General features: G+C 44.9%; 4 protein-coding genes across 4 annotated transcripts; 3 read left to right on the top strand and 1 right to left on the bottom strand.

Moving 5' to 3' along the window:
• Positions 1–5985: 5985 nt before the first annotated feature.
• LOC127349245 (uncharacterized) lies at positions 5986–8688 on the top strand. Its single transcript, XM_051375005.2, has 3 exons — positions 5986–7558; positions 7643–7761; positions 8110–8688. Exons 1-3 carry the CDS (start codon positions 6178–6180, stop codon positions 8515–8517), a joined length of 1908 nt encoding a protein of 635 aa, XP_051230965.2. The 5' UTR covers positions 5986–6177; the 3' UTR covers positions 8518–8688.
• Positions 8689–18149: 9461 nt separating this feature from the next.
• Positions 18150–20467, top strand: LOC127297186 (L-type lectin-domain containing receptor kinase IX.1). The gene is made up of 2 exons (XM_051327479.2): positions 18150–18560; positions 18698–20467. Exons 1-2 carry the CDS (start codon positions 18211–18213, stop codon positions 20361–20363), a joined length of 2016 nt encoding a protein of 671 aa, XP_051183439.1. The 5' UTR covers positions 18150–18210; the 3' UTR covers positions 20364–20467.
• Positions 20468–24865: 4398 nt separating this feature from the next.
• LOC127297187 (serine/threonine-protein kinase BSK1-2) lies at positions 24866–29584 on the bottom strand. Its single transcript, XM_051327480.2, has 9 exons — positions 29061–29584; positions 28820–28955; positions 28050–28183; positions 27402–27507; positions 26780–26865; positions 26107–26295; positions 25745–25933; positions 25542–25655; positions 24866–25446 (listed from the first exon to the last, which is right to left on the bottom strand). The coding sequence occupies exons 1-9, from the start codon at positions 29433–29435 to the stop codon at positions 25198–25200; spliced, it is 1578 nt and encodes a 525-aa protein (XP_051183440.1). The 5' UTR covers positions 29436–29584; the 3' UTR covers positions 24866–25197.
• A 30978-nt stretch (positions 29585–60562) lies between these two features.
• LOC127349246 (alpha-amylase/trypsin inhibitor CMa-like) lies at positions 60563–61165 on the top strand. Its single transcript, XM_051375006.1, has one exon. The coding sequence runs from the start codon at positions 60586–60588 to the stop codon at positions 61030–61032; it is 447 nt and encodes a 148-aa protein (XP_051230966.1). The 5' UTR covers positions 60563–60585; the 3' UTR covers positions 61033–61165.
• The last annotated feature ends 10924 nt before the right edge of the window (positions 61166–72089 follow it).

Here is a 72089-nt window from a genome sequence, read left to right on the forward strand (position 1 = left end):
AATAAATTATATTTTTTTATAGGGAAGTTCGCTCTTTAGACGTCGCCAGTTCACTGTAAAATAATTACAACCTCCAAAATAGTAAAGGAAAACAAAACAACCAAAAACTCCGTAGAATGAACTTTTCATCAAAGTATAGTGAACTACATGCAGTTTCTAGTTTATTGTTCCAGCTTGCAACAGTTAACTAGTTCAACATTGGGAAACAAGCTAGCAATTTATATTTTATTAATATTAACTTTGAACATTGGGGAAGTTCACTATGAACATACCGGAAATTTGCTTTTCTCAAACTTCACTTTGTACCTGCGCGAAGGTTCACTTTGAACATGTAGGAAGTACATTTTGAGCATGTCTAAAGCTTTTATACCGCGACCGGAAGTTCACTAAGACGTATCGAGAAGTTCACTTCTATATTAGAGCAGCTCATGTACTCTATTTTGCTGGGCGGAAATCATATGCGTAGAAGTCATTCGTACAACCTCTTATTGCGCAAATCGATCCGCCCCACGTACAATTAGGACTCATATAACTCTATTAATACTCCAAAACACCGCAATGCCACACCTAATCAATTTGGATGAGCCAATTTTAAAAGTTCTCATGTCAGCGTTATCTCCGCTTTTGTGTATATCTGAAATTAAACTTAAACCATTTGAAATTTGGACAAAAGTTTAACATGAAAAAGTTGCGCCTAATCGATATCTTTTCAACAAACTTTTATTTGAAACATTCTGACAAGTGGTTCGGAAATAAATCCCAAAAAACAATACGAAAAAACGAGAAATTCGGAAACCAGAATCATGTATTTTCAAATCTGCTCTTAAATTGTAAAGAATTTGGAGAAATTTTCTACATGAAACATGTGCGCCTAGTCAACAGCTTTCCAACGGTATATCATACGCGGCAATCGGATAAGCCGATTGAAAATTAAACCCCCAAAACTGCAAGAAAACAAAGAAATCCGCGAAAACGTTGTTTTGTATATTTAAAATTAGTTTTTATAACTACAGAATCTGGGAAAACAATGAGAACGAAAAAGTTGCGAAATTTACATACGAATCCAACGGTATATTATACGCATCATTTCAATAAACGGTTTGAAAATCAACATGAAAATACTGTCAACACAAACATGCAAATTCGGTATTCCATCGAGAAGTTCACTAGGAAAACACCAAGAAGTTCACAAGTGGTTCGAGAATAGCTATTCTCGAACCGGTTCGAGAATAGCATATTTTGATATAAAATGGTATAGATAAAAAATAGTACGTCCTTTTATGGAACATGCTTTGTTGCCTTTTTATTTTCTAAATCTCAAAGTGAATATCATTGCATATGTTTCCTTTTTATGTTTTAAATCTCAAAAGTCACAAGTATGTGTATGTGTGTTGAACATATGTTGCAACACACGAACATTTACAAAATAATATGCTTAAACAATTTTATATATTCTTCAAATTAAGAATATATTTTAATCTGGAGTAACTTTCCGTTAGTTTGTTGAGCATTTTATTTAACATTCGCGAATATTATGCAGGTGCGGCAGAAAAATTCTTACGAATGTGAGATACACCCTAGAAATAGGTGGAACATCTCTCTTGTTCTATGAGATGTTAGGAGAACACAATTATAATACTCCCTTCTATCCAAATTATTTATCACGGACCTACACATGTTTTAGGCAATATTTTTCCTAAATCGGAGACACGTAATTTGCATTGGAGGAAGTACATCAAACATGTTTTTAACTTCTAAAGTAAAATAAAATTGAAATGCAGAAGTACATGAGAATCATCTAACATTAAAGCTTATTATGAAAAAAAAATCTTGATAATTAGATATGGGAAATAGTAAAGTATGGTTTTAGGGTCTAGAATTTTATTTTTCAGGGCATGGAAATTTATCCTAAATACTAGTAAAAGATAGTCGTGCACGCGTGTCCACTCGCTCTGGATCACCTTCCATGTAAACTAAAATTGTTGGCAACCAAATACGTGTTGTTTGTTCAAGTTGATCCACGCAGGTAAATTTATGTATCGGATGTTCTAAAATTGTTTTCCTTTTCTATTTAGCTAGCTATGGCCAACATTGTTACTCAGATCCATGAAAATTATCCCTTTCTTCTAAGCACGGCATAAATTTCCGTTGATGTGGACAAACAGTCGAGCCATATGTTTCGAGATGCTGAACAATATGGAATCACCTGACTAAACCAAATAATTGTCGTAATTACAGAGGTAATCTACAAAGTAGAACCAGAGCTACATGACAGCTGTGGTTAAAGTTAAATAGTCCACACCTCATAAATTCAGCGTAACAATTATATTATCACGCTGAAGTTAAAAGGAGCTTCCATGTCGTTCTTCGGGGCACTAGAAAATTTTATATTAGTTGGGGAGAAAAAGGAAGGTCAAACACCACTTATATGTTGGATCAAACTATTAGTAATAAGTAGATTCTAAAATTTAAACTATATGCTGGTTGTCCGATTTGAGCCATGAACTATGTGTTGGCAACCAACTTTAGCTCATAAATCCCTCCATAAAGGACTTCAGCTCATAATGTTAGCACGTGTGAACCGCTTATTTCAGTTTGCATCTAATTAACGACTGAGTTAGAGGATATTAGAAGAAAATCGAAGCCACCACTCTTGGTAGATGCGATAAAGAGCAGGTGAGAGGCCAACACATGGCTGTCACTGTGACAGGTGAGATAACACAACCTACTAAACACAAAGAAAGAAGAGATGATTTCTGGCCATTTCTTCAAGATGATGATAGCAGGCTGAGCGTGATTTGATTAGCTCCAACTTGGCAAACATATTTCTTACTTTGAGCACTTTGATCTGGTTTTGAGTATTGGGTCAATAAAACGGTGAGATTTGAGAGTGATTTTGTGAGCTCAGACTGCTGCAACACATAGCAATTTTGGTCCGCAAACAATTTGAGCAGGAAAACCATGTCCTATTGAGCTCTTTTTTGATGATCATGTTGGTAACACCTAACACCTATTTGTGTTTGTCTACCAAGTTTGGTGGTGTTTGTATGATTGTATCCATGGTTTGAAAACGTCAACCTAATCTCTGAAGGTAACAAAAAACTACAATATACATGATTTGTTCTTATCTTGCCTCTTATTTGTTCTTATTATTGTTGGGGTCAATTGTCTTAACGCTCTAGACCCAGGTTGCCAAGGAGGCGGGCGTTGCCACTATCACCATCTCCATCACATGCCGTGAACCCTCCCTACACCTTCATGCTCCTGGCGGCGAATCCGCCATGCACCTTCTAACTACCGGTGGCGAACGTTCCATGGAGTCTCCAGCTACCGGTGAGCAATGGGGTGTTTAACCTGCCGCGTCCGGCAGCGAGCCATAGAGTGTTCGACTCGCTGCAGGACCCCTTCCTGACGCAGCCGTGAAGCCTGTGGAAGGGCAACATTGCATGTCCCCTTACATCCGTGTGATCTTTTTTCGATGAAGACACTTTATTACTTAAAAAGGTTTAAGTATTACACCCGGTCTCTGCACAAATGAGATGCGCACATCCGCATAAACATCCAATGACAACGTCATCTAAGTTGGGAAAAAATATCTCTTGTAGTGTCCTCCAATCGTGTAGACACCTCCATAACTAGGTCTAGATTCTCCACGTGCTGAAGAGACGGTCATAAATGGAGCAAAGCAACACACATATAACATTCAAGAGAGAATAATTTTTATCATTAAAAATCTTATCATTTCTACGAGCCACACTGAACAAATAATATCAATCACTCACATCCTAATAACCTATGATACACACTATTTAGCCTCTTATCGATTATATTAGAAACACTAGGTGAAGGGCATAAGGTAGAACCTATGGATGATTAACTATATAGATGTAGCAAATTTGCACAGGACGAATACGAGTTTAATATTCTTGTCACGATGACATAATATACACTCTGTACTTTCATGCAAATTACGTTTGAAAAAGTGGTTTTTGGTGAGTATTACTCCCCTACGAAACCTTAGCCTTTAGCGAATTCTTCCTTTTCCGTTTGTTATTATGGCCGTATTAAGGCTCTATACTTGGAGTCCAGCGCTCTCATGTAAATTCCAACGGAATTTGCCAGCCTCTTACGTCAACTCTACTAAAGCCAAACATTGCAACAAAGCATTCCATGATACAAGCCGATGAAGAATTAGATCCCTTTTCAACGTCACATTTGGTGGAGAGAACTTCAACACTTTAGCGATTGTATCTCTTTTGTGACGAACAATGTTGTACAGAACTCTCGGAGAGTGGCATTTCCAGCCATTTATCTTCCCGAAACCTATTTCCGAGGCATTGTTATTTATAAATAAATCATATAGGAAGAAGTATTTCTTTGTCACCATTGGGCCGACTCAGAAATGTGAGTCCCTAGGTTTCCAATAATCTTGGGATAAAGCATGGAGACTACGTATTTTCTTTTTAGAATCGTTTTCCACGCCTTCGGCAAGAAGTTTAAAAATCCATTTACCTAGAAGAGCTATATTCTTGACCTCAAAATCATGAATACCAAGTCCTCATTGATCTTTAGAGCGACGGACTACATTGTATTTAGCAAGTCGATATTTATTTTTCTCACTGTTGCCTTGCCAAAAGAATCTTGATCGGAAATCATCCGGTCGCTGCAGAAGTCCTTTAGGTACAATACCATATTACTTGATACCGTATTGTTGAGAACTAATCTTTCATCAAGAGATAGTATTATTTTCTCTCCAATTAATTTATATTTTTTAAACCTCTCCTCAACCTGTTTCCATCAACGAAAAAAAATAGCGCGCTATTTGCCGCTATTAGCGCCGCTATAGCGTTTTCTGAAGCTGGACGCTATGCATTCCAGAGGCGCTACGGCGCTATTCGCGCTATTTACGGCGCTATGCACGCAATTTAGGTTTACGTCATAGCGGCGCTATTTTCCCCGTAGATTTTCAGGAGAACTTTTCTCATTGTGGCCCAGTTTGGCCCAAACCTACCCAACTCTAACCGCATCACTCACCCCACTTCTCCTCTTCTCCACCCATCGCTCTGAAATCCTGGTGACGGCGCGACGGCGATGGTGGCTGCGCGACGGTGACTGCGGCGGCTCCGCCTGGAATCGCCTCCGCCGTCGAGTCCGGCTCTCCGCAGTCCGCACCCGTGCGTCGTTCTCCCCTTCTTCTCCTCCAGGCCTCACTGCCTCACTCCTCCGGTCCTCCCTCCATCGATCGGGGCGGTGACCGCCTCCCTGCCTCCTTCAAGCCGTCGCCGACTCAGCCTCAAGGTGATCCCCTCCCAGCACGGCAGCACCTGATGTCAACCCGGACGCCTGCAACTCAGCCTCAAGGTAAGAGCTTCAACTCCTCCTACTAAATTCCTGAATCCTGATTTGTAATTTTGTCCAACCACTATGAGCTACTATGTAAATCATTGCTAGTACAACACATGGCATTGGTGAAATCGGAACATCCTGTAAGGAATACTAAGATGGCTTGATTGAGGATTTTAGATGGATTTTAAAAGTACTGTACTGTACCGTATGTAGAAGCTAATGTAAGTATGTAACTAGCTTAGATGGATTTGATGAGCATGATTAGGTCCACTGATTTGAGCTATGTTGTTTACAAATTTACTTGCCATTTACAAATTATGCTTTGCATAAACAATATGTCATTTACAAATTACAGAACTTTCTTTCTATGATTGTCTGAATGTAGGTGCTGGCGCATCAAGCACAGCATCGACAGCAGCACATCAGCCATCAGAGGTTGTTGCCAGATCAAAAGATCCAGCATGGAAGTATTGCAAGCCTGCGGACAGTAACAAGAAGAATGTTCTTGCTTGCATTTTCTGCGGTCATGTGTCCACCAATGGCACTACTCGAATCAAGGCTCATCTTGCTTGCGTTCCAAATTCTAGTGTTAGTACAAGCGAGAAAGTGCCAGAAGATGTGAAAGAGGAAATACTTCAGTATTTGACTCAGAAGGGTGATAAAAGGGCAGCCATTGTTGTGGAGCAGAAGAGGCGGAGATGTTTGGTGGACTTGAGCCACTCAGAGGGGGAAGAACAAGGTTCAAGTGATGAAGAGGGGTTAAAAAATACTCCGGTGGTGCTTAAGCCATCAAGAGCAGCAAGACAAAAATCAAAAACCTCAAGTGGTCCTATGGACAAGTTCTGTGAAGTAACACCCGAAGATGTTGTAGCCGCAAGGAAGAGGAAACAAGCTGAGGATGTCCAGTCAAAGCTCACAACTGAGAGTAGAGAGAAGAAAAGGGCTCGTGCTTGCGAGTACATAAGCCAGTGGTTCTATGAAGCTTGCATTCCTTTCAATGCAGTGACTCTTCCAAGCTTTGACCTCATGCTGCAATCCATTGGACAATATGGCGAGGATCTGGACGGTCCTACTCCTTATGAAATGGGTGGGCCAATCTTGAAGAAGAGGAAGAGAAGAGTAGAGGAATCTTTCAAGGCGCATAGGCAGTGTTGGGAGCTTACTGGATGTACAATAATGACTGACGCATGGACTGACATAAGAGGAAGAGGAGTCACGAATCTTGTAGTTCACAGTGCATATGGTGTGGTCTTCCTTGATTCTGTCGACTGTTCAGCTGTGAAGAAAGATGGAAAATATATATTTGAACTTGTTGATAGTTGCATAGAGGAGATTGGTGAGAAGCATGTAGTTCAAGTGGTGACTGACAATGCAAGTGTGAATCAAGCAGCATCAACATTGCTGAAAGCAAAACGCCCAAATATATTTTGGAATGGTTGTGCTGCCCACTCTATTGATTTGACGTTAGAGGATATTGGCAAGCTTCCAGCAGTTGAGGCAATAATTACACAAGCAAGACCTGTCACAGTATTCCTTTATGCACACACTAGAGTTTTGTCCCTAATGAGGGAATTCCTTGGCAGAGATCTGGTGAGGACGGGCATTACAAGGTTTGCAACAGCATACCTGAACTTGAAGAGCTTGCTGGACAACAAAAAGGATTTGCAGAAGTTATTTAGATCAGATAAGATGGAAGAAATGGGGTACTGCAAAAAGGTGAAAGGCCGAGATGCAAAACGAAGTATTCGCTCCGATAGTTTTTGGGTAGGAGTCGATATTGCCGTCAAGTTCTTTGAGCCTTTGGCTAATTTACTCCGGAGAATGGACAGTGACATACCAGCTATGGGATTCATATATGGATCCTTTTTGGATGCAAAGAAAGAGATTGCTGCCCGGTTTGAAAATGATGAGCATGAGACTAACTTTCAGGAAGTGCTGGATATTGTGGATAAAAGATGGGACAGGAAACTAAAGGGGCCACTACATAGAGCTGGATATTTCTTAAATCCATACTACTACTATGAAAACAAGCTGGACATTGAGTTAGATGGAACATTTAAGGATGGGCGTGTTGCTTGCTTGGAGAAAAAGGTTTCAGATGGTAAGAAAATTGACACAATTACGGAGGAGATTCAGGCATATCAAGATGAAGAAGGTTCATTCGGAAGAGTCAGTGCTAAAAGGCAGCGGAGAAACAAAAGCTTCGACCCAGGTGCTTATTTACATGCTGTCACTTTGTTTATACTTATGTAGCTTTATTCTGGTTACTTACTTTACTTGTTAATGTATAATGTAGCTAAATGGTGGTCCAACCATGGGTCAAGCGCACCAAATCTCAGGATATTGGCGATGCGGATTTTTAGTTTGACATGCAGCTCCTCTGCTTGTGAGAGAAACTTTAGTGTCTTTCAGCAGGTTAGCAAAATTTCTGTTTCTCACTTGTTTTGTTACCTGGTACGTTTAGAGAAGACTACTGCATATCCTTTTATAGCACCAGCTAGCTACTGCATACATGGTGTGACCAATTGACTAAAAATCTAGCTGTCTTTGTAATCTGTTCTGGTCTTTCGGACAATGTATTTGTTGCAAGATCATGTCGATTTTGCTCAAACTGTAGCTAGAACATTTGCTTGCTTCTCTGCTTGATCATACCAGATCATACTAGTAGAATTAGTAGAAAATTAGCTTGTTCTTATTTACATGTGTTGCTGAAAACCAACATAGCAATAGAAGTGGTTATTTACATGTGTTACTTGCTACCAGGTTCACACTAAGAGACGCAATAGGCTGCTTCATGACAAGATGAGAGATCTTGTCTTTATCAAAGCTAACTCCCAACTAGACCAAAGGAGAATGATGAAACAAGACAGGGATCCTATTGAGGACACAACTTATGCAGATGCTGTAGAAAATGAGCATAATGAGTGGATCACAGGCATTGTGCCTGAAGTTGTGCAAAATGCAGATGAACCTGAAGATGAACATGTTGAAGTTCAACAAGAAGAACCAACATCAGTGCAAACAAGAGCTCGCGGTGCTGCATTAAAAAGAAAAAAAGTTCAGCGGCCTAGGAAGAAGAAATTACTCCCAGTATTCCATGATGATGACCTCCAATCTGCAACTTCTACAGATTCGGATGATGATGTCAATTCATCTTCTTCATCTGATTAAGTCACTGTATGCGGCCATGTTGTCTATTTCGTATTTTTTAAATTGTTGTTTGTGTTCTGGACTTGTGGACTATGTTACTTTATGCTTCCATGTTGAACTTCAACTTCGACTATGTAACTAATAATGCACTTATGGACTATGTTACTTGATGTTTGGCTGCAGAATTCTATATCTGGGCTTTGTTAGCTGTTATATCTATGATTATAACCTTATATAGCTGCTGAAAACAATGATTTTTCATTCTTTTTTGCTAAACGCTATTTTGAAAAATAGCGCGCTATTAGCACGCTATAGCGGCTATAGCGTTTTTTCCAAGCCCACGCTATTTTAAATAGCGCGCTATTTTTTCCGTTGGTTTCCATGCAACATTTATGAGTTTGTGATAATGTATCATATCCCTAAATATCTGATAGGAAAGTGGCCTTACCCACACCCAGAAAGTTCAGCATAAAGGGTAACCTCGTCTTCAGCCCCAGTGAAACAAAACAAATCACCTTTTTGAAATTTAATTTAAGTCCTAAAAGTTGCTCGAAATTCAATAATATTAATTTCGTATTTCTCGGTTTTTCGAAATATATCGTCAGCGTATTCAAGGATAGACAATTTCACTATGTGTGGAACTACCTTTTCAATTCGGCAATCAATTTTTGCGTGCTCTATTATTATCACTAGCATATCAACCACTATACTATTAAATAACATGGGTGCTCAAAGATCGTCTTTTCTTAATTCTCTTTTCGTTTGAAATTATATGTCAACATAATTATTGACTTTGATAGATACACTTCCTTTGAGGAAAAAATAGAACGTGCCACTCCTCAAAAGAACACACCATTCTAAAAGTCTCTAGGGGGAAGGATCTTAGCATATGCTTTTTCAAAGTCAATCTTTAATATTAACCCCGTTCAAACTTTTTCCAATGTAGTTTGTGCACTATTTCAGGCAAATCTACTACCCTATCTAAGATATTTGTTTCTTGCATAAAAGCAATATGAGTCGTATGAATAACATGGTCAACCATCGAATTAACCGCAATAATTACAGTTTTCGTGAATATATCTTGAACCTAACGATTAAGAACATAGACATGCCTATATTATTGGATTATTTCTGCTTCATTAATCTTAGGAAACACAATTATCTCATCGAAATTCAGGCGAAATAAGTTTAGCTATCTATCATGAATCGGGCCTTCCGGAAGTTTTGATAAAACGGAGCTGGAAAACCATGTGCTAATGGAGCTTTGTTGTGCTTCATTTGAAAAACCGCTTATTTTGCTTGTTTTACAGTATATGGTGATGTAAGATGGACGTTTTCCCGTTAGAAACTTGGGAAACATCATCTGTTACACGACGCGGTACAGCATCCGCCCGTCCGTCCAATCACGCCCCACAGGAGAATGAGCATAGCCGGCTACCCTAGTGGAGATTGCCCAGTGGCGACTGGCGAAATGCCGATTTCCTCTTCCTGATGCTTTCCTTCTGATTCCTCCCTACTATGATCACTTTCCTTTTTTCTATTGCATAATCCATACTCATCGGTGTGCTCCTCCGATCTATTTCCCCCTTGCTGTTTCCTCCCCCAAAGCCTTATCTTATGATACTTGAAGAAGCAAATAGGGTGTTGTGCTATGAAATCTTGCTGGTGCGCCACCCCTTTTCCTCGTCGCCGGTAACCTCTCCCTGCCGTTCCTGAATGTCTGATCCCCACTCCTACACCCTGGCCCGCTGCCCCTGCTCCTTATGGCATCAACCGACGACCAGATCCCGACCTTGTCAACACCAGTCCCCAATCAATTTATATCTGCAATTTCTGAGCCTACTCCCTCCTCCTATGCCCCAACCATTGCCCCTGCTCTTTTCTTGAGATCAATCGAATACCGGCTCCTGACGGGAAGAAATAGAGTTCCTGCTGCAGTAGACACCACATACTCCATGAAGGCACTGGGATACAATTGTCAAGGTATGGGCAAGAATCTCCTAAGTCCAAAAATGTGTTACCTTGCCAAGATGATTAGCTCCACAAAACCCCAAGTAACCTTTGTTTCTGAGATTAAATCTGCTAAGGTTAAATCATCTGATCTGGTGACAAGATTTAGCATGAATGATAGTATTATAGTTCCCTCTCGACGATGCTCAGGTGGGTTTTGGCTTATGTGGACTGATGAGATTAATGTTTCTATTCATAGTATTGATTTCCATGTGATCTTAGCTACTTTTGTAAATAATACTAATACTATGAAGTTTGGGCTTATTTGTATCTATGGAGATCCCTACCATCAACAGACTAGTCAAATCTGGGAACAAGTAGCTTCGTTTGCGCATGATAATTATAGTTTGCCTATGCTTTGTATTGGGGATATGAATGAATTTTTGTATCACATGGACAAGTATTACTCTAATGTGAATCGATCTCGAATGAATGCTTTTTGGTCTTTAGTTAAACATTGTGGGTTCTTTGATCTTGGATTTAGTGGACCGGCTTACACTTGGACTAACAAACGATTCTCTTCAAAACCCACATTCGAAAGGTTAGACAGATGATTGGTTAACGCTGAATGGTGCACAGTTTATCCGGTTTCTAATGTGTATAACATGCCTATCATTCATACTCTTAGTGATCATGCTGCTATTCTTCTCTCCACGGATGGACCTATTCGTAGAATCAAATGTTCTTTTAATTTTGAAAATTGGTGGATAAAAGAAGAAGATTTCCAAGATAGTGCTAAATTTGCCTGGCTCTCTACCTTGAACAAACCTTTTTCGTCCAGGACTAACCATCTTGCAGGAACTCTCAAAATTTGGTGCAAAAATAAAACGCCATTGCAACATGAACTTAATAATTTGGAAGACCAGATCAAACAAATTCAAATGTAGCCACTGGACAACCAAGATCAAACCTTGGAGGCATCTCTAGTCACGAGGTATGAACAAACAATGACAAAACTGACTAATTCTTACCAGCAGAGAGCCAGGAAACAGTGGATCAAGGATGGTGGACGAAATACCTCCTTCTTCCATCATGTCAAAAGAAAAACAAGAAACGCCATTGTCTCTGTTCAAGATGAAAATAATGTGATGCAATTCATGCCGGACAGAATTAGCATTACTTTTGTCAACTACTTTAGATCTATCTTTGCTTTTACAAATGCTAATAATGGCAGGCCTTTTCTTGGAGCACAACTTCCCTAAGATAATCACGACTATACATACACCATTTCAGACAGTAAGGAATTTTTTGACACGATCAAAGAAATGAAAAGAAACGCTTCACCGGGACCAGATGGCTTTAATGTAGAATTCTACTTGGCTTCGAATTGAATTGGATAGGATGTGGTGCCGCTTGTAAGGACTTCTTCTAAACATGTATTATGCCAGCCCATATCAACGATACTCATATTCCTCTAATACCTAAAAAAAACTTGTTCCTTTAGTTCCAGCTGATTATAGGCCTATTAATCTTTGCAATGTCGTCTACAAAATTATTGCAAAATGCTTAGCAAATAGGCATAAACCCCACTTGCTAGATTATGTTCATCAATCTCTACAAGCTTTCATCAAGAGTAGTCGCATAAGTAATAATATAATTATTGCTCAAGAAATTAATCATTATTTCGCTCTTAGCTCCGGGAAAAGTCAAGCTTTCATGCTTAAAATAGATCTTGCAAAAGACTTTGATAGAGTGGAGTGGAATTTCATTGATGCTGCCCTTACTCGTAAAGGGTTGCATGAGTATGTTATAAATTTAATCCATTCTTGTGTTTCCTCACCAACTTTTTCAGTGGTTATTAATGGTCAACCGTTTGCGAAATTCCGTGGTGACAGGGGGTGTCCCTTATCCCCTTATCTATTTATCCTTGCAATAAATGAATTATCCATTGCGCTTCGAGAAGCTATGTCTACTAACTCTTTTACATGCATAACCCTAGGACCAACTTGTCCCTCTATCCATTCTCTTTTATTCGCAGATGGTCTACTTGTTTGTGGACAAGCTACAATCGAGGAAGTAACTCGCATGAAGGACATTTTGCAGAACTTCTTTATGCATTCAGGTCAAACCCCAAACTGGAATAAATCTGGAATTATCTTTAGCAAAAATGTCTCATTTTCAACCATCCATGCAATCAAGCAGGTATTTCAGGTGCCAAATATTAACAATAACTTTATCCATCTTGACCACTCTCTTATTATTCCAGGAAAGAATAGAACCGCGGCATATAATTTCGTGCTTGACAAATTCAAATCCAAACTCAGTACATACAAAGCAGATAAGCTCTTCCATGCTGCAAGATTAGAACTCATCAAATCTGTGTTCTCGTCTATCCCAGTCTACTATATGTCAAACATCCTTTTTTCAAAAAATTACTGCTAAGATCAGTGCTATCATTCAGATATTTTGGTGAACTGTTTAAGAGCTTGGAATGACATTTGTGAACCCAAGAATGAAGGAGGACTAGGCATTCGAAATCTTCAAGCCATGAACCAAGGTTTGATTCTTATGGCAGCATGGTGGATCGCTGATTAACCAAATGATTTTCTCCATGCTGTTCTGAAATCCAAATATTTTCCATACTCATCCGTTTGGCGCCCAAAACCAAATGTTCCAAAATCTGCCTTTTGGCCTTCCATCATTAAGATACTAGCCATTCTTAAATCTCATTCCTTTTATCAAATCACTCAAGGCCAAATGTGGATTTGGAGTAGTCCATGGTGCGAAGGCCGGGTTCACATATATGATGCTCCCATTATCCAACAAGCAAACTTTGTCTACCCAGCCCATGTGAGAGACCTCTAGCTTCCCAATCAACAGGTTTGGAACCATGAACTTATTGACATGTTCTTCGAGCAACTGTTGGCGAATACAATCAAGCAAACTCAAATCATACACTCACAGAGCGACGACATTTTGTGCTGGAAATTAACTCCATCAGGTAAATTAACACTAAAAGTGCATATCATGCTTGTCTTCAAAGACTGCAAGAGCTTGGAGAACCAATGCCAAGACAAGTCCAGATTTGGAAGAACATGCAAATAATACCAAGAGTTCAAACTTTTGGGCGGAGATTTTTGAGAAGAGCTATACCAACAGGAGCTCGAGCAGGTAACTACTCTAATCACATTAGCAAGCTTTGTGCTAGATGTGGGGTAGAAGAAAATGATACACATTTATTCTTTACCTGCCCTTTCTCTAGAGCAGCTTGGTTCAATGCACCTTAGTTTATTCGCTTAGAAAATCTTGTTGATAATAATAGTTCACTCACACAAACCATTATGAATTTTTAAAGTATGAACCATCCCCACGGTTCCCTGCCAAATATACTGACCTTTATGTGGTGCATTTGGAAATCTAGGAACGATCATCTTTTTGGCGGGAAACAAGGGGCACCTTATCAAATTCACCAGATGGCTCATGCGATCACACAAAATCTAGAGTTGGTCGATGCAATTGATTTTGTTTGTCTACAGGTCCAGCCTACTCTCTCTTCTTTACAGGGCAAACAACACCCGTCGCTGCCCAAAGCCGGTCTGCCTCAATCGGGAGCGACTATCAAATATGATATGCTGATAAAGGTTTCTCTGATGCAGCTTTGGAAACAAACAAAAAAGTTCCAGGTCTGCAGGGGCTGCCGCGACTGGTATTGGTGTTTACTGTCATTTACAGGAACATGGAACTTCCACGATGGTCTTCGTACAGGCTTCAACCGAGAAAATGTCGTCGGTACTCCAAGCTGAAGCTACAGCACTCCTTCTTGCAGCAAGTGTCGACAATGCCCTCAACCTACAGGAGGTGACTTTTCTGACAGACAACAGCACGTTGGCTGCAGCTGTAGCTTCAACAGATGCGCCTCACAGCTTCAGGTTCCTTGGGAGATTCGGAAACACATTGCTGATTATATCCAGATCACACATACTCTCCAGTCTCCATCCAACAATTTTTCATGTTAAGAGGAATTTCAATGGAGTTGGTCACAACTGTGCACATTTACTGAAGAGGAGGTGTTCCAGGCAATTTCTCAGATGGAATTGAATAAAGCTCCTGGACCAGATGGTTTTCCAGCGGAATTTTATCAAAAATTTTGGGAAGTAATAAAGGGGGATTTGATGGCTTTATTCTCACAGTTTACTAATGGGGACTTGCCTCTTTATAAACTGAATTTTGGGGTTATCACGTTGTTACCCAAGAAAGAGAATGCTGTCCAAATACAACAATATAGACCTATTTGTCTCCTAAATGTATGTTTTAAAATATTCACTAAAGTTGGTACGAATCGCATCTCGGGGATTGCCCCGCGAGTTATAAAACCAACCCAATCAGCCTTTATGCCAGGAAGGAATATTTTGGAAGGGGTAGTAATTCTACATGAAACAATTCATGAACTGCATACTAAGAAGATGGATGGGGTGTTATTTAAAATTGATTTCGAGAAAGCTTATGATAAGGTGAAATGGTCATTTTTACAACAAACATTACGAATGAAAGGTTTCGCTCCTGAATGGGGAGATTAGTGCAACAATTTGTTCAAGGTGGTAGTGTTGGGCTGAAGGTGAATGATGATATTGGTCATTATTTCCAGACAAAAAAAGGTCTAAGGCAAGGAGATCATCTGTCTCCAATGCTTTTTAATATTGTAGTGGATATGCTTGCCATCTTAATTGAGAGAGCAAAAGAAGATGGTCAGGTAGGAGGGCTGATCCCTCATTTAGTTGAGGGAGGTCTCTCTATATTACAGTATGCTGATGATACTATCCTTTTTTTGGAACATGACCTCAACAAAGCTGTTAATATGAAATTAATTCTATGTCTCTTTGAAGAGTTGTCGGGACTCAAAATTAATTTTCATAAGAGTGAGATTTTTTGTTTTGGGAAGGCCAAGGAGGAGGAGGACCAGTATAAGCAGATCTTTGGATGTGATGCTGGACAACTACCCTTTAGGTACTTGGGTATTCCAATTCATTACAAGAAACTCAAAAATTCAGATTGGTATCTGGTAGAAACACGGTTTGAAAGTAAATTAGGATGCTGGAAAGGGAAGTTACTATCCTATGGTGATAGGCTAGTTCTTATTAATTCAGTGTTAACTAGCTTACCGATGTTTATGTTGTCTTTCCTACCAATACCTGTTGGGGTAAGGAAACGTTTGGACTTCTATAGATCAAGGTTCTTTTGGCAGTCCGACGAAAACAAAAGAAAATACCGGCTTACAAAGTGGAACATTGTATGTAGACCCAAAGATCAAGGGGGTTTGGGTATTGAGGTCCTCGAAATCAAAAATAGATGTTTATTAAGTAAATGGCTTTTTAAGCTTCTCAATGAAGACGGGGTGTGGCAGGAATTGCTGCATAATAAGTACCTAAGACAGAAGACATTATCAGAGGTTCAAGCGAGACCCTCTGATTCCGCTTTCTGGAAAGGTTTAATGGAGGTCAAATAGGAGTTTTTTGCTAGGGGATTTTTCAAAGTGGGTAATGGATTGAATACCCGCTTCTGGTAAGATATCTGGCTTGGAAATACTCCACTGGCCCAACAGTATCCGTCTCTCTATAATATTGTTAATCATAAGAATGTTACGGTGGCTCAGGTGTTAACCCAATCCCCTCTAAATATTACATTCCGACGTATGTTGATTGGTAATAAATGGAATTCCTGGTTACAATTATGTCGGAGACTTATGTTGGTACAATTGAGTGAAGAGGATGATCGTTTTGTCTGGAACTTGACAACAAATGGATTGTTTACAGTGAAATCGATGTATGAAGATCTTATGTGTGACTCACGATGGCAATTTTATCCACGGATGCGGGTATCCACGGATATTCGACCCGCCGGGCACGGGTATGGAGGGCTGGTTGTGTCCATGGATTTCATGGGGCGGATATCCGATAATTCATGGAGCGGGCACGGGCATAGCTTTTGCTCCATGGATATTCGATGGATATCCAACTGACATGTGGAACCCACATGTCAGTGACACATGCGATTTTACCTACGATTGGGTGTCCTTTTTAGGCCCAAATCACCAAACCCTTATTTTAAGCATTAATGATATTATATTCTAAATAATCACGGAACCGCCTTGTGCTGGTAGGGCTTCCGCCGGCCGCATTGACTGTGGATCTTCGTTGATTGCTCCGCCTCCTCGCTATTGTGATATATTGTTGCTTTGATATTCCTATGAATTGTCGATATAATTACGACTGAAATGCTACGAAAATAATGTCCAAATGCTGCCAAAATATTCATGTTAGCTTATTATTGATGAAATGCAAGTGAACTATTGCTGAAATGGTACTCAAATTTTATGGGTATGGATATCCATGGATATCCAGATATCCATCGGATTTGGATTTGGGGCGACATCCATGCCCATGGATACTTTCGTGGGCGGGGCAGAGCGAGGCTGATGGATTTGGGCATGGATCTGGTTTTTCTATATCCGTCCAAACCCGCTCCATTGCCATCCTTATGTGTGACCATACCCCTTTCCTCAGAAAATATTTATGGAAGGTTAAAATCCCACTAAAGATAATTTTTTTTATGTGGTTCTTAAGTAATAAGGTGTTATTAACTAAGGACAATTTAGCTAAACGTCATTGGAATGGGTGTACCAAATGTGTTTTCTGTGGGGAACAGGAGACTATTCAGCACCTATTTATTGAATGCCCCTTAGCTAAGCTCTTATGGCGTACGGTTAATTTTGCATATGATCTTCCACCTCCAACCAATGTTACTAATATGTTTGGTAATTGGTTAAATGGAGTAGATAGACAATCTAAGGCTTTTATCCGAATTGGGGTTTCTGCTTTATGTTGGTCTATTTGGAGGGTCAGAAATAATATTATTTTTAATAACAAAACCTCTTTTCATTTCTTGCAGGTTATCCATATGGTTTCCCACTGGGTCCAGCTGTGGGCTCTACTCTCTCCAGAGGGGCAGCGGGATGCCATGCTTTCTGGATGCACACGGCTCCTGATGGTCGCTCAGGATATCTTGTGCCAGGCTGGTTGGCGACATACTAGAAGGCTATGTTGATGTGTAGTCCTAGTATGTTTTCATGGTTTTTTTGTCGACGGTTGATTTTTGTATCGATCTTCGAGGTTGTGTGACTTGTAAACAATGATACTTTGAACTTTATTTTAATAAAGGGCCGTGTGCATCATCATGATGCAGAAGCCTGGGAATACCCCATTTCGAAAAAAAAACTGTGCACATCAGGAGTTTAGACCGGATGTGTCTAGCCCTATCTTCACTTGCGCTCATTCAGCTCATAGAAACAGACTTTGTCGAGTTTACTTTTCACTACTTTGTATTCATCTTCGGGGTGTTCTAATACAAGCTGTACACTATAGTATGAATGAAAATTTGGCACCCCCGGTGCCTTTACCTGTTCAAAACAAAAACGTCATCTGTTCCAAATCTTGCAAGGCGCCGTCCGGCCATGTGGAAGCTCCGAAAAGAAGCAGCATTAATTGCATTCAGCAATGGCGGCCACGGTAGCAGAATCCAACCAGTACATTGTGTTTTGAGTTTTGAGCAGACGACGTGGAAAAAAGAGAGAAGAAAGTATGGAGCCGCCGTCGCGTGTCCCAAGAAGCAAGGAGTACAAAACCTTGGGCAACGGTTTTTCTCACTCCGCGGTTCACATCACACGACGCTTCTTTCTTCTCGCTCACAAGCCAGTCCCGGGCCAAGAGCATGAGGGCCTTTTGGCTGCTCGCCTTCACCGGCGCCGCGCTGGTCGTGGCGGCCGGCGGGCAGCAGGCCAACGTGTCGTCGATCATCACGCGGGAGACGTTCGATTACGTGGCGAGCGGGCGCAACCAGTCCGGCTGCGAGGGCGGCTCGCTCTACACCTACGATGCGTTCGTGAAGGCCGCCAGCAAGTTCCCTGCCTTTGGCACCGTCGGCGACGAGGAGACTCGCCGGCGTGAGCTCGCCGCCTTCTTCGGGCAGACCTCCCACTTAACGACAGCTTACTGCTATGTGAAACAGGTGAACCCGACCAGCGCGCCGTACTACGGCCGAGGCCCCATACAACTGTCCACGTAAGATCATGCTCCCCATTTCTCTCCGTTCTAGTTTCACTTGGCACTTGATCGATTTCCAGCCATCATTTTTCGCAAGATTATGTGAAACAGTGCAGCTCCCAGCATACTAATGCACAGTTTACCATCATTCACAGCGAGGACAACTACCGGCTAGCAGGGAAAGCGCTGGGGCTGGACCTGCTGGGCAACCCGGACCTGGTGTCCACCGATGCCGTCGTCTCATTCGAGACTGCCATCTGGTTCTGGACGACGGCGCAGCCACCGTATCCGTCATGCCACGCCGTGATGACGGGCAACTGGACGCCGTCCTCCCAGGACCGCGACGCCGGGCTGCTGCCCGGGTACGGCATGACCGCCTACATCCTCAACGGCGGGGTTGAGTGCGGCACGACCTCCCAGGCCGCCCAGGACAGTGTCCGGTACTACAAGAGGTACTGCGACATGCTCGGGGTGGGGTATGGTAACAACGTGTTCTGTAAGGACAGCACGTCGGCACAGCCGCCGTCGTCGTCTCCAGGAGGACCAGCAGAGCCGTCATCACCTCCTCCAAGTCGAAGAACTGGGCTTCTGATCGGAGTTTCTGCCGGTTCCGTGTCGCTCTTGATCGCTACCGGCTTGTTGATCTGGTTCCTTCTACGGCGGCGGCGGCAAAAGCAGGCTAAAATCCGGGAGGAAGCGACAGAACAAGGGTCAGAAGAGGGCAACTTATTTGACGTTGATCAGGCCATGGAAGACGACTTCGAGAAGGGGACCGGACCCAGGAGGTTTCACTACAAAGACTTGGTCCTTGCCACCAACAACTTCTCCGATGGCAACAAGCTCGGAGAAGGAGGCTTCGGCTCCGTGTACAGAGGATTCCTGAACGACCTGAACCTTCCGGTGGCCATCAAGCGAATCTCCAAGGGCTCCAAGCAGGGGAGGAAGGAGTACGCGTCAGAGGTTAGGGTCATAAGCCGGCTCCGGCACAAGAACCTGGTGCAGCTCATCGGCTGGTGCCACATCGGCGGCGATCTGCTCCTCGTCTACGAGCTGATGCCCAACGGCAGCCTCGACACCCATCTCTACGGCGGTAACAACAACAATGTGCTCCCATGGTCAGTCAGGTACGAGATCGTGCTCGGATTAGGCTCTGCTCTTCTATACCTACACCAGGATTGGGAGCAGTGCGTCATCCATAGGGACATCAAGCCAAGCAACATCATGCTGGACGCCGCGTTCAACGCCAAGCTCGGCGACTTTGGCCTTGCCAGGTTTGTTGAGCGCGACCGAGCAATGTCATGGACGACGGTTGCCGCCGGCACGATGGGGTACATGGACCCGGAATGCATGATCACCGGCAGGACCAACGCCGTGTCGGACATATACAGCTTCGGCGTCGTCCTCCTCGAGATCGCGTGTGGCCGGCGGCCTGTAGTGGTAGCTGAGAAGGAGGAAGACACGGTTCACCTGGCTCAGTGGGTCTGGGGCTCGTACGGTAGGGGGAGGATCCTTGACGCCGCCGATGCGCGGCTGAGCGGAGAGTTCGACGCTCGGGAGATGGAGCGCGTGATGTTCGTCGGGCTGTGGTGCTCTCAGCTTGATCTGAAACTGAGACCCTCCGTCAGGCAGGCCATCAACGTGCTGCGGTTCGAGGCGCCGCTGCCGAGCCTCCCTGCGACGATGCCGGTGGCAAATTACATGCCACCGGTTGGCACGAGTAGCTGCACATCGTCGACAGTGACAAGCGGCAACAGCAGCAGCGGGGGCACTTCCACATCATCGCTGGCAGCAACAGCGCAGCAACCACACAACCAAGATTGACACCAGCGTTTTTTTTTTTTGAACTATTTACTCTGACACTATTTCTCTTGTTTTCTGTTTCTACTAGATTATTATACTATACTTCTTGCCTTGTTATAAGATAATTGTGCTAGTGTATACCCATGGTTTATGCTGGGTTGTCAAGTTCACCATCGAAAAAGAATAGAACCAGTTATGTATGTATGTAGAGTCGTGCCAGGGTTAAGATCAGCACTGCATTATTCCTATGCATGACCATATTCCTATGAGCATTTCATTTCTTATGAGCATTTCATTTCTGAAGGTTTTCCTTACTAAACTGAGAAGTTGTGAACAAAAAAGAACAAATGTAAGGCAATACCTAATGCGCTTGGAATAGTCAAGCATGTGTAAACATAGCCAAGTGTTAAGAAATACTGGTAGCTTCTCTCTGGCAGAAATTTTTTTATATGGACATTCATGTTTTTTTGTTGAATCGATACCGTTATTTCTCGTTCTTTGCAATATAAGAAATACTGATAGATATTCCGCCCAGGATATTCAAAAGAATTTATAAATTCTTTCAAACTTTTTAAAAAATATTTAAATTTGAGCAAATTATGTTAATACCGGAAAATTTAATCTGTTAGAAAAAATATTGGTTGTAGCCGGCAAAACCGATTCCAGCGAAATTTCAGAAATACCAGCCGAACATAAAAGCTTGGATAAGTACATATATACTATACAGATCAAGTGCATTTTCGGCTTATATTATCGTCTGTCGTGTAACCATGGTCTAGCTAATATATTGCCTAGTTTTCTTTTTGTTGGAGGAACGCGTACTATGTTCTTTGGTAAAACCTTGATTTTTCCCTTATGTTGAACGGGACTCTTCGTAAGGAAAGGAATCAGCTGTTCCTTGTTTTTCTGTTGAACAGATGAACCTGCAAGCTGCACCTTTATCGTATGGAAACAAATCATCAGCAAACATATTTTTTTCTTTCCTAGCAGATCGTAGCTATTATTTTGACGGTGCAACTATTTGATTACGGGAGACACATCCTGCTCGAGATTTTTGGGCCGGGAAATCTAGCGTACACGGTAGTTTTTTTTCTTCAGTGGAGACCTTTGTAACAATATCGTATCAGATGGGTTACATGATAATTTTTTTTATTAAATCATAACCATAAATTTCTGATATAGCCATCCATATATTCTCTTCTCTTTTAAGGTATCGTGTCTCATGGTGATTGCTTAGACGGCTAATTTTTCACGTGAAGACTCTTCCTTATAATTGGCCAGTGTATACATATATAAATACTGTACGTGCCCTCAATGTGATAGGTACATGACTATATTTTACATGTCCATCTACGTGACAAGTTGAACATGACTATAACTTACGTAACACTGCTAGTTTTAAATCTTAACCGTTATAATTAAGATCAACGGATCAAATAATTCGAGTACATGTGGATTAACGTGGTGTCTAGAAAAACACTCTTATTTTGCTTTTAGTATATAATAATAGATAGATAGATACTTTCGTGGTATTTTTTATTTTATTTCCTGCGAAAATTGACAGAAAGAAAACTTTTGCTAGAAACAACGTCTCTAAATACGGCGAGATTCCGAAGTAAATCCTTGAGCAAAGTGCTTGTAAAAGTAGATACATTTGACATGTATCTCCGGTTACACATGTCGGATATTTTCCAAAGAATGCATGTAGGTACAAATGAAGTGCTTAGAGCCCTCAACTGTTGGCAATTCCTTATCGTGAGTGATCTTATTGCCCGCATATCAAATTCTCCATGCGATCATAAGCACACAGTTGCACGTATCCCCTATCAACGACAACAACCACTACTCCATCCAATCATCTCGCCCGCCACTTCTCCACGTAGGAATTTCCGAAACCTCCCTCAATGCCGACAAAAGCGCCGATGCATGAGGACAATGCACAAGTGCATGTTATAGGTCCTCCAAACCATGACCACAAATTTTACACTCTCCTATCACCAGAATATTTCTTCGCTTGTTATTTCCCTCTCTGGCCAAAGCACACAGCCGAAGCCCATGGCATGCACTCCTGACAGAGAAGCAGACAGTCCTCTCAAGTTGCAAAGCCATAATTTGCCGGCCTTCCCTGTGATAGATTTTTTGTTTAGAATAACCTATGTATCAATTTGGAGAATCCCCGAGTGTCTGTTTGGACTTGCAGAGATGGTCGAATGGGACAATCTCTGCAGGAAAGTACATGGGTTACCCATTGACCCGGCGGACGACGAGGTTTCTTGGGCCTTAGAACCATCTGGCGTATTCTCGACTAGCTCAGTTTATGCTCGACTGGCGCAAGGGGCGGTTACCGCATCGTTTAAGGACGTCTGGCGGACCAGAGTTCCACATAAGATCAAGGTGTTCCTCTGGCAACTAATTCGGGGGCGGCTGCCCTCGGGGGAGCAGCTGCTTAAGCGACACGGTCCATCTAATGGATTGTGTGCGCTCTGCGGTGCCTGGGAGGACTGCAACCACATTTTTTTCACCTGCCCTATGGCGAGACTGATGTGGGGGGGTGAGGGATCTTCTTTCGTGCAACTGGAACCCGGCAGGGGCCAGGGAGTTCATTGCACTCGTCCAGGGCTTGAATAACCCCCTACGTAGGCTAGCGTGGTTCACGTTTGCGGCGCAATGTTGGACGCTATGGAACATACGAAATAAGCTAGCAATAGAGGGAAAGATGATCGGCAACCCGGCTGACGTTTTCTATCAACTGTCTATACATATGCAATGCTGGAGGGTTCTGGTCAGACAAAGGGACAGGACCTGCTGGAATTGGCGGTGGGCGACGTCAGGAGACTCTACGCGCGGACGCGGTCTGAGAGGACATGAGAACTACACCTACACCTTGAGCGGCTACACGGAGCTTTGATGCTATCAGGAGGTCCTTGGTGTGTGTGCTAGGGCATGTCGTGAGGAGCTGGGAGCTTTGTATGAACTTGTATGCGAACCTTGATCACTCTATGTGTGTGGGTGGCGTTGCGGTATATCGAAACTATGTTGTTCCTTGTGTGGCTTTATCTATAAAGCTGGGCTGATGGGCCTTCTATTTAAAAAAGAATCCCCGAGGCGCTCCCTCCAGGGCGGCTCTAGAGGCGCCCTCACACCTCAAACCCCCTCGCAACCTCCACCCCGCCCTCTAGCCGCGGCCCTAACCAGCAGCGGTAGAGGCACCCTCCGCGTGGACGATGGCTAGGATGGCGAGGTGCGGCCACTAGGGTTCCTCGGGAGATGGGGTAACGTTGATGGGTGCACAAGGTGGCGTGGCTTTCCGGCCTGAGGCCCTCCATCTGTGCGGCGGCGACGAGGAGGCACTCCACCCCCAGCGAGTGTTGGTCGGGTTCGGCTTATTCACCCATCAGTAGCTTGTGTGCACACACACAGACACAATGCACTTTGAATCCCTGCCGTAGATGTTGTATACATGACACACAAAAATCAGAAAGAGATAAATTTTAAGAGCCACCGAAAAAATAAAAACATTCTGAATTTTAGATTTTCTGTAATTATTTCGGTCTTTTCATTAAAATTTCATCAAATTTAGAAAATGAATAAATTCGTCTTTTTTGAAATCTGAACCAAATATAGTTTGTTGTTTTTTGTACCCACCTTGAAATCTTGGAAATTATATATGTACGGGATATTGGCAGACGTGAAAGGTTGCGGTGAGTGTTCGTCATATACTCATATGATTCATGTCATGCCATCTGTAATGTGGGAGGTCTGATGATGCCGAATTTGCCGAACGTGCAAACGGTGTAATGTGGGAGGTCTGTTGGGCCGGATCCTTTCAGCGCCCCCTATCTGTGTTTTAAGTGAGAGCCTATACCCCGCTTGCGTGCGGGATTAATGCAGGCACGCAGCGGCTCCTCGTGGCTCCAGCGGAAAAAAATGTTGATTGTAGAGTGGCAACTGGCAAAGCCATTGGCCGTGGTCTTACAGCGAGCCTGTGGTCTCTTCTTTGTGTCTTTGCGAGAAAGCAACATCGTGGTCATGTACTACCTCTATCCATGAAACTATGAAAGGATGTCGTATGTTTGTTTAAATTTAGATATATCTAGGCACACTTTAGCATATAAATACTTTTGAATTTAGACAAATCTCCAAGATCCTTTTATGGAGGGAGGCTACAAGAGTTTGCATATAGCCTAGACCAATAGACCATGCAGATCCGTGTACTCGTCGCCTATGGTCAACACGCTGCGAACGTTTCTGTGGGATGTTCTACTGGAGCCCTGATGCTCCCTTTCAGATCACTGAACGCAATGCAATGATTTGTTCAGAGCTTCAGGGTCGGGGAGATGCCATGGTTAGAAGACCAGAGGTTGTGGCGAGCTGCAGCCTCTTCTTTGATGGGCACCGTGTAAAACAGAGAACCAGTTAAGTTCATCATATTGTGAAAAAAAGAGAAGTAGCTACGATAACTGGATTGTAGAGTAGAAGACGCGCTCAAATTTGTACTTATGAAACAGACGCACACATATTCGTTGAAGGAAATCCATGGTTTTGATTAGTTAGAAGCTAGAGCATTAGCTCAAGCTCTAGTATTATCAACCATATATTCCCTTGCACCATTCCTGTTTAACTTTTTAAAATGTTACATATACATGCGCCCAAAAAATGCATCACAGAATTGCCAAACCAAATAGATACTCACAGCCACATGACTCTACAGCACTTCTCCTCCAAATTTCTCCCTAACTCAACCCGGAATTTGTCACAATTTTTTTCCCAAGGACAGGAATAGCACGTCTCAACATAAACATTTGAGCCGTAGAAGAGACTGAACTGACGCATCTTTACAACAACACTCTGAAAATCATCTTGGGTTCTTTTGCTTCTTCTCTTCTAGCTGCGAAGCTTCACTCAGCATGTCCTTAGCATCGCTCTGCATGTTTAACTTTGAAAGTGCAACAGCTTGCATATAGAAGGCGGTTGGCCAGTCAGGTAATATGCACTGCGCTTGCATCGCATCTCGGAGGGCAGCATCAGGCTGGTCACACATGAGGTGGCACAAGCTCCTTCTAGCAAACACTGTAGGTGATACCATTGTCCCCACATCAGCAAACTGCAATCCATAGGAAAGTAAAGGAGTGAATTAGCATGATTGTAATGATATACTTAGACATCAATTACAAGGCTCTTGATATACTATCTGCACACCTGTGTATAACATTCTATGGCCGTCTTAAAATCTTTGTCACGAAAAGCTAAATCCCCATGTTTCCGGGCGTCCAACATGTCCCTCATCTGCTGTGTCCATTCCTGGAATGAAAGCTGTAACAGGAGACAGATAAAGTGATCAGTTCCTCAGATAACACCCTGCAGAATGAATTGGTTTGGAACCAAAATGCTCTGATACTTACCTCATTACTGCCTTCATCATCTCTATAGTGTGTTGTTAAAAGAATCTGTTGAATAGCTGTCAGGTCCATCCTAGAACAGGCTTCAGCCAAAGGAGAAACAGGGTGTTGTGGAGCAGGAGGTGGTGGAGGTGGTGAAGGTGGTGCTTCTTCCTCGATCTTTGGAATACCAAGCATTTCGTAGGATGGTACCTGTTTAGTTATTAAACATGAAAGTGTACACCATAAGAGTTGTTCCTGTTGAATCATAAGAGTTGTGTGGAAGGATGGAAGCTATACAACAAATCATTGGGCTTAAACCATCCAGGACCAACAAAAAACATACATTGATTTACAAATTTGAGAAATAGAAACACAACAGATACCTCTAGTTTTGTTTGCAGGGGCTCAAGTATGGTGACCAGCTTTTTTGTATTTGGGCGGTCCCTAGGTTCATACTGCAAACACTGGGTGGCAAGATCTACCAAAGCAGTTGCCTCTTCTGTCGAGTAGTTCCCTTCCAAATGTGAATCCATCAACACTTGGAGATTGTTGCCTCGCATCATATCAAGAGCCTGGGGGAAACAAATAAACAAACTGTAAAACAGTATTTCAATTGTTAAGTACTGGTACAAATAATAGAGCTATTCCCCGATAGCTAAGCTTCAGCGCTTCCATTTGCTCCACCAGTTTCTATGGCATGACTATAACAATCACATAATTCCAGCTATACTTAACATCTACGTGTTCATTTTCCAAAGGACACAAGGATCCCAATTTCATTACGAAATAGTACATAATCTAAAGGTAGAACAACAGACAAATGTGTTAGGCATAAAACCAACCAAATAAATGTCCTCATTCATAAATCTTCAGTGGAAAAGCAAAAGAAAGTTGTAAGTTTTAAAGAGGAGTGCCATGACGGTAATTGTGCTAAGGAAAATAATATATACATGATAGTGTCAACTGCCGGTTTGTTAAGCTATTTTCGAAAAGGGTTCAGACAAGAACTACGATTACATGTAGGAAGGAAGCAAAATTAGTATAAACAGAACATACATGCGAAGGAGGTATGCGTTTTCCACTTAAAAGGTCGAGTAGTACAGTGCCAAAGCTGAATATGACACTTTCCGGTGTGACTCTTCCTGAAAAAGTAAGAGATTGCCATGAAAGAAGTTAGTTTAGTGGCAAAGTGGAATATGCCCCTTTCCAATGTGGCTATTACATAGAAAGCAAAAAAAAACACCAGGAAAAGAATAACCGAAGCAAAACAATATGTCTTTCCCTTAGAATAATTCCATATCATATTAGATATGCTAGACTAATTTTATGAACTTAGTTTTTAGTCACCTACGCATGTTTGTAGTTGACTTTGTATTTATTGACAATCAATCAGAACTCACGTCAGCTTCTTAAAAAAGAGTTTAGTAATTTAACAAGATAAGCCAGTCTAGAGGGGTATCCAATTATTGTACAAGTCCTTATTCTGTTTTAAGAGGTTAATATCTTTATTCTATTAATCCTGAATAAGCAATCAAAATAAGAAACTTCTGCCACAAAGAAAAGCAAAGCAAGAGCTCACGTGCAATGAAGAAAAGAATGAAGTGTAATCACTAAATGGTAGCTAGATAATATTCAGGAGAAGAAAAATTCAAGTACTAGTCCGATTGTGAGCACATACCATTTCTCAAGTATTCCGGAGGAGTGTATGCAAGGTTTGTGCTATAACTTTTCCCATCTCTGCTGTTTTTCATCAAACCAAAGCATGAAAGACGAGGATCACCATTCTGCAGATAACCATATTAGTAATTTTGCTCGCAGAGATAGAGAGCCGTGCCTATGACTGTTTAATGCAACCAAGAAGTGCTTTAGCTTTTCATGTGGTGCTAATCAAGTAAATCATTTTTCGAACGAAGTATACATCAACTAAACATCATACAGCTTGAGTAAAAAAAGATTGTTCTCAGGAGTGAACTTATCATTTTCATGAACATCTGCAATGTAAGAGTTTGACATTTCCATATAGAGATGTTTTTACCAACCACTAGAGGTAAAATAGTTGGCAACAACCACCTCTATCATCAGCTGGCAAACATCCAAACAACTACCAGAAGCAGCATATCCATGTTGGCAGAGTACTCCAAGCTAAATGGAATTGTTAAATGCACTTCCCAGTTCCCATAGATGCATAACAAGAGAAGCCTTTCTAGAGATTTAGAAAACATCCCTTACTTAACCAGACGAGGCAATAATTAATTGCTAGGTAGATAAATTGTTCTCTATATAACGGCAGAACAAAACGAAGCCTAAAGAGTAATTGGCTGCTTACCTCATCAAAAAGAACCCTATAAGCATTTAGGTCATGATATAAAGGTCTACCCTCGTTGCTGCAATAGTCCAGCGCTTCAGCAATGTGGTACGAAACTCTAAGACGCATTGCCCATTCAATAGTCTGGTTTTCCCCTGCAGAAGAGCGAAAGCAGTATCATGGAAGTGAACTGAAATGTAATTTTCGTAAATGGCAAAGCAATCAAGGTTAGGAAAAGAAGCTATCACATGCATGTTTGTATGGGTTAAGATAATACAGTACTGATATCGGTAGCCTAAATTCAGGGTTACCAAAGAGACACCATAAATAGCACATAAATAGCTGTAACTACATTGGCCATGACCACAGTGATTTCACTGTGGCAGGACCCTCCACATTGGAATATGCCCTGAATCCAAAACTAAAAGCATAAGCAGGCATGTAATAAATTATGGCACGAGTTTAGGGAACTTGTGCCTTAATTGGCCCCAATCGACGATTCAAGTACGTATGACAGCCACAAAAGAATAGGAATGGCATATAGCAAATAGCTGTCCTAATGATTCGTTGGGTACACCAAATGCAGTATGGTGGTATGCGCCAGCAGTCTAATTTGTCACTTTTGCCAGGTTCCCATCCTAATCAGGAACTAGAAGTGAAAATAACTTGGCAAGATCAATTTACCAAAAATGACCACGCAGAAACGACGAGAAATTCAGAAACCGAGCTCTCAGAATTGCTCCAACAGCTGACGGATTGATCACCACCGAAAAAGAAAGGGGCAAACTTACAGTGGAAGAGGTGCTTGGCGAGGGTGTCGTTGGGCATGAACTCGGCGACGAGCAGGCGCTCGTCCCCGTCGCAGCAGTATCCGATGAGGTTGGCGAGCCGCCGGTGCCTGAGCTTGCCCACGCCCCTGGCCTCCTCCTGCGAACCACAGAAAGCAATCCGTTAAGCAGGGGTTAGGGAATTTATTCCGCGCGCGGGTAACAGAACAGAAAAAAGACAGGTTCTTTGGGATCGGGGGCGTACCGCGAACTGCTTGGGATCGGGCCACGCCATCTTGGTGAACTTCTTGACGGCGATCGCGCGGCGGGCGCCGCCCTGGCCCTGCAGGCGGCCCCTGTAGACGAAATTGGGCGCCTTCTCGCCGCTCTCGGAGACGATGTTGTCCGCCGCGAAGCCGCCCGTGGCCGCGCGCAGCTCCGCCAGGGAGAACTCGGCGAACGGCGCCACCTGCCCTCGGGCGCCGGCGGCCGAGGAGGACGGCGGCGGCGGCGGCGCGGCCTGGTGCGGGTTGGCGGCGAAGGACGGGCGGCCGGGTGGCGGCGCCCCCGGCGCGGACGGCCTCCCCGGCGGCTTCTCCGGGTGGGTCACCGCCCGCAGCGAGGAGCGACAGCAGCCCATACGGGTGGCCTCGACGGCCGGCGTGCGGAAGGTGGGCGAGGGAGCAGGAGGAGCAGAGGAAGAGGGAAGTGCTCCCCCGTGGTTTAATGGTTTTGTTCCGGCTTTGCGGGTTGGTTGCCTTTAGCGCTCGAGCATTTGTACCCGACGCGACGTCGTCTCGTCTGGGTTTCTTTCTCGATGGATGCCGCCGGCGGGCGTGCGGCCGCGGCTTTGCTTTGCTTGCGTGGGGATCTGTGGATCTATCTAGCCAGCCATCAATCAAATTCCTGCTGCCCCTATGTGCTTGCGTCGCTGTCTACGGCGAGGCCTTGTTCACATCTCAGCAAATCGACGTGGTCTGATGAGTATATATGCGAGATGCTTGACGATTGCTAGTTGAGGCCAGGCTGCGATCATTATTGGGTTCCTTTTTTTCCTCCTCCCTGCCTGTTTTCCCACTTTGAGCATTCTGATAAGGATTCACACCACTGTTTTACTACTAGGACACCGGCAACGGTAAATTTTCTTTAAATCACTTCCATTTTTTCATCACTACTAATTTCTTTCCATTTCGTGTGTAATTACATGTACTGTATGCAAGTAAACTATTTGTTCTATAGTATATTTTGTTAGCGTCAAAGGTATATCAACCTTTTTTTTTCATGTCACGTGTGTGTGCTTATGGCCCACTCTCCGCCGCACGGGTTTGCCACCTACCCCATAACGTAGTATACGATGGCTTACGATCGTCGCCCCACCCATTCCGCTTCATTTCTTCGCCTCTAATTTCGTTCATTTACGTGTGTAATTGCGTATCTTCTATGCAAGCGAACTAGTTATTCTAGTACAATGTAGTGTGCTCTTCATAGAGCATCCAGCTGCAAACAGTGTGATTGCTTTATTGGTATCTCTGTCTTCTCAGTCTTTTATTCTTACCGTGTGTTATGATCCACTGCCGCACGGGCTCGCCACCTACCACACATCATCCATTTATTCGGATCGCGCACGATCGTTCTCCCTACCCACTCCACTCCACTTCTTCATCACTAATTTCTTTCATTTACTTGTGTAATTGCGTATCTTCTATGCAGACAAACTAGTTATTTAGTACAATGTAATGTGCTTCTTGATAGAGCATCCAGCTGCAAACAGTGTGATTGCTTCAACGCCATCTCTGTCTTCTCAGTCTTTTATTCTCACACGTGTACTGTGGCCCACTGTTCGCCGCACGGGCTCACCACCTACCCCATAGCGTCCATTTATTAGGATCGCACACGATTGTGCGCCCCACCCACTCTACTTCACTTCTTCATCACTAATTTCTTTTATTTACATGTGTAATTATGTATCTTATTTATAGACAAACTATTGGTTCTTAGTACTCCTTCGATAGAGTATCCAGCGGTAAACACTATGATGGCTTCAATGTCATCTCAGTCTTCTCAGTCTTTTATTCTCACGTAAGTGTTTTGGTTCACTGACGCGCCGTACGAACTCGCCATCTACCACACATCGTCCATTTATTCAGATTGTGCATGATCGTTAGCCCCACCCGCTCCACTTCACGTCTTTGTTACTAATTTCTTTCATTTACATGTGTAATTGGGTATCTTGTATGCAGACAAACTGTGATCCTTGATAGTGGCTTCAGTGACCCATTGTCCACCGCACGGGCTCGCCACCTACCCCACAACATCCATTTATTAAGATCACGCACGCTCGTTGCCCCACTCACTCCGCTTCACTTCTTCATCACTAATTTCTTTCCTTTTTTCGTGTGTAATTACTAAATTATATGTAGGTGAAATAGTTGTTCTAGTACAATGTAGCGAGCTCTTCGATCTAGGGAAGACACTTTGTTGGGTCGAGGACATCTCAACATTTCTTTCCCATTTGTTCTCCTCACGTGTGTGCGTCTCTGGCCCACAGTTCGCCGCACGGGCTCGCCCCCTAACCCATAGCACACATTTATTAGGATTGCGCACGCTTGGTTGCCCCACTTCACTTCATCATCACTAATTTCTTTCATTTTCGTGTGTAATGGCATATCTTATCCGCATATAAACTAGTTGTTCTAGTACGATGTAGTGTGCTTCTCGGTCGAAGGGAGACACTTTGTTGGCGTCAATTTTCCCCAGCCACTCCAGTTCACTTCTCCAACTCTAAATTCTTTCATTTTAGTGAGTAACAACTATGTATCATGTATGCATATAAACTATTTGGTCTACTAAATCATCGACACTTACTATAGATTGAAGGGAGGTGTACAATCTAACGTGATCCCTGATCGAGTACGTGAGGGCAGAAAATTTGCTAGCGTCAGCGACATGTTATCTTTTTTCCCACATATTTTCCTCGCATGTGTGCCCTAGCCCATAGTCAATCCGCATAGGCTCGCCACCTACTCCACAACATCCATTTATTAGGATCGTGCACACCCGTTTGCCCACCTACACCACTTCACTTCTCCAACACTAATTATGTTTCCAATTGTCCGTAATTTTGTATCTTATATGTAACTAAATTATTTGTTCTACTAAATCAACGACACTATTAGTTTTCCCATTTTCTAAGCACAATGCAATGTGTTCTCTAGTTTTGCATCAGATAGGCGAGATAAAGGTTTTGAGTTTACTGTGACCACGGGACTAAATCAGCTGTTTCATCTTTCCTTTTCTTCGAAAAAGTTGTATTTCTTGTTTCCTAGCCTCAGTATCTTGTGTGAAAACAAACTTAGTCCCAAAAAGTCGAGTGTTGGATGGGTGATCTCAGGTTGATAAGTGCGTGCTAATATAGATAGGAGGGAGTAGTGCAAGACTTTTTCTTCCATGTGTTTTCCCCGTGTGTGGTCAGGCTGACTGTCTGCTCGCACAAGCTTGCCACTTGCCCCACAACCGTGTCCAATTATTAGGATCGCACACGCTCGTTTGCCCCATCTACGCCACTTCACTTCTCCAATACTAATTTATTTCCTTTTCATGTGTAATTTTGTATCTTGTATGCACATGAACTATTTGTTGAACTAAATCATCGACACTTATTATGGATCATATGGAGTAATATAATTTGGTGTGCTCCTTGATCGAGCATTTGAGGGAAGAAACTTTGCTAGGGTCGGCAAAATTTCGACTTTTTCACATGTGTTATTCCTCGTGTGTAGGCCACTGGCCCAATGTCTGCCCACACGGGCTCATCACCTATCCCGCAACATCAATTTATTAGGATCGCGCATGCTCGTTTTCCTCACATACTCCACTTAACTTCTCCAACACACTAATTTCTTTCATTTTCATGTGCAACTACGTATTTTGTATGGAGATTAACTATTTATTCAACTAACTCAGAGACACTTATTATAGATCAGAGAGAGTAGTAAAATTTAATGTTCTCCTCGACCGAGCATCTGAGGTTAGACACTTTGCCAATTGTTAGCGACATCTTAGTCTTTTTGCATGTGTTTTCCTCGTACTTGTGCCCATGCTCCACTATCTGCCTGCAGAGGCTCACCACCTACCCCACAACGTCCATTTATTTGGAGGTGCACATTCGTTTACCTAGCCTACTCCACTTCACTTCTTCAATACTATTTTATTTCCTTTTTGTGTTTAAGTGTGTATCTTGTATGAAGATGAACTATTTGTTCTACTAAATCAACGACAGTTATTATGGATCACAGGAAGTAATACAATTTAGTGTGCTCCTCGATCGAGATATAGGATACACACTTTGATGGCCTCAACGGCATCTCATCCTTTTCCCCCACGTGTCTGCCCTTGGCTCACCGTCCACCGCACGGGTGCAACCTAGCCCACGGTATCCATTTATAAGGACCACATGCTCCTTTGCCCCGCCCACTCCACTTCAGTTCTCCACTCACACTCACCGACTTCTATTTCCTGGCTCCTGTCGTAGCCACACCTTTCTCGTCGATGTCGCCATGCATTTCATACCCATGTTTTTTTAGTTGTAGCGGTAACACTACATTTTCTTTGTATCATTTTCATTTTTTTCACAAGCACTAATTTCTATCCATTTCGTGTGTATTTGTGTATCAGTATGTAGATGAAGTATTTATTGTATGCGTGCTCCTCGATCGAGCATCGAGGGGAAAATACTTTGTTGGCGTCAAAGCCATCTTAACTTTTTTTTCTCACGAGTTCCTCTCGTGTATGCCCCTGCCTACCATTCTCCGCGCGGGATCGCCAATAACGGCACATCATCCATTTATTAGGATTGCACACCTTTGTTTGTCCCATCCAGTGCACTACCTTTCTCCAACCACACACGCCACACTTCCTGGCCCCTATCTAAGCTGCACCTTTGCCGTTGGTTCCAGTGTGCCAAATCGACATATTAGCTCAGCCCATAGCAGTCTCACTTGTCAACATGCCCAGCTGGTGGGTGCGTTTGATGGGGCGCAATAGTCGCGATGTTTCACGTCGAGGAGTCCCTCCCGTGCGCCTGTTGAGACCCTTGGTTGTACAGGCGTAGCTCGCGTGCCGGTTCTCCTCCCCCGTGGCAGCCATTCGGTCTGTACAAACGAAACAACCATGATGACCGCTCCTCGACGCACCGGATGGCTTCATCTGTGTCCCACAACACTTGTCGCTGACCTTTGCAGATGACTGAACAATAGTGTCATCAGTTAGCCGCCACCTGGGCTCCTGCATCGTGAACCATGATTTCCAATTGGTTAGGGTAGTATGTTTCTATATGTGAAAATAATCAAAATGCAATAAAATTCTTAGGAAAAGGGAAATATTGAATTCTACTTGATATCATCGAGGTGGCAGTTGAACCCTAATAAGATTCCCGTGGCACCGCTGCCAGCTTCTGATGTCAAACTTCATGCACTAGCTAACACAATCAAACATTTGAAGGGATGGAAAGAGGGTTGGAAAATCCACTTACACACTTCAACACCCCCTCTTGTGTGTGTAACGGGAAGAGAAAGCCAACACATGAATACAAGAACAATCTCGCATAAGTTGGCCTAAGCGGGGTAACACCAATTTATTAATAAATTGTGAAAAGCCAAGGCTCGAACTCAAGACTTTAGGCATTGATACCATGTCAAGCTATATGAACCAGTAAATGAAACCAAAAGTCCGAAGTGATAGAAAGGATTAGACAATCCAGGTATACACTTCAACAACTGACCCTAGCGCATTTCGGAGATACCCTCTATGCCTTCGACTCGCCGGAGTGGGATAAAGTGTTTTACACCGAGCACGAGATTCATGGGCATAGCTTATTTGCCAAAGGGCCGCCCACATCTTGGTTTCAAGAGAAACGTATCGCCGATCCGGTGCAACCACAAGGACGCCAGGAATCCGGCAACAATAACGTGGCCCTTTGTCCTCATTGACTCCAACATCGGCGTCTAGATTTAGGGTTTCCTTTTAGGTTTGTTTTAAATGTTTTAGTTAGTATTTTTTGTAACTTAGTTGCATTATGCATATTTTTTCTCGCTTAAATTTCGATTAAATATAAATTTAAATATTTGTTCGTTTCGGAAACACCCTTCAGTGTTGCAGGGTGTATAGTGCGCGAACACATCACCACCGCCCTCAAAGGGACAAAATCGAACAAAAGAGGGGAAACCCCTTTGAGATGGAGATTCATGACCGTTGCAGGCTGGACTATGGAGTGGGAAAATCGTACCGTCCAAGGAGTTGCAACCATGGTCGTTATAGGTTGCCTAACTTTGCATCCTCTCTGTCTGCTTTCCCATTTCGAGCGTTCAGATAAGGATTCATGCCTATTATATTTAGTTGCCACCGATAAGGCCAGATAAGGATGCATTTTCTACATGAATTCCTTCCATTTTTTCGCCAACACTAGCTTCTTTCCTATTCTTGCGCGCATAGTTTCCATTTCCGATTTCAATATTGTAGCGTGCTAGCTCCTCGATCGATCTTTTCCTGCAAGTGTTTGTAGCGATTCTCCCGCGAAGAAAGTGAATGGACAGCCCTTCCGTTTCTGGGCGTCGAGGAACGGCCACGCGAGCTATAGGCAGCAAACTCCCGTGCATCGCGCGACCGTGTCGCCGCGTTGGTGTCTCGTCTAGGGGCAACATTTTTAGAAGTATACCCAGAAGAAAGCAATGGGCCACCGGCACTCGAGAACGATGGTTTGTCCCGTGGCCGATAGATGTTTTTCACACTGCACCGGAATAAGTTCAGTGGTACGTTTGGAGGGCGTTCGGTAGACTGCATGATCCGTGGGCTAAGTTCCGTGCATGTTTGTCTGTTGCAAATGCGTTTTGATCAATCCATCTATGTCCACTGAAACGAAACTTACAACATGGTAGTGAGCAATGATGAGGTGAAGCTACTCCTAAGAAAACTTTAAACGCTCGGCCATGTGTGAAGAATTTGAGAAAATTCGCTAAATATGCTCTAAACATGAAAACGAAATTTACAATTTATAACAAACAAATCTCGAAACCATTTGTTAGAATGGACTCATATCGTTGAGTCGCATATTTTTCATGTACAACTTATATCGAATCAAACATACTTGTGTTGATTACAAGAGAGTAGCTGAAGGGGGTGCAATGAGGGTGAGCTAAAACAAAGGACTCGTGCTAAAGTTGCATTAATGGAAGGCAAGAGAGACACTAGAGCAGGCTCGCTAGAAACTACCAATTCAAGCATTTCTTCTAAAAACAGATCCAACATTACTTTTAAAACCGGTTCATAACAACACGAAAGGACTGCGGGCAACCAAACAAACTATGTTCATTTCCTCCAATACGGGTCAAATAACCTCGACCCTCGAGCAGTGGCGTACCTATAGGGTGGGCCATGATCCACCCCAAAATTTGATAAAAATAAAATCTACCCTTAATTTTAAAATATTAGCTACATATATATTGCTCATTTAGCAAATTTTAATCATAATTGGGGGAACGCAAACACCCTTTTGGAAGCTGTGCCCACCCTCTAATTCTCTTCTGCCTCCGCTAGTGCCCTCGAGGGGCTATTAGACGCGCACTTGTTCGACCGGTCGCCCCGATCTCAGAAAACCAAAATTGTACGTGCGGTACGAGAGACCGAGATCTTCCATCACCTACCCCTGCATTTGAACAGCGACTTCACGATTCATTGATTCGGACCAAGCAGGCTTCAGTTGTTTACTAGTGCAACATCGGACTGTCAACACGGCCTTCTTTCAAGTCTCTGGCGACACGACCTGACCCGGTCAGGTAAGTCACCGGATTGATGCACGACCGATTCTACCATTTCAAGTACCACGACAAGCAGACCAGGACAACTATTTGCAACTTATCTGCATTATAGTACTAGCTTGCTTTTGCAATTTTCTATGTTGATGGCTTACCTGGCACGCACACGGGCAACTCCACGTCTCCACCATGCATGTTGATTAAACAAGTTCATCCGTATCTCAAAAGGGAAGCAAAAGAACAATTCAGACCTTGCCTGTCGATCCTCTTCTACCTCCTGCGTCCGCGCGCCCTAGACTCCTAGAGCCACCAAATAGCTCCCTGGTCGAGCGTATAGAGATTCGTTTTAAACTGCTCAATAAGTAGTAGAAAACATGCTCACGTGCACTGACAGCCTTGGGAAGACTAAACAATCTGGTTTGGCAGACGATTACAGCGGGGTAACTGCCAAAAGCATCGTTAGATCGATGGCAACTGATGCATAATTAGATATTGCATATGAGTGTATAGCCACCGTTGCTAGGACGGAGACGTGTATGTTGCTGATTGGGGCATGCTTGTAGGCGATTTGGGGATTTTTATTTGAGTAGTGATTGAGACTAGGGGTGCAGCCATGACAGCCGGTTATACTTCTTATGGTAAAAATTGGAAGCTTCCACTACAAGAGAATGTACATGTAGAATTTCTCTTACTTAGTTGTAGGGGCACTTTCTATATTGTCTCAAAACTATCATTATGTGCAGTGTCTCACTCTATGTGCTAAAAATAATGTCTTTACATTTAAAAGACACAAAAAGAGACACTAGTGTGTCTCTAAAGTAAATAAAGGTGAAGAACCCTTATGAAAACTAATAATTTCCATAGTTTTTTGCCACGAAAAATGAATGCATGCAGCTCAAGCTCGTCCACTATCTCCATTTCGACGTCCACCCACCATGGCCCCGTTGGTCCTGGAGCTCGGTTGCTAGCCACACCGTCCTCGGCCAGCACTAGAAGCACCTCCAAGCGCTCATGCCGTTGTATCAGGGCATCTCGGTGGCCAAGGTGGGAGATGGGCAATGCATGGTGTTCTCGTTGGACAACTGGGTCGGCAGCGAGGCCATCGGCAGCTGGTGGCTCATCCTCTTCTCGCACGCTCTTCACCAGGACGCCACGGTCAGCTCCGTGACCGCCGCTGGCATTCATCAATTCTTGGTCCCGAGGCTTACCTCCGCTGTCGAGCGCCAGCTGTCGGCCCTCCTCGCCCTGGTAGGCGACGTCACGCTCTCGGAGGCAGTCGACACGCGCGAGCTGTCATGCTGGCGTAAGAGGATGGGCAGCCTGGATGCATCGGCAATGTAAAGGTTGCGCTCTTGGGGAGGTGTCAACGACGCTGCTCACGAATTTGTCTGGAAGAACTTTGCACCCTCTAAGGTGAATTTCTTCGCATGGTTGTTGTTCAAAGGGAGGGTGCAGTCGCAGGCATCGCTGCTACGCAAGAACATCCTGGCGATCTCATATTAAGCGCGCTAGGGTCAATGAGTATCCTTCGAAGATGCGCGGCTCCAATATTTCCCTCAATGTAGACGGGGCGATTATGATCACCGTGTTCAAGCATTTGATCCTCATCAGAAAATGATGTTTGATTGGCATATAATAAATTTTCAAATAACCTATGTTTTGCCATCGCAGCTTGGTAATGCCCAGGTTTTTGTAGAGCTTTGATAAGAGACTCTTGGAGTTCTGGCAGCATTATTACCAATGCATCATAAACACTTAGAAGAGCTGGGATACGTTTCAGGTGAGCAATGGCATTATATTCTACATCATATTCTTTTTCATGCTCTTCTCTCGACTTGTCTTGCTGGCTTCTAGACATTATTGCTTCTCTATCCTATTTGCCATGCTCCGCTAGAAATGATGAACCACATCTTCTTCGAGTGCCCCTTCATGCGGCGCTTCTGGGCCACGGCGGGGTTTGAGCTTCCAGGCACCGCTGATGTCAAGCTCCTCCACTAGTATGGCGCCTCCGCTACCGTGCCCCTAGACTCTACACCGACCTTTACCCTCATATGCATGTGGAACCTGTGGAAACACAGGAACTCCGTCGCCTTCCGGGAGCAGCATCACTGCCTCCCGCTGCTGATTCGACTTTGTGGGGGTTAGGCTCGTTTCTACAATTAGAACAAATTTCTAATTATTAATGGCCAGCATGACCCAAATAACAAATGCCTCAAGAACGTAAAGACATTCGATGAAGTTGCTCAATGATTGCCTTTTCATAATTTATCTATGACAGTTTGGAGTGTCCCATAAGTTGTCTATATAATAAAAATTGCATTCCCTTACACAAATATCTCAATTAGCGTTCCTACATTTGATTTTTTTTCTCTAAAGTGTCCCAAAAATTGCCAGAACAAAATGCAAGTGTCTCCATGTGATGTTTAATCCCACCGATCACTATGTCCGGGCTTTCTTGTCTTGTCCTCCGGCCACAAACTTTTTTTTTTGAAACGGAGGCAAAAGCTTTGTCCCATCCATTAATTAAGAAGAAAATGCACAGTTTTTTTGGAGAAAACCGGGCGAAAACCATACAACAAGACACTACGGGGCCAAGTTCCCACGCGCCACGCCACAAGGGCAAGCCCACACAAACCCACAACTGATACAATCAGACAACACACTCGCCAAGACTGGCCAGCCATCCAACCATGCCGGAGAGAAGACTTCGTGCCTACTATGAGAGGAGAAGACACGGGACACTCCAACAAAGCTGAAGAAGAACCTCTCAGAGAAGTGCGCCAAAACAACCTTGTCGCCCTTGCGACACAAAGTCGATGTCCTCAACACTGCCAAGATGGCAAACATTCGGAGCCGCCGCTCCGACATACCGCTGCTCCGTCGCGCCCTGCGCATCCACCAAGACCACCACCTTCCGGGGCCGCCACCCCGACGTACCACCGCTCGCTCTCGAGCTGCAACGCCGCACGAACCGGCCGACCGCAGCCCAAGCTGCACAGGGCAAACGGCCGCAGACCACGGGCATCACACCAACTCATCCGGGGCCGCCGCCGCGACATAACGTCCGACCGTCCCCACTAGGACGCATCCGACAGAGCCGACTGCACTGCCGCCCACACGTCCAAGGTCGCCACCCAAGTCGTGGCAAGCCGCATCCCCGCACCATAGAGATGCCGCCGCACCGCCTTCCGGGGCCGCCGCCCCGGCTCACAGCCACCTGCCCGAGGCCGCCGCCTCGACATCCTCCAACCCGTCCGGCATGGCAACATAGCACAACAAGCAAAACCACCACCGCCGAGAGAAGGTCAAGCGCTCCAAGACGACGACTCCAAGAAGGGAAGCGACGAGACCGTCGCCGTTGCCCGCACCGGCCGAGGCCAGAGCTTGAGTTTTCACCCGGAGAGCACGAAGCCTTAAATGCAGGATAGGTAGGAGCCCCACAACGATGCCTTCAAGAAGGAGAACGGCGCCACGGGGCGTCGCCATCGCCGGCACCGACCGAGTCGGGCAGGGCTTTCACTCGGAGCACCATCCTGCCAAGGAGTACTTCGCCGGCAGGGCAGTCAAAGCATGCCGGCCAGCATGCCATCGCCGCTGCCCACCATCCCCGGCCGCCACCATCCGCGACGCGAACCAGTGGCAGCACCCCTGATAACCCACAAGTATAGGGGATCGCAACAGTCTTCGAGGGAAGTAAAACCCAAATTTATTGATTCGACACAAGGGGAGGTAAAGAATACTTATAAGCCTTAACAACTGAGTTGTCAATTCAGCTGCACCTGGAAAAGCACTAGTAACAGGGGTGATGTGAAAGCAGCAGTAATATGAGAGCAATAGTAACGGTAACACAGAGGCAATGGCACCAGAAAATAGTTGATACTACTTCCAATGACATATAGAACGAGTATATGATGATGAGAGATGGACCGGGGGTTCCCAGCGATCTACACTAGTGGTAACTCTCCAATAACAAGTGACAAGTGTTGGGTGAACAAATTACAGTTGGACAATTGATAGGATTGAAATAGCATTAAGACAGAACATCAAGATTATTAATTATGTAGGCATGTTTTCCATACATAGTCATACGTGCTCGCAATGAGAAACTTGCATGACATCTTTTGTCCTACCAGCCGGTGGCAGCCGGGCCTCAAGGGAATCTACTGGCTATTAAGGTACTCCTTTTAATAGAGCACCGGAGCAAAGCACTAACACTTGGTGAAAACATGTGATCCTCATACTTACGCCTTCCCCTCCAGTTATCCCAGTTGTTGTCACTCTGGGGCCTTTGGTTCTGGACATAGACATGTGCATACAACTTGTAGATACAATCTAAGCAATAAGTATAGAGCTTAAATCTAAGATCATGCCACTCGGGCCCTAGTGACAAGAATTAAGCATAACAAGATTGCAGCAACAATAACTTCACAAACTTTATAGATAGACTAATCATAATGTATCATCCATCGGATCCCAACAAACACAACACCGATTACATCAGATGGATCTCAATCATGTAAGGCAGCTCATGAGATCATTGTATTGAAGTACATGGGAGAGAGTACCAACTAGCTACTGCTAGAACCCGTAGTCCATGGGGGAACTACTCACGAAGCATGATGGAGGCGGTGGCGTCGATGGAGATGACTTCCGGGGGCACTTCCCCGTCCCGGCAGGGTGCCGGAACAGAGACTTCTGTCCCCCGAATTGGAGTTTCACGATGGCGGCGGCGCCCCTGGAGTCTTTCTGGAGTTTCGTCAATTCGTATCGCGTTTTTAGGTCGAAAGGGGTCTTATAGGCGAAGAGGCGGCGCAGGAGGGGCACCAGGGCGCCCTCCCCATAGGCCGGCGCGGCCAGGGGCCTGCCCGCGCGGCCCTATGGTGTGGGGGCCCTGGGCCTCCTCTCCGTCTCCCCTTCGGTGTCCTGGTCCGTCTCGGTGAATTATGTTGTTTGGTCTTCGTTTCGTCGAATTCCAAGAATATTGCCCGAACAGCCTTTCTGGAACCAAAAACAGCAGAAAACATGAACTGGCACTCGGCATCTTGTTAATAGGTTAGTTCCGGAAAATGCATGAAATCATTATAAAGTGCGAGCAAAACATGTAGGTAATGTCATAAAACAAGCATGGAACATCAGAAATTATGGATACGTTGGAGACGTATCAGCATCCCCAAGCTTAGTTCCTACTCGCCCTCGAGTAGGTAAACGATAAAAAGAATAATTTCTGTAGTGACATGCTACTTATATAATCTTGATCATACTATTGTAAAGCATATGAGATGAATGAAGTGACTCAAGGCAATGATCTATAGTTGCTAACAAATAGATAACATATAGCAAAACTTTTCATGAATAGTACTTTCAAGACAAGCATCAAAAGTCTTGCATATAAGTTAACTCATAAAGCAATAAGTTCAAAGTAAAGGCATTGAAGCAAAACAAAGGAAAATTTAAGTTTCAGCAATTGCTTTCAACTTTCAGCATACATATCTCATGGATAATCGTCAACACAAAGTAATATGATGAATGCAAATAAGCAAGTATGTAAGAATCAATGCACAGTTGACACAAGTGTTTGCTTCTAAGATGGAAGGAAGTAGGTATACTAACTCAACATAAAGTAAAAAAGAAAGACCCTTCGCAGAGGGAAGCAGGGATTAAATCATGTGCTAGAGCTTTTTAAGTTTTGAAATAGAGAGCATAAACGTAAAATTTTGAGAGGTGTTTGTTGTTGTCAACGAATGGTAGTGGGCACTCTAACCCCCTTGCCAAACAGACCTTCAAAGAGCGGCTCCCATGATATAGTTTATTTTTATTTTTTGGTGACACTCCTTCTAACATTTGCTTTCACAAGCCATGGCTAACCGAATCCTCGGGTGCCTTCCAACAATCACATACCATGAAGGAGTGTCTATTTATTTAGTTTTATTTAGAGATGACACTCCTCCCCACCTTTGCTTTCTCAAGCCATGGCTAACCGAATCCTCGGGTGCCTTCCGACATTTCACATACCATGGAGGAGTGTCTATTTGTGATTAATTGGGGCTGGAAACCCTGTTGCCAGCTCTTTTTGCAAAATTATTGGATAAGCGGATGAAGCCACTAGTCCATTGGTGAAAGCTGCCCAACAAGATTGAAAGATAAAACACCACATACTTCCTCATGAGCTATAAAACATTGACACAAATTGAGAAGCATTTTGAATTGTTTAAAGGTAGCACATGAAGTATTTACTTGGAATGGCAGAAAAATACCATGTAGTAGGTAGTTATGGTGGACTCAAATGGCATAGTTTTTGGCTCAAGGTTTTGGATGCATGAGAAGCATTTCCTCTCAGTACAAGGCTTTGGCTAGCAAGGTTGTTTGAAGCAAACACAAGTATGAACCGGTACAGCGAAACTTACATAAGAACATATTGCAAGCACTATAAAACTCTACACTATCTTCCTTGTTGCTCAAACACTTTTACCAGAAAATATCTAGACCTTAGAGGGACCAATCATGCAAACCAATTTCAACAAGCTCTACGGTAGTTCTCTACTAATAGGTTTAAACTACATGGTGCAAGAGCTTAATCATGATCTACTTGAGAGCTCAAAACAATTTCCAAGTGTCAAATTATCCAAGACAATATGAGGCATTTTCTGTTTCCAACCAAATAACAATAAATGCAATAGCTTCCAACTTTTACCATTGAACATTAAAAGTAAAACGAAGAACACAAGTGTTCATATGAAAAAGCGGAGCGTGTCTCTCTCCCACACAAGTATTGCTAGGATCCGAATTTATTCAAACACAAATAAAACGAAAATAAACACACAGACGCTCCAAGTAAAGCATATAAGATGTGACCGAATAAAAATATAGTTTCAATAGAAGAAACCTGATAAATTGTTGATGAAGAAGGGGATGCCTTGGGCATCCCCAAGCTTAGACGCTTGAGTCTTCTTGAAATATGCAGGGATGAACCACGGGGGCATCCCCAAGCTTTGACTTTTCACTCTTCTTGATCATATATCATCCTCCTCTCTTGACCCTTGAAAACTTCCTTCATACCAAACTTCTCATAAACTTCATTAGAGGGGTTAGTACTCAAAAAAAACTTTAATCCACCTTAGCCCTGTAGTGACACATTGCAAGAACTCAATAAACATTAACTACAGCTCTCCACATGTAGAAAGCCTCACTTAAAATCCACAAGAGACAATGCAAAAAATAGAGACAGAATCTGCCAAAACAGAACAGCCAGTAAAGACGAATTTTTAAGAGGTACTTCCATTGCTCAAATCAGAAAACTCAAAACTAATGAAAGTTGCGTACATATCTGAGGAACACGCATGTAAATTGTCAGATTTTCTGAGTTACCTACAGAGAACCCTGCCCAAATTCGTGACAGATAGAAATCTCTTTCTGCGCAGAAATCCAAATCTAGTATCAACCTTCTATTAGAGACTTCACTTGCCACAAAATTGCAATAAAATAAAGATAAGGAGAGGTTGCTACAGTAGTAACAACTTCCAAGACACAACAAAACAGTAGCAAAATAAAAACATGGGTTATCTCCCAAGAAGTGCTTTCTTTATAGCCGTTAAGATAGGCTCAGTAGTTTTAATGATGCACTCGCAAGAAATAAGAGTTGAAGCAAAAGAGAGCATCAAAAGGCAAATTCAAAACACATTTAAGTCTAACCCACTTCCTATGCATAGGAATCTTGTACACAAATAAATTCATGAAGAACAAAGTGACAAGCATAAGAAGATAAAAGAAGAGTAACTTCAAAATTTTCAGCATATAGAGAGGTGTTTTAGTACCATGCAAATTTCTACAACCATATTTTCCTCTCTCATAATAATTTTCAGTAGCTTCATGAATAAACTCAACAATATAACTATCACATAAAACATGTTTTTCATGATCCATAAACACATAATTTTTATCAAGCTCAAAAATAGTGGGATTAAAACTTTCAAACCCACTTTGATCGATAATATAACAAGATGATTGATCAATCTCAAGAGATATGGGACTCATAGATAAAGTCAATACTTCTCCAATCCCATTTTCATTAGTAGTACAATTAATATTATCAAGTAACATAGGACCATCATCTAGAGATTTATCATAAACATTTGCTACGCAAAACTCTTTTGTACCATGCATTTCGACATCAGGCATAAACAAAGCATTATCATAAGATTTATCAAAATAGCATGGATTATCATAAATAACAGTAGCATAATTATTCTCACAAGTTTTACTCATAGGGAATATTTCAAGAGAATCCACAGGAACATAACATTCAACCTCTTTCGGTAAGCATGGAGGACAATCAAATAGTGTAAGAGATAAAGAGTTACTCTCATTAGAAGGTTGGCATGGGTAGCTAATCCATTCTTCCTCCTTTTGTTCATCACTCTCCTCTTCTTTTTCATCCAATGAGCTTTCAGGTTCATCAATTTCCTCCTCTTTTTCAGGTTCCTGCAAATTGTGAGTGCATTCTTGTGCATTAATGAGTCTCTCTTTATAACCAATGATATAAGGATTATCACTGTAACTTTCTACGCAAAAATTAAGGATAGAAGAGACATAATCTTTAAGGTCCTTACAAACAACACAAGTTTCATAATTTTTAACCATGAAGGATTCTATCTCAGAGACTCCCATAAATATGACAATTGTTCTACTTCTTCGAACCCAAGATGAATATAGTTATTCCAATTATAGTTCTTAATTAAAACTTCTTCACTAAAGCAACATTGAAATTTTAGATGTTTAGTATCCTGTTTAGAGCAACAGTTTATATCATGGCGTTTAAGCAAGATTTTAGCAATTGTATTCAATTTTTCTATCACAGCACTCATGACTTTACCCGTTCTTGATTCTCTATAATTATTATATATTTCAACAAGCTCCAAATAGGTTGTGGGTTCTCCCATAACAACAGTTTTTAAATTTTTTGGTTTTTCAAATTTTTATGGATTTTTGGGTATATGAGAAAAATAAAACAAAAGAAAAGAAACTAGACAAAAGTAAACTAAGCAAAGTAATACTAGGCAGAAATAAACTAAGCACAAATAAACTAAACAAAAGTAAACTAAGCAAACAAAATAAAAGAAAATAAAAACAGAGAGAGAGAGGTAGAGTGTACTCCCCGAGTGAACTTATGAGTAGAGCTATGCCTCCCCGGCAACGGCGCCAGAAAATAGTCTTGATAACCCACAAGTATAGGGGATCGCAACAGTCTTCGAGGGAAGTAAAACCCAAATTTATTGGTTCGACACAAGGGGAGGTAAAGAATACTTATAAGCCTTAACAACTGAGTTATCAATTCAGCTGCACCTGGAAAAGCACTAGTAACAGGGGTGATGTGAAAGCAGCAGTAATATGAGAGCAATAGTAACAGTAACACATAGGCAATGGCACCAGAAAATAGTTGATACTACTTCCAATGACATATAGAACGAGTATATGATGATGAGAGATGGACCGGGGTTCCCAGCGATCTACACTAGTGGTAACTCTCCAATAACAAGTGACAAGTGTTGGGTGAACAAATTACAGTTGGGCAATTGATAGGATTGAAATAGCATTAAGACAGAACATCAAGATTATTAATTATGTAGGCATGTTTTCCATATATAGTCATACGTGCTCGCAATGAGAAACTTGCATGACATCTTTTGTCCTACCAGCCGGTGGCAGCCGGGCCTCAAGGGAATCTACTGGCTATTAAGGTACTCCTTTTAATAGAGCACCGGAGCAAAGCATTAACACTTGGTGAAAACATGTGATCCTCATACGTACGCCTTCCCCTCCAGTTATCCCAGTTGCTGTCACTCTGGGGCCTTTTGTTACGGACATAGACATGTGCATACAACTTGTAGATACAATCTAAGCAATAAGTATAGAGCTTAAATCTAAGATCATGCCACTCGGGCCCTAGTGACAAGCATTAAGCATAACAAGATTGCATCAACAATAACTTCACAAACTTTATAGATAGTAATCATAATGTATCATCCATCGGATCCCAACAAACACAACACCGATTACATCAGATGGATCTCAATCATGTAAGGCAGCTCATGAGATCATTGTATTGAAGTACATGGGAGAGAGTACTAACTAGCTACTACTAGAACCCGTAGTCCATGGGGGAACTACTCACGGAGCATGATGGAGGCGGTGGCGTTGATGGAGATGGCTTCCGGGGGCACTTCCCCGTCCCGGCAGGGTGCCGGAACAGAGACTTCTGTCCCCCGAATTGGAGTTTCGCGATGGCGGTGGCGCCCCTGGAGTCTTTCTGGAGTTTCGTCAATTCGTATCGCGTTTTTAGGTCGAAAGGGGTCTTGTAGGCGAAGAGGCGGCGCAGGAGGGGCACCAGGGCACCCTCCCCATAGGTCGGCGCGGCCAGGGGCCTGCCCGCGCGGCCCTATGGTGTGGGGGCCCTGGGCCTCCTCTCCGTCTTCCCTTCGGTGTCCTGGTCCGTCTTGGTGAATTATGATGTTTGGTCTTCGTTTCGTCGAATTCCGAGAATATTGCCCAAACAACCTTTCTGGAACCAAAAACAGCAGAAAACAGGAACTGGCACTTCGGCATCTTGTTAATAGGTTAGTTCCGGAAAATGCATGAAATCATTATAAATTGCGAGCAAAACATGTAGGTAATGTCATAAAACAAGCATGGAACATCAGAAATTATGGATACGTTGGAGACGTATCAACCCCCGCCCCTCACAGGCCAGAGTAGGCCCAGATCGGGCCACCACCGGCGCCACCAGAGCCTCCGCCGCGCCACCCCCCGCCTCGCCCACGCCACAGCTGTTGACTGCCAAAACCCACCGGCGGGCAGCGACTGTCAACACGGTAGAGCCGAGAAGAGCCTAGAGCTGCGGCTGGCTGAGACCCCTCCGAGCGACGGCCCGCAATGCTCTTCTGGTCACACGTCCGATGCGAAGTGCAAGGGCGTGCCACCTGACCTATACCTGGTCAGGAAGGTGATGGGGATGCCTCGCTTAGTTTCCTGCATGGCATACACGTAAACATTAAATACGAGCCTCAATCGGCTCTCAGGTTATCCTGTGAATCGGCTCAAAGAGCCGATCCACCCATGATTCGTACGAGGTGCACGAATATATGGTGATCCTGCTTGATCAAGATAAAGCTAATTAGATCTACGACGATTTAGGGTTTTCATCGCATAATCGGATCATCCTACTCCAGGTTGGGCCTCGCGGCCACGCACGGTGATCGTAAGCCGATCCTAAACAAGGCCTAAAAACCAACATGAAGTTGATCCTCGGAACATCCTGTTTAGGACTTGCGAACGCCACCCTACGTGCCGCTGGATCCTCCCCCCCTTTGTAAGGCCTAACTATTGCAGATATTAAACTAATCCTTGCAGAACAATGAGCAATCGTAACGGATCAGATCTACTAAATAAAGATCAAGCGGGGTGCCGCCCCCACACCTGAGATAGGTGTGAGGGCGGCTAGACATGCCAGGGTTGCACTACGTAAGCATGTTATACGAAGAACTATGCTAACCCTAACACATCTATGATAACTACGTTGCTCGCCATCAAAGACGCTTGACGAGCAACGCATGAACAACGTGGGGCTTGTGCTGCCTAGATCGCAAGATGCGATCTAGGCGACATGTCGCTTACTCCGATAGAAACCCTCGAGACGAAGGAGTTGGCGATGCGCCGAGATTGGTTTGTTTTGGGTTGAACGTGAGTTGTTGTTTATTTCATAAACCCTAGATACATATTTATAGTCCAGGGGACTTTCTAATTCGGACGTGCACCTAACCGTGCACGAGTAAAACTCTAACTTTTAATCTAAGATGCGATCTACTATATTACAGATACATGGGCAATTCAGCCCAACTTCGTGTATAAGGCCAATTCTTGTTCTTCCTTCCATATATATCTTCAAGTCTATCTCAATCGTGGCCCACCTTTGACTCGGTCAAATTCTGGTGATAACACATGCCCCCCTGGTTTTGGAATTGGTAATTCCAAAATCACTCTGTTTTCCTTTGTCGGGTCATGTCGTGGCAGAACCGTTGCAGTATCCTTCGTCATGATGCCCTGCCTTCTCAACTTCTCCGCGTGAACTGGCATTGAATTTCCACTATATCCCCTTTTATTTAACCGCTGCGAACAGTTCTCCTCTGCATCTCCTTTGCATTAGCACTCCAAAAGCCCTCCTGCCACCATGTCTTCTTCCTCCTCTGCTCCATCGGATCCTTCCAGCCAGTCCTCCACATCCCGTGAGCCGACGCCGGAGTACAACCCGGCAGAGGTCCACGCGGCGAACATCCGCCGCGCCATTGCGGCCGGGGAGGAGTCAGACCATGACTTCTCCATCTGGTCCGAGGACGATCAGTCCTCGACGGACGGGGAGAGCGACCTCCGCTTCCTCGCCAACTGGGAATCGGAGGAGGGGAGCGATGACGATCGCTTCGCGGGGGAGGTCTTCACCTCCTCCGAGGGGGTGGAGGAGGAGGAAGAGGAGGAGGAGGACGACGACGACAGCTCCTCCGACGAGCCGCCGGCCAAGCGGTTCTGCCCTTGGCCGGGCAATCTTAGCGACTTCGACAGCGACGAGGACGACGCTGACAAAGAAGATGAAGACAACGAGGGCCCGGTTGGCGGCCATTGGAGCGACGACGAGCCCGCCGGGAGCAGCGCCGACAGCGGCGACGACGGCGGCGACGAGGGCAGTGATGGCCCGTAGATAGGACCTCTAGAATAGGGCCAGCAGTAGTAGATGGGGCAATGTATCCCCTAGTATTTCCTTTTGAGAGCAATTAGCTCTTTATGTAAGAAATCTCGCCTATCAATGAAGAACTTTTCCCCAATTTGATTCTGCCGATTTCTTCTGAGTTTAATTGAGCCGATTCCCTCTTCTACTGACCTTGCCGATTCGTCCCCTTTGCCAATGCGTATTGAACCGATAGCACCGCATCGGTTCTTTGAAATTCACCTTTCCCTTCTTCAACCGATGATTTTCTAAATCTGGTGGAAAATGCAGGATCTTCAGGGAAACCTTTGAACCTTTCCAACCAAATACAATAATCCTCTTCAGCACTCATCATTGTGAAGAAGGTTGCAATGAAGGAGCAGCCGATGGTATCCCCATCGGCTCTTTAAACAGAGTAAAACAGAGCATCCACCAGGCCTGCTGCCCCCCGAGCCCTACTCGAGCCAGCTGCCCCCCGAGCCTTACACGAGGCGAGAATGTCAGAGAGAGAATGCGCCAAAGCCGATCCTCTTTCTTCCTCAGACAGCCGATAATCTTCCGTTTCAGCTGAACTAGCCCCAGAGATTGGAAATCCTCGACAAAAAGGTTCAGAAACCCGGATCGGCTCGAAGCCGCTGAAGAAATTCCCATTGTTTTATTCCCTCGAAGCAACAGAAGGCACCACCGTTGGCCTGGATTTGGTGGAGACTCGATAAACATCGCATAATTCCACTAGAGTCGATGGCTGCGCATCGGCTGTTTCTCAATTCTAAAGTCGATGCCCTTGCATCGGCTGTAAAAAAAAAATTTTACCGGCCGATTTTCTCCTATCGGCCCCCAGTATTTCATTGCACACATGTACCCCTGCATCTGTTCCCATGTTTAGGTGCCCCCCGAGCCGAAGCTGTCAAAGAATGGCAGATATCGGCTCTGTAATTCGCACGTCGGCTCCTGATAGGGTCAAGGGCGAACACAAGCAGAACATATGGTGAGGATAATTTTGGCCGATTGCTGGGATCGGCCTCCATAATGATTGGAGCGCTGACTGAAGGTTCTGTAATGTCCCTTCATAGACCTTTGGGGCCGATCACAAGGATCAGCCTCGCCAAGTTGCACATCGCTTCGCTTCAACTACATGGTCAGGCCAGTGGATAAAACCAGCTTAACCCTTCCCTTTGTCACATCGATGCGCTCGCGATCGTCCAAGTTGATGCACGAGAGGGGTTCTTGGCCTCTGCTTCCCATGCGTTCATGCCAGCCGTTGAAATTTCGGCTGAGTCATCGGCTGGACGACCTCTACCTCATCTCCATCCTTTGTATTATGCATTGGTGCATCGTGGAGGGAATACAGGCGATTGGCGTGGATCCAATCTCTTCCCGGAAGACAAAGATAACTACTCGTGCTATCAACGATGAAGAACGTTGTAGGGATAGTTTTCCTTCCTACGGTCAGATCCACGTTCAGAACTCCTTGTGCCTCAGACGCTTGGCCGTTGAAATCGCTCAATGTTACGTTGGTCTTGATTAGATCCGAGCTAGAGCGTCCCAGCCGACGTAGCATAGAGTACGGCATGATGTTAACTGCCGCTCCGGTGTCCACCAGCATCTTATTTATAGGCCTCCCATTGATATATCCTCGCAAGTACAGGGCCTTCAGATGCCTGTAGCTCTTTTCTCGTGGCTTCTGAAAGATAACCGGCCGTGGGCCGCAGTCAAGTTGTGCCACGGATGTCTCATCTAACCCTGGAGCACTGAACTCTGAAGGGAGGATGAACACCATGTTCGTGCCAGCCGATGTTTCATCATCGGCTCTCCTTTGTTTGGGGCGCCACTCCATTTTCCGTGGACGACCCTCTTCATCCAGGGCTCGCTGAACCTTTGCAGCCAGATCAGGCCGTGCCTTTCTTAGCGTATGCAGGTATAACCTTTCGGCTTCCTCCAGGCCGCGCAACCGCTGAACCCTGCGTTTTTGTGAACGGCTGAGTCCGTCAGGGCACCACCTTGGACGGTGGTACCTGTCTTCATCATCTTCTAGTCCCTCGTCTTCGGAATCCTCAAGATCTGCCCAACGAGGTGACTCAGCGCGTTTGCTTTGTGGCGGGAGTGGCCCTAAGCGCTCGAACACAGACACGTTGGCTGCCTCCTTCTTCTTCTTGTTGCATTCTGGGCAATTGCCGATTGTGGGCAATCGGCTCATTCCTGAATCCTAGCAGTATCTGAAGAAAGGGCAATCCCAGTGTCTGGCGTTGTCATCTTGCTCCCTTGACCTGTCCGTGGCACGGCGCTCGCACTCCTCCTCATCGCGATCATGCCGACGATGTCTTCTGGCTTCTCTAGCCAGACGATCTCCTTCATCATCATAGTTGGACCGTCGGCGTTGGTCATACTGACTCACATATTTGTTGAGGAGGTGATCAGAGAGAGGTCGTTGATATCTTATATCCTTCACCTCTCCCTCTGTGACGTAGCGCTTGCCGTCATGATGGAGCCGATCGCGTGGAGCGGCCTCCTTTGTGTCCTTGCTATGAGAGCAGCTGCCCTCATCTCCATCTTTGCCAGAGTGGTTTCCAGGTCCTACCATGTTGATACTGAACGAGGGACCTGGGCCGGCAACCCTCAGGGTAGGAGACTTCCACCAGGTTAACGGCGGGGAAGGGTTGGGTGTCGACCTTCATGGCGTACTGGTTGAAAATTAAACGCCCCTTCTCTATCGCCGCTTGGATGTGCTGACGCCACACCCTGCAGTCGTTGGTGTCATGGGAGAGCGAGTTGTGGAATTTGCAGAACGGCTTTCCGTTTAGCTCTTGCGCCGTGGGGAACTTGAGACCTTCAGGAATCGTCAACTGTTTCTCCTTGAGCAGGAGGTCGAAGATTTGTTCCGTCTTGGTCACGTCAAAATCAAATCCCCTGGGCGGCCCTGGTGGCTTTACCCATTTGCAGGACACGGGGGTTCCTCCCCGAGTCCACTCAGCCACTGCTACTTCTTGGTCTCCCGCAGGAACTTCGTCTTCCTCCGCATCGACCAGGACTACTGCACGCTTGAACTTGTCTTGGTACAGGTCCGGGTGGCGCTGTTCATATGCTGATAGTTTCTGAACCATGTGCGCCCGCCGAGGGATAAACTGCTTGGGAGGCCATGTCCTTGAGCTGTGTTGCAAGGCCAGCTATCGCCAACTCGATCGCTTCCCTTTCGGTTATACGAACCGAATAACATCGGTTCCTAAGATTCCCGAAGCGCTGGATGTACTCGTCACCGTTTCTCCGCGCTTCGACGTAGTTGTGCTAGATCGGCAATGCTAGACTCGGAAGCTTCTGAATGGTATTGCGTATGGAATTGTTCTTCCAATTGCTTCCAAGACTGGATGGAGTTTGCTGGCAAAGAGGTGTACCATCCAAAAGCCGATCCCGTGAGGGACTGTGAAAAGAGCCTCACGCGTAGCTGATCCGACACTGAAGCCGGTCCTAGTTGCGCCAAATATCGGCCGACGTGCTCGATGGAGCTGGAGCCATCTGATCCACTGAATTTGGAGAAGTCAGGGAGCCGATATTTAGGTGGCAGCGGGATCATCTCGTACTCGTCGGGTACGGCTTGGAATAGCCAATTGCCCTTCTTTTCGGCGCCATGCCGAACTGGTCTCTCAGTATGGTACTGATCTGATCCATTGTCTTGGCTGCAGGAGTTGCACTCGAAGATTCGCCGGGGTGGCGTACTTAGCCAGCCATGTTTGCTTTTCCAGGCTCGAGCCAAGCTGCAGGGAGCTGGGCTCTGGAGTTTCGTCGGGGTGGCGTACTTAGTTAGCCACGTACGCTTCTCAAGCTCGTCGGCCGACGTTCCTCCTGTCTTCGCCGGAGTCCCTGATATTGTGGCCTGGTTTGAGAGTGCCCAGTTGCCACAATCTGGCACATACGTGCACGCGTATCCTTGAGAGATCTCCTTGGGCGCCTCAGCCAAGAACTGGTAGTCACTAGGGTCACCACCGATCTTGTAGACGACGAATGCCGGTGTAGCCGGCACTTCAGCTGGTGCTGCCAACGCATATGGCAGCGGTGGACGGACCGGAGTGGCAACTCTCCTTGATGCGTCCCGAGAGCTGGTCCCGACGGCGAGTACCGGTGGCTCATGATCTCCTGGATCACGCGCAGAGCGAGACGCTCCAACACGTTGACCAAGTTTTCGCAGTGGCGGTGTAGCGAGTGAGCCACCAAGTAGTTGATCTCCCGCCGCAGCCCTGGTGCGTTCCTCCGACGGGGCAGAGAGGTCTATCCCATCGAGTGCACCTTGCGGTGAGAATCCCTTCCATCGATGCCATGGGAACGGGTCCTACGAAAAGAGCCGATGAGGTCGGCTTCGAGGGTGACCTTGATCTCGTCGTATCTCTTCTTGAGCTCGTCGGGCAGCTCCTCGTAGGTGGCGGCGTGCCGTCCGCCATCTCAGATGTAGATGGCGATGTGGTTGATGTAGACGATGGTCCCACCGGGCGTGCGAGAATGTGTTGACTGCCAAAACCCACCGGCGGGCAGCGATCCCAACACGGTAGAGCCGGGAAGAGCCTAGAGCTGCGGCCGGGCCGAGACCCCTCCGAGCGACGGCCCGCAATGCTCTTCTCTCGGTCACACGTCCGATGCGAAGTGCAAGGCGTGCCACCTGACCTATACCTGGTCAGGAAGGTGATGGGGATGCCTCGCTTAGTTTCCTGCATGGCATACACGTAAACATTAAATACGAGCCTCGATCGGCTCTCAGGTTATCCTGTGAATCGGCTCAAAGAGCCGATCCACCCATGATTCGTACGAGGTGCACGAATATATGGTGATCCTGCTTGATCAAGATAAAGCTAATTAGATCTACGACGATTTAGGGTTTTCACCGCATAATCGGATCATCCTACTCCAGGTTGGGCCTCGCGGCCACGCACGGTGATCGTAAGCCGATCCTAAACAAGGCCTAAAAACCAACATGAAGTTGATCCTCGGAACATCCTGTTTAGGACTTGCGAACGCCACCCTACGTGCCGCTGGATCCTCCCCCCCTTTGTAAGGCCTAACTATTGCAGATATTAAACTAATCCTTGCAGAACAAGGAGCAATCGTAACGGATCAGATCTACTAAATAAAGATCAAGCGGGGTGCCGCCCCCACACCTGAGATAGGTGTGAGGGCGGCTAGACATGCCAGGGTTGCACTACGTAAGCATGTTATACGAAGAACTATGCTAACCCTAACAAATCTATGATAACTATGTTGCTCGCCATCAAAGACGCTTCAGTACGAGCAACGCATGAACAACGTGGGGCTTGTGCTGCCTAGATCGCAAGATGCGATCTAGGCAGCATGTCGCTTACCTGATAGAAACCCTCGAGACGAAGGAGTTGGCGATGCGCCGAGATTGGTTTGTTTTGGGTTGAACGTGAGTTGTTGTTTATTCCATAAACCCTAGATACATATTTATAGTCCAGGGGACTTTCTAATTCGGACGTGCACCTAACCGTGCACGAGTAAAACTCTAACTTTTAATCTAAGATACGATCTACTATATTACAGATACATGGGCAATTCAGCCCAACTTCGTGTATAAGGCCAATTCTTGTTCTTCCTTCCATATATATCTTCAAGTCTATCTCAATCGTGGCCCACCTTTGACTCGGTCAAATTCTGGTGATAACAACAGCACCCACCGACGGGCCGCCGGGCAAGGCGCCACAAGGCCGCAGCCGTCCGCCCAGACCGGGCCCGTGAGGCCTAGATCGAGCCCGCCAGGGCGCGGCCTCCGCCAGGCGCGAGCTGGCCACCCCCTTCGCCGCCGGTCAGCGCAACACGCCACGCCGGCCCGGAAACCACCTCCCCGCGCCAGCCGCCAGGTCGCCGCCTCTCCGCGCGCAGAGGAGACACCGGGGCGTGCCCACCATTCCCTTCCGCCTTCGGCAGCAGGGCGCCGCCACCGCCGCCGGTGCCGGCGGCGACAGCGGCCAGGGGAGGTGGCTTTGTGGGGGGTTGCTTGGCCTAGGGTTGGGGCTCTCCGGAGTCGCCCCCGCGCGAGAGCGACCCGGGAGAGAGCGTCAGTTCATTAACATCTTCCGGCCACAAACTTTCATGCATGCAAGTATCGTGGTTATTTTGTACAAGCCGTTAGATGCATTAGAATTTTTTTTGATAACAAAATTATTTTAATTGTTCCAAAACGTCCAGCATAAATCCGGATAACAAATTTAAAGGATGAGCCGAGTTTGCCCTACCGACCTAATTATCTCACACCGGGGAGCAAATATTTGCACTTTGACTGAAAGTGGTGAGTATTACTTGATCCGCGTACGGGACACCTCGATCGGTCTTAGGAAATTCAAAACTAGCTAGACCATGTGGAAGAACCAGCAACTGAACAAAGACTTGGCGATTGGGCACCAAGGATTCGTTCAATCATTTTTTAGCCTAAGCAGTGGAGTTCGACGCGGCATATCAAAGATTTTCAAGTCTCCCGCGACCTGATCGAAACTGACCTCACCTGATCAGGTCGGTCACCGGTTGACGTACGCGTGCTTTATTCTACCTGTGTCTAAATATTCAATACTACCTTCGTTTTAAAGAATAAGACGTCCTCGTTTTACGGTTTTTTGTTTGACCACAAATTATTTTAAATAGATAAATATTGTTTGCATTAAATTAGTATCATTGAAAAGTTCTTTCGATACGAATCTAACGATACTAATTACATATAATATAATCAAGATTTTGCTGCTTAATTTTTATGGTCAAAGTTCATCTTGAAATACGTCCGTGCAGTGTAATTATGCATACTGTCCCCTAGCTAGGCTGTCCGTGCAGTGTAATTATGCAACCTGTTAGTCTTGAAGTACCAATTTAACATCATCATAGTATATATTGTTACATATTCCAATAAAATTAGTCAAATGTAAATAAAATTGGCTTAGAGTAAAGCTAGAGGTACACTTATTCTCCGACGAGCCCCAGCCGTACCATATAGTATAGGAGAACATTTATTTTGTCTCTCTACTTGCTTATGTTAATGTACTACCTTCATTCGGGATTATAAGGCCGGCACATATACCTAGGTCGTCAATTTAATCAACATAACATAAATTATACAAACAAAATTATATCATTAGAAAGTAGAACATCTAAACTACTACATTCTAATAATGTATATGGGCATATCTTTTAAAACGGCCGTACATTTTGAAGTACCACAGCAAGCAATGCTAGTTGCTAGGACAACCGGACTACTCCACAATTCTGCATTTTCTATTTGATTGCTTACCTGGCGCGCACGGGCAACTTCCAACATGTCGTGTTATGTTACCACTGCCTCATTTAACAAATCCATCCGTTTCTTAGAAAAGTAGGAATAATAACAAGTCTCACACTCATATTTCAGAAGATTACAGCGACAACGGCTGAACAGACAAAAACTTCGTTGGATCGATGGCAACTGATGCATAATTACACGTTGCAAATGAGGCTACAGCTACCGTGCTACAAGGATGGAGACTCGTCTATTTTAACTTGTGTTCGTGCATGCACCCTGGAGGCGGCTTTGGGGAATATTTGGGTCTAGTGACTGAGACTGAGACTAGGTAGGGGTGACCGATGAAGGCCGGCTGATGATATTGCTTGTGGCAAGATTTGTGGGCTAGCTTATAGATAAACCACACGTAGGTGTCATGATGATCGATGCTTCAATTGTCCATTCAGTTGACAAACAGGTAGATTTATCTCAGAAGCTTCCGATTGAGACAGCAATGGAATTTCGGTAGACACTGTAAACTAAGACTAGGACGGTATCATTGGAAAAAAGGCCACCAGTGGTGGTAGGCACTGTAAACTAAGACAATGATTTTTATTTTTCTTTTCTGTTTATTTTTATTTTTGTTCAAAACCGAAAAAGTCCAAATTTGAAAATAGTTCAAATTCGAATAAATTCAAATTTTGAAAAGTGTTCAAAACGAAAATTGTTCAAAGCTAAAAATTGTTCATATCCAAAAAAATGTTCACATTTAAAATATGTTCATTTTCGAAAAATGTTCAAATTTTGGAAATATCAAAATTTTGAAAAAATGTTCATTCTAAAAAATATTCAAAATTTATTCAAATTTAAAATTTGTTCCAATTTGAAAATTGTTCCAATCTGAAAAATGTTCAAATTTTGAAAAATCAGGTTTGAAAAAAGTTCAGAATTTAAAAATATTCAAAACTTAAAAACACAAAAAAAAAGAAAAGAAACAGCAGGAAAAAACGAAAATTCGAAATAGGCAAAAAAAAATCGTTGGGCCGGCCCAATACCTACGTGTGCACCGGTATTCACCGATCGGATCGGTGTACAGCACCTCCCATCCAATCCGACATGTCGTCGCCAGCAGCGTCAGTAACGCAGAGCTGCAGAGGAGGCGGTGACGACGTACGTGCGGCGTTGCTGCCATGGCCATTGCCGTGCGACTGTGCTCCTTGTACACGCTCTACTGCGCCCTTCCACACGCCATCGCTTGCGCTGACAATGTTTCCAGCGAGCAGCGCGCGCCGTGCTGTACATTACTGATAAATGCTAGTTGTCGAAACCTCATCTTATCCAACATAACAAACCAATTAACGGGATGTATCCCGTTCAAAAACAAACAAACAACCTTTAGATACTCGGATTGGATCACTAGAGTCTACCTTCCCGATACTTTTATATGGCAGTGACTATGGCTCGCTCGATTTAAATTTTTTGTTGCTCAACGGTGCTACCCGACCAATCAAGATATTTTCATCGTTATTTATACCTGCATGCATCCTATGGATTGAACGGTGTTACCCTTGATTTATAAATATCAACTGATCAATCGTCTTACAGGTATAAAAAGTTGTCCTTCTAAATATCAATCACCTACAACTGCATATGACTCAGAACAAAAGTTAGTTATGAAAAGATTATATTTTAGCACAACTTAATAGTAGCAATTTCTAGTCTACCGGCTCTGTGTAAAGCAAGAGTATTATGTTGTTTTGTTGTTCATCCAAAACCTCACAAGGGCGAACACGATTTTGAAAATGAAACAACTTGCAAAATGAGCGATCTATTCAAAAAAATAATTCAAACAACTTATATGATGGGTACTCCTTTAAATAATGGACCACATCTATTTCACATTAAATACCGAGGTTACTAATACACATGCATTTGTACTTTATTTTATGAAGTTATGACATTGTAGAAAAAGACCACGATGTACAGTGCGAAATTTTCTTAACTAATAAGGAACTTAATTGTTTGAAAAAAATGTTGAAATTTGTCAATTTAAAATCGAACTAACATCTCAATTTGTGTTCTTTTAACATGGTGATTGAGTTATATGTTTCATGAGTGGCATCGACAGAAAGTGGCATGGGCAAGAAATACCCCACCATGGGGTGGACATGGCTTGAGAATATTGCTTCATGTGTTGGTATTATGTATTCGTGTTCTTAACATGTAATCATTAGTCTAGCAGTATGATAGAATTAATATCAGAAATAATATTAATTGAAAAATCCTACATCTCTTCTATTTGGAAGTAATATAATAGTGGAGCTTATGCACGACCTTAAGTTTATTGGGACTCAATGATATGTGTCTTTTATTATCAAGCTTTTTCAGTTTTCTATAATTTTTTATTCATGCTATCTTATTTTCGCGTTAATTTTTATTTTATTTTTCTTTGGTTTCACTTTATTTTCCCTATTTTACATTTTTATATTTCAATATTTGTTTATAGTCTTTCATTCCGTACATTTTCGTGACATGTTTCCGAACTTATTTTTAGTAAACATGTTGCAACTTCGTCTTCAGCGTGGCATAACTTACGGGCGGCGCGTTGCAGCTTTTCGGTGTCGCGTTAATGGCGTGTTTCGCCTTCCGCGCACGTGCACATGTCGGCGGTGTCGCATCGGCTTCAGTGGCGAGGCATTGAAGGCAAGGTGGCGTCTGAACCTTTTTAAGGTCCGATGGCGGCGCCCATTTACTCGACCACACCATTGCCAAAGCCCGATATATCCACCCGACCGACGCCATGGGAAGGGTGGGCCGTACCACAAGAAGAAGAACGACCATGAGGCAAGCGACTCACAGTCTAGCAAGAAGTCGGGGTAGGGCGGTACATCCGCATCGAATTCACGCGGTGCATCTGGGAGGAGAACCGACCGGTGCCATGGTCGGATGCGAGCCTGCCGAGAGGAGGCTGGTACCTCAACTCTAGGCGTGTGCCGGTCCCTCCCATGCCACGCGAGGGGCGAGAGCGCCGCGACGAGGTGCGCCACCGCCGAGCCATCTTGCCGGACGACCTGTGAGAAGATCCGACGTGCGCGCTCAACTCCTAGAACTGGATCTCGTTGGGGCGTACGTGGGAGTTCGACCCGCGCCGCCTAGCGGGATACCTCGGCGACGTCGACTACTTGAACCGCGAGCTCGCTGTGGACGAGGACGACGACAACCATGAGGGCGAGGGCGAGTACGAAGATGGTGAGGTGGACGAGGCCGCCGAGGACGATGCCGCCGCCGAGGCCGAGTACGAGGCCGAGTACGAGGCCGAGTCCAATGGCCATGTCCAAGGCGAAGACAACGACCACGATGACGAAGGCCCGCCGTGGGATCCAAAGACCCATCAGCCGGACATTAGTGAGGAGGAGGGTCATTACCATCGCAAAGGCCAATAGCGAGCTCGACCCGCTCGCTATGTGCGACGGCCTCGCCATCCAGCTTCGCGAGCAGTTTAAACCTTTTTGAGACGGCAAAGTTGCTCACACGGACACGGCAGTACGGTACGCGAAAACAAAATCCGCTGCTGGCCGGATTAGCAACACACGGAAGCATAAATAGATTTCTAGCTTAACTGAAGCGCACTTTAAGTGCCGATGACAACTTGACGTACTCCACACCAAAGCCACTACATATAAACGTATAAGAAAAATAATGAGACATTAACCGTGACGACAAAAGCTAGGCTCGAGAGGCTTAGAGACCCCTCGCTGATTTCACGCAAAGGCAATCTTGTGCTTGCTACAAATTCTGTTCCAACAAATTAACTACGGAGTACTAATTAGACTCCAGTTCATCATAATCGTCGTGTAGCATAATACATTAGTTGGTAATGGCTCCCAGCTAGTTCTGGCTCCACCCTCTGGCTTCTGGGTATATAGGCAAGCAGTTGTGGTGTGTCTAGCTTCAACCATCAACCCACCAAGGAATCAGACCTAGCTTGAATAAAATGGCGCCCAAGTCAAACTGCAGCCCTCTCCTCTTGGCCGCCCTCCTGGTCTCCGTCTTTGCCGCTGCCGCCGCCACCGGCGATTACTGCTACGCCGGGTTTGGTCTGCCGGACAGTCCGCTCGAGGGCTGCCGTGAGTACGTGGCGCACCAAACCTGTGGCGCCGGTATCCTCGGAGCGCCGCCCGTCCCCGTCGAAACGTTGAGGCAGCAGTGTTGCCAGGAGTTCTCACAGATTCGGCAGCACTGCCGGTGCGAGGCGGTGCGCTACTTGATGGGAGGAACATTATCTCATCCACACAGCAGCCTCCTTGCCCGGCCCGGATGCCCCACGGAACCGCAGAGGGACTTCGCCAGAATGCTCCCCACGCCGGCGCAGTGCAACTTGGTGACAGAATACAACACTCCATTCTGCTTCGAAATGGACGAACCTATTGCTCGTGAATAAGCATGCATGATGCATCCATGGATGTGTGTGACATGCATATATGCATATGTGCGCTCTGCTCAGCATGTGTGGTACTATATGCTATGATTTCAGAATAAAGAGAATCATTTTATGGTTCTTAATTAAATTCCAACTCAATCATCCTTTATTCGTATGTTTTGTGGTGGTCTTATAGTCTTATTATTACCGTCTTTAGATGTGTGGACATTCACGTACATATGCCGTTTTTTTTTTTCAAAAAGAGAAAGCCACATCATCTGCATCAATCCAACGCGTACGGCTTTTATTCGGATTTTGTTGAACAAAGATTTTTCAAGAGCATGTATCACAAAGCACAAAGCAACCACTAAACACCAACAAACCTGACGAATCTTATGTCCTAAAAACACAAACAAAAACCCATCAGCTAATTACCGAGGGCATGACTGACTCGCCCTATGGAGAAACATGAGCGCACATCTTGTCTAGCAGACCCACAGCGAGCGCTAAATGCACTCACTTTAGAAACCATATCACTACCATTAACCCGCTGGTTCATCTTCATCAAGTCAGAGATCTGTATAGTCCTTGATAGGCTTGTTGTCGACGCTGCCATGGCGCTAGAAAAACACGCCTAACCTACGCGAGTCCATCACACCGCATCTGTCACCGAGGCCCCGTTGCATCATGCCGCCAAGACTCGCAACTGTCGATGTGGTAGATGCACACCACTCCACTTGCCACCACCCTCCAACAGTTGCTCCAAAAAGGTAACGATGCCCACAAAAGGTAGAGCGACGCCAAAAGCGCCACCATCAGAAGATCCGGCATACCCAGATCCGGGGTTTCTTCTGAAGCATCTTGAGTGGGTAAACGCTGGCTACGACGGTCATGCCTTTAACAAGATAAAATATAAAGACACGTGGACATCGTGATCCCCGCCAAGATCAGGATCTCATCTTGCCTTTACTATTAAGGTGAAACATGCTATATCACACATCTTCGTGATACCACACTTCCTACTATTTGCAGAACAATGCCACCGCACATCTGCACCCATATCCATCCCACCATGTTCGCCTGGTAACTAATCTTATCTTTAAATGCGCTCGTCTCTACATTTAATGCCCGCGCGCGCAGTCGCTGGCCTAAATCCCAAAATTATCGTCGCAGTCGTCCGCAGGCAAAATAGCAGAAAAGAGAGTAGCACTCATGGAGGAGCGGCATCGTGTGGTGTTCCTGAGGGCGGCCATGTCATTCCGCCACCGAAAACCTGGGGAAGAAGTTGGTGTGAGGGGGACGCCGTCGGCGTGGAGGCGGAACGGTACGTGCGGCGCGAGGGGAGACGAACACAAGGGAGAGGAACGGCCGGCGCGGAGGGGATCCCTCTGGTAGTGAGCAGATGTAGGATGGGGTGGCATGCTGGTCGGGGCGCGGTCCTGGGATTCGACATTTGGATAGACGAGAGAGCGAAGGAGAGAAGTGGTGCACATCGTCCTTGAACAGCCAACGTTCGTGAAAGTATAGAGATGGTAAACCTAGAGGGGGGTGAATAGGTTTCTACAGATTTTAATTCTTTCTTTGCAATATTAGGCTTTGCGGAATATAAAGGTGAGCCTAATGCAAACTAGGTGAAGCAACCTATATGAGGATACAACTAACTCGAGCACGAAGGCTCTCTCAGGCAGTTAAATCACAAGTAAGGAGTTCGGTTAGAGATAACCGATAGCACGCGGAGACGAGGATGTATTCCCGTGTTCCCTTCCTTTGCAAGAAGGTACGTCACGTTTGGAGGGGTGGAGGTCCCATGAAGGATTCCCCACGCCACGAAGGCTCACCCTATTCTCCAGAGCCTATCCCACGAAGGAATAGCTCACTCACTTGTGGTAGACTTTGAGGTAGCCTCCAAACCTTCACAATCTTGCCCGGAGCAAATCCACAGCCCGGATGCTTCCGGACTCCTCTTGCCCACCTAGGGTTTCCAAGGAACCCTAGGAAGCAAGATTCTCGATGAATACAAAGGGGAATGAGATTTGGCTTGGTAGAACAGTAGATCAGGTCCTCCTCTAGTGATTCCCCGGAGGGATTTGAGTTTGGGTGGAGGAGGAGGGAGATCGGAGGCTTTTGGTGTTTCTAGCAATGGAGTAAGAGAGAGAGAGAGCCCAAGAACAGTTTATAGTGTAGTGCCTAACTGTTCTGAGGTAGGAGAAGGCCTATTTATAGTTTTATTCGAAATATGGCCGTTGGTCACTTGCCACCTCAGTTTTTCTCTCGACAAACCCGGTCAACCGGACCCCTGACCGGACTGTCCGGTCTGGAGGCCGGTCAGACTGGACTAGTGACCGGACCTGCCGGTTGTGACCGGATGGTAGACCGGATCCCACTTTTCTTCGTCCAGGAGCTCCTCCGGTTGGCGCCCGGTTGGCGCCCGGTCGACTGGGCCATACGCCGGACCCGCCGGTCAGGGGGCCGGCAGACCGGGCCGATGACCGGATCGATTATGCGCTGATTTGAAGCCCGGTTGGCGCCCGGTCGACCGGACCGCACGCCGGACTAGCCGGTCTGGAGGCCGGTCCAACCGGGCTGCAGACCGGATTTCTGCTGTAGACCCCTTTTCGATTGTTGTTGAAGTGGGGGGTCTCCTTTAGCCTTCTTGTTCCTTTGATACACCATTTATGCCTCTTTGCCTAATACCTGAGATAATCCTTGTAAACGTATTAGGTCAAATACTCTAGCACGGTGTCATTGTTACCAAAATAATGGATAAGGGTAAAATACCCTTACAATCCCCCCCTTTTTGGTATACGATGACAAACCGAGCTAGAGTCACATATAGATATTATGATAAGCTCTAAACCTTGATTCCACATAAGATATTACGACAGCCCCCCCATAATGTGTGCACTTGGAGAATTTGCGTTTGAATGCAAAGTGCACCATTTGTGGAATATGAGAAGCTCCCCCAATATCTTTAGGAAACAAACATGGTATGGACAAGTATATCAAGATATATAAATATAAAGCATGATTATCCTAATAGAGTGATTTAAGCAAACATAGTCGTCCATACACGTCCATACACAAATTATTCGAAGTAGCACGAAAATAAAAGCAAATAAGCACAAGCCATATAAGATCCAAATAAAGCAACTCCCATGGCTTGTGACAATCCAAGAACCCCGTGGTCCTAGACTCTACTCTCTTCTCCCCCTTTGGCATCGGAACACCAAAAAGGCGAAGAAAAGAGGAGAGATGCTATCGCACCCATCAAAAGATCTGATGCCCGATGGAGTAGGAGCTCTCGCCATCATCGTGCGCAGCCGCACCACCGTCATCCTCATCACCATCATCATCAGAAGGAGTAGGAGCACGAGCAGTCCAAGGAGGAGGGCCACCATGAGCATACATGGATAGGTCGAAGTTCTGAAGCATCTCATCGGTAATGGGAGGCATCTACCAAGCTGGTGCAACCACAGGCTCCATCTCAGGGCCAGAAGGAGGAACAGGAGCATTCCGTGCAGCCATGAACTCACTCTGTCTCCTCCGTGTCTCCTGGTTCAAGGAAAGACTCTGATGTGCAACATCATTGGTGTTCTTGCACATTTGCCACATGCTGGAGAAGAAGCGAGCGGCACCACGCTGAGGGCGCCGAGTGTAACTGGAGCTTGCTGCAGGATCATGCTGTTCCTTGGAACGGCGCTCAGTGGTGGGCATCATGGAAGGTACTTCCGGGCGACCGTCCGGAGTAGGGAACCTAAATGGTTCCATGATGACCTTTTCATCAAGAATGTTGAGAGGAGCAGGAACAATGTAGTTGATGAGCCGCTGAACATACTGACCATAGTTTGGAGTCATGTGGTCCATAACTGCACGCTTCAGTTCACAGTGAATAAGATCACACCCATCAATCTTCCTTAGCCTGGCAGGGTGGCAGTAGTACATCAGATTCAGGTGATAGTTCCTGACTTCACTAGTATCTCCTGACTTGCTGATGAGGCTTTCACGGAATAGCTTGGCAAGGACAAGATATGAGTAGTACATTCCGAAGATGGTGGGAGGCCCAGCTGTGGGGTTAGTGGAATAGCAAAATGAGATGTCACCTCTAGCCATCTTAGGTCGAGTGTGAATTTTGTACCCTTGAGCACAGTCACCACCAAACCCCATGGCCGCACAGAACTGTGTGTAGGTGCAGGAGTACTTCTCCCTGCCAGTCATCCAAGTCATGGTGCGGTCCGCATCATCATGGAAGAAGACGGTGCAATGGAACTGACGGACTAGGAGAGGACAATAGGTGGGATCTTCTTGTGTATCATCGGGCTTGAGGCACACAAGGTCATATAGTCCCATACCCTTCAAGGTTTCAACCACAAAGCGGTACTTTGTGGCTTCATGCAAGACAAGCTCTTCAGGATTGATGGCCTTGGGCATCACAACAGCCCCATTCTTCATACACTCTTGAGTATCATAGAAACCATGCCATAGGGCTGCTTGTGTCTTGGTCCAGAAGAACTTGTCCCCACCAGTGTAAGTCCGGTGCTCATAGCGATATGGATTCACGGTCCTTACTTCCCGCCAATCACCACGGTGTGCATCCGCAAGATTGAACTCTGGCACTATTTCATCATCTTCTTGGGCGGCATGCTTATCCTTTTTCTTACCACCAACTGACTTGGTTCTTCTCCTCTCCGAGCTGCCAGTGTCAGTAGTTTGATGAGCTGCAGGGGGTACGCGACCACTAGACCGGCGGGGTGGATTCTCAGCAGTCCGTCCTCTCTTGGCAATAGTGCCACGTGGTTCACCACTCCAACTACCTGTGAATGAGAGAATAGAGCGAGGATAGCAGTGGGGTAAGTGTACATGTCATCAATAAGAGGGAAGCCAAAAAGCATAGCATATATCCAAGTGTATTGATGAGATTGTGCGAAAACTGGGCGATCCGGTGCACAGGACGGTCCAAACCGGGCGGCAGACCGGACGAGCAGGTTGCCAATCCGGTCAGACCGGGCGGCACGCCGGGCCGGCCGGTTGAGAGGCCGGTTGACCGGGCTGGTGACCGGATCTGTCGACTTGTGAGAAGTTGCCCAGATTTTCTACCACAAATTCATGCAAAAACTCAGAAACTTGAATATAGACTATAGCAATAGAATGGAGTATGTGCTTTGTGTTGTGAGACACTCTAAAGGCATGAGGACTTACAAACCCTAACCCTAACCCTAAAATTTCCTCAAATCTTGTCAAGAAATTACAATGTGTGAAGAGGACTAGAAATTAGGGAGGAAGGGAGAGTACATTACCCGAAGACATGATCCTCCTCGATCAAGAGAGCAAGAGGAACACTAGATAGGGCTTGAACAACAAGAACTCCAAAAATTCCCAAACTAGCTTGAGAGGGACCAAATCCTTTGGTGGAGATGTCCCAAGGAGCCCGATCTATGGTTTGGTGGAGTTTGGGGGGATTCTTGTGGTGGGAAGGGCCTAGATCGTGGTGGAGGTGATGAAGGCGGCGGCCATGGAGGTTTGGGAGTTGGGGGATAATGAGGAAGATGACCCCAAGGGGTATCCCCTCCCAACTCATATCAGGCTGCACGGCCGGTCGGGCGCCCGGTCGACCGGACCTGGCGCCGGCTGATCCGGCCCAGAGGCCGGTCCAACCGGGCCAGAGACTGGCCAGCCCAGTTTTGTCTCGTTTTGCCTCGTTTTGCCCCTATGCTTTGTGTAAATGTGTGTGAATGCTCACATGATGACATGTACATATAGATAGATAGATGATGATGAGATGAGCATAGACATGGGGTTGGAAACACAAAGTTCTCTATGCATACCCATTGGAGAGAAAATCCAAACAAGACGTAAATAGCAACAATGGGCATGATTCGAAATGTATATCAAGAATCATAAGTCATTTGGAAATTATTTTTGCAATAAGATCATTTGGCCTTATATAATCAAATCAAGTTGTAATGAAGGCTCAATGAGGGGCGGGGGATTACTCCCCCTATGTGAAAGCGCAAATGTCATGAGACCTCGAAGAGACGTGCTTGGGTCCATATAATGACATTGGGTCTATTTATGTTGCACACATAGGTATGCATCATACCAAGACATGGTAGAATGACTATCCCCATATGTGCTATGCCTCTAAGCTAGATAGCAAGATAAATGCAAGAATATAGTGCGAGAAGTTAATGAATCCAAGTTTTTAGGATCAAGAATACCAAGTTCTCCTCTCAAGTTAACAAAGCGGGCTTCATCCAAAGGCTTAGTGAAAATATCCGCCAATTGGTAGGTTGTTCCCACATGAGTGAGATCAATATCCTTATTGGCAACATGATCACGTAGGAAGTGATGGCGAATGTCAATATGTTTGGTGCGACAATGTTGAACTGGGTTGTTGGCGATCTTTATTGCACTTTCATTTTCAAAAAGAAGAGACACCGTACCAAGAGACACACCATAGTCTTTCAAGGTTTGCTTCATCCATAACAATTGAGTGCAACAAGATGCCGCGGATATGTATTCGGCTTCGGCGGTGGATAGGGCGAGTTTTGTTTCTTGGATGACCAACTCATCAATGACCGGCCAATAAATTGGCAAGCCCCGGAGGTAGACTTCCGGTCAACCTTATCACCGGCCCAATCGGAATCCGAATAGCCAATGAGTTCAAAGGTTGACCCCTTTGGATACCATAGCCCGAGAGTAGGAGTGAGAACAAGGTATCTTAGAATCCATTTGACCGCCATTAAATGGCTCTCCTTGGGAGCGGATTGAAAACGAGCACACATCCCTACACTTAGCATGATATCCGGCCTAGAGGCACAAAGGTAGAGCAAGGATCCTATCATGGAGCGGTATACCTTTATGTCCACATCCTTCTCACCGTCACATGAGCCAAGTTGTCCCTTTACGGGCATGGGTGTCTTCAATAGGCTTGCATTGGTCATGTTGAATTTCTTGAGCATGTCCCTCACATACTTTTCTTGAGAGATGAAGGTGCCTTTTGCAAGTTGCCTCACTTGGAAGCCTAGAAAGAACTTCAACTCTCCCATCATGGACATCTCAAATTTCCTAGTCATCAATAACTCAAAAGCTTTGTTATGATTGGGGTTAGTTCCACCAAAGATAATATCATCAACATATATTTGACATATAAATAGGCCACCCCCTTTAACCCGCTTGGTGAAAAGGGTGGAATCGACCGTACCCATGCAAAACCCATCATGTAGTAAGAAATCCCTAAGGAACTCATACCAAGCACGTGGAGCTTGCTTGAGACCGTAGAGTGCCTTATGGAGTAAATACACGTGGTTGGGTCGACATGGGTCTTCGAAACCCGGGGGTTGAGCCACATATGCGGTTTCGTTTAGGGGACCATTCAAAAATGCACTTTTCACATCCATTTGATATAATTTGAAATTGTGGAAAGATGCAAATGCAAGCAAAAGACGAAAAGCTTCAAGACGGGCTACCGACGCAATGGTATCCTCAAAATCCATACCTTCTATTTGGGCAAACCCTTGCGCCACTAACCTTGCTTTGTTTCATATGACAATGCCATTCTCATCTTGCTTGTTCTTGAATACCCATTTGGTCCCAATGACATTGATGCGATGATCCTTGGGTCTCTCAACTAGAGACCATACTTCATTACGAGTGAAACACTCCAATTCTTCTTGCATGGCAATTACTCAATCCGGATCGACCAAGGCTTCATGTACCTTAAGTGGTTCAAAACTAGACACAAAAGCATTATGTTGACAATAAGTGATAAGTAATGCATGGTGTCTACGAGTTACCACTCCTCTTGGGATGCTACCAAGGACTTGATCCACTTTCATGTCACTTGCCCTTGTAGCGGCCTTGATCTTCCGAATGGTTCTTTCATGATCAATGAATTCATCTCTTGCTAGTGCTTGAGCATGAGGGATCACTTGAGCTTGATCATGAGTTGAGGATGTTTCTTGATCATCATCATGGTCTTGCTCCGTGGATTGAGGATCTTCTTCTTGTTCTTCGGAACGTGACTCATCTTGAGTAGAGGATGGTTCTTGAGTTCCACTTGATGGTTCGGCTTGAGTTGAGCTAGGCTCCACTTGAGCCGTTCTTGATACATCTACTCCATCATCTTGATCATCATTATGAACTTCCATGGGCCGGATGTGTCCAATGCCCATATGCTTGATGGCACTAGATGGATCATCATTATTACTTGCAACACATGGAACAACTTGCTCCACTTGGGAGCCATTATCCTCCAAGAACACCACGTCACAAGATACTTCAATAGTCCCGGTGGACCGGTTGTAGTATCTATAGGCGTGAGAGTTCTCCGCATATCCAACAAATATACCCTCTATGGTTCTAGTTTCAAATTTACCGAGCTTTCCTTTGTTGTTCTTAACAAGACATTTGCATCCAAAAACACGAATGTACACGACATTAGGCTTGTTACCGGTAAGTAGCTCGTATGGAGTTTTGTTGTGGAGGGAACGGAGGAAGAGCCGGTTGGAGTAGTGGACGGCCGTAGAGATGGCTTCTCCCCAAAAGTTGTGGGGTGAGTTGAATTCACTCAACATGGTTCTTGCCATCTCAATGATAGTCCGGTTCTTCCTTTCAACAACACCATTTTGTTGAGGGGTGTATGGCGCCGAAAACTCATGCTTGATGCCCTCATCATCAACAAACTCTTGCATAGTGTAGTTCTTGAACTCGGTGCCATTGTCGGTCCTAATTGCCTTGATCTCGGATTCATACATACGTTGAGCTTTCTTGGCGAAGGTGATGAACTCTCTATGGGTCTCATCCTTAGACTTAAGGAGAAAGACCCAAGAGTATCTTGAGTAATCATCAACAATGACAAGTCCATACTTGCTCCCACCAAGAGTATCATAATGTGATGGCCCAAAGAGATCCAAATGAAGGAGCTCCAAAGGCCTAGATGTGGTAACAATACTCTTGATAGGATGCTTCTTCTTGAGTTGCTTTCCGGCTACACATGCACTACAAACACGATCTTTCTCAAAAGAAATGCCGGTTAGTCCCACAATGTGCTCACCCTTTAGGAGTTGTTTAAGATTTCTCATGTTAACATGACCAAGGCGGCGATGCCACAACCAACCTTTGTCATGCTTGGCCGCCATTAGACATGTGGAGGGAGAGGGGCTCTCTTTCGAGAGGTCAACCACGTAAAGGTTGTTCTCCACATATCCAACAAGGACCAATTTGAGATTGTCACTCCTAAAGACTTTCACACAATAATTAGTGAAATATGAATTGTAACCGGCATCGGCTAGATGGTATATAGAAAGTAAGGTATAGCCAAGGGATTCAACAAGCATAGCCGTCTCAAGGCACAAGTCCTTAGAGATTGCTACCTTGCCATACCCAAGTACATTTCCCTTTGAGTTGTCACCAAAGGTGATGCTTGACTTCTTGTTGATATCTTCAATGAATTGATCAAGCGCACCTCTTCCTCCGGTCATATGATTGGTGCATCCACTATCAAACACCCATTTTGGACCACCGGAGGAATACCCCTACAAAATCAAGTAGAGGATTTAGGAACCCATCGATTAATAGGTTCCTTTGCAATGGCAACAATATCTTTTGGTACCCAAATTGAGTACTCTCTATAAGCATAGCCATTAGGAGGGCCAACATAGTTAGCATAGACATCACCATAATAATCAACAAATAATGCATAGTGATTGTTTGGCCCCGTGCGGTCACCTCTAGTGGCTTTGCCCTTTGAGGCTTTGCCATTATTAGTGACCTTCTTGTTCTTATCTTGAGCGGGTTTCTCCTTCTTGTAGTTGTTCTTCTTGTGAGACTTGGGAACATATCCAAGTCCAAACTTTTGATTGTTTGACCTTTGCTTACTCAAGAGGTCATCCAATCCCATCTTGTTCTTGGCGGTGGTGAACTTTGCAAGCTCCTTTGTTAACCTAACATTTTCCTCAAGAATAGATGCTTGCTCACAAGAAGATTCATTAGGATGATAGTCAAGACCATATTTGGTCACCAAGGATTCAAGATATGCATTGGTCTCAACATGCAAAGAGAGTTCCTCTTGTAAACGAACATGTTCCTCAACAAGTTTAGCATGCTCACTAGTAAAGGAAGTGGAAGAACAAGCAAGCTTTTCAACATCAATGGGATCCTTCATTGATCCAAGAGCCTTTTTGTAGGTTTCTTGGAGTAGGTCATGGTTCTCTCCAAGTTTCTTGAGCTCATCCTTGACAAGCTTGTTAGCCTTTTCAAGGTGGTCAAGATCCCTAGTGAGAGAAGCATGAGCAATGATGGCGTGTATTTCACACGTTCGTTGGGCAACCCCAAGAGGAAGGTATGATGCGCACAGCAGCAAGTTTTCCCTCAGAAAGAAACCAAGGTTTATCGAACCAGGAGGAGCCAAGAAGCACGTTGAAGGTTGATGGCGGCGAGATGTAGTGCGGCGCAACACCAGGGATTCCGGCGCCAACGTGGAACCTGCACAACACAACCAAAGTACTTTGCCCCAACGAAACAGTGAGGTTGTCAATCTCACCGGCTTGCTGTAACAAAGAGTTAACCGTATTGTGTGGAAGATGATTGTTTGCAGAAAACAGTAGAACAAGTATTGCAGTAGATTGTATTTCAGTAAAGAGAATTGGACCGGGGTCCACAGTTCACTAGAGGTGTCTCTCCCATAAGACGAACAGCATGTTGGGTGAACAAATTACAGTTGGGCAATTGACAAATAAAGAGAGCATGACAATGCACATACATATCATGATGAGTATAGTGAGATTTAATTGGGCATTACGACAAAGTACATAGACCGCCATCCAACTGCATCTATGCCTAAAAAGTCCACCTTCAGGTTATCATCCGAACCCCCTCCAGTATTAAGTTGCAAACAACAGACAATTGCATTAAGTATGGTGCGTAATGTAACTAACAACTACATCCTTAGACATAGCATCAATGTTTTATCCCTAGTGGCAACAGCACAACACAACCTTAGAACTTTCTCACTTTGTCCCGGTGTCAATGCGAGGCATGAACCCACTATCGAGCATAAGTACTCCCTCTTGGAGTTACAA

The sequence above is a fragment of the Lolium perenne genome, chromosome 4, assembly GCF_019359855.2.
Source record: "Lolium perenne isolate Kyuss_39 chromosome 4, Kyuss_2.0, whole genome shotgun sequence".
In the NCBI taxonomy this organism is placed as follows: domain Eukaryota; kingdom Viridiplantae; phylum Streptophyta; class Magnoliopsida; order Poales; family Poaceae; genus Lolium; species Lolium perenne.

Bases quoted from the DNA above. Each gene is read 5' to 3' on its own strand.
- LOC127297187 (XM_051327480.2), bottom strand. From the start codon at position 29,435: ATGGGCTGCTGTCGCTCCTCGCTGCGGGCGGTGACCCACCCGGAGAAG. The intron at 26,296-26,779 runs GTATGTTCTGTT...TGTTTCCCCCAG, and splicing joins AACGCATACCTCCTTCGCAT to GCTCTTGATATGATGCGAGG. The intron at 25,934-26,106 runs GTATCTGTTGTG...ATAACTAAACAG, and splicing joins CCCTGCAAACAAAACTAGAG to GTACCATCCTACGAAATGCT.
- LOC127349246 (XM_051375006.1), top strand. From the start codon at position 60,586: ATGGCGCCCAAGTCAAACTGCAGCCCTCTCCTCTTGGCCGCCCTCCTG.
- LOC127297186 (XM_051327479.2), top strand. From the start codon at position 18,211: ATGAGGGCCTTTTGGCTGCTCGCCTTCACCGGCGCCGCGCTGGTCGTG. The intron at 18,561-18,697 runs GTAAGATCATGC...CATCATTCACAG, and splicing joins GGCCCCATACAACTGTCCAC to CGAGGACAACTACCGGCTAG.
- LOC127349245 (XM_051375005.2), top strand. From the start codon at position 6,178: ATGGACAAGTTCTGTGAAGTAACACCCGAAGATGTTGTAGCCGCAAGG. The intron at 7,559-7,642 runs GTGCTTATTTAC...TGTATAATGTAG, and splicing joins AAACAAAAGCTTCGACCCAG to CTAAATGGTGGTCCAACCAT. The intron at 7,762-8,109 runs GTTAGCAAAATT...ACTTGCTACCAG, and splicing joins ACTTTAGTGTCTTTCAGCAG to GTTCACACTAAGAGACGCAA.